The following is a 72089-nucleotide window of genomic DNA, read 5'->3' as shown; positions in this document are numbered from 1 at the left end:
TATTCTCTTAGTTAAATAAAAATTAGAATTAGAATTAAGGGTACAATTTTGTTTTGTTTTGCTTAATTGGATTAGTAATTATTAGAATATCATTTGGTAAAAATAATTAATTTATTTTTAGAACTAAATTAAAAAGTATTGAGTTTGTGAACAACACACTTTTCCAAAATAGTGAGTGCGAGATGGAGTTATGATAATAAGTCCCATAGTCTCCATTATTGGTTGTACATAGAGAGGCATAGGAAGGGCCTCGTATCGCCTCCGTTTCCGGCTTCCGAATATGTTTATTTTATCTCAAGGCTGACTTCTCTTATGAGAATATAATTAGTGATGTATTTCTAGTTTGATTGACCGTAAGGCACACTCTTATGTTAAGTCATTGATTGAAAAAAATGGGTTACACTCCAAAGGTGTATATAGGCTTTCGAGCACGATTAGTGCATCTTGACCAAACTAGTGGTAGATCATAAGTCAAAAGAGAAAAATGCGTTTTTATGTTTTTACTTATGAAATTTAGATTTGTCTCAAAATTAATTTGGAGTTAGTCTAACTTACCCCAAGGGGGTTCATTAATTTTTAAATTAATTTATCGTGGATTAGTATATAATTTTTATGTGTTGCATTCATGCATCATATTTACTTTTCCAAATAAAATCTTATATTTATTATATGTTTTAATTCATTATATTGAATTTATTTATTTCCAAAAACAATTGTTAATCCTGTTAATCTAGATCATGTACTTGAAAACTTGGGAAATCAAACATACCTCATTGACAAACTCTTGGAAAGGATTCCATTTAATCTTAACCACATGAGAAGATGGTACGATGGGATTCACATTGTCTTCAGAACACAAAACTTGTATGGAGCTATCTATGATCTACAACCAGAGGCTCCAAGCTTTTCATCCTGCTTTGATCAACATGAAAAATATGGTGAATGGATGAGATCGAATGTAACGCCCTAGATAGCCAAGACCGTTACCCTGTGTATTTATAAAGGTGGAAGACATGCTAACCAAGTCAATTAGTTTGAAACGTGTTACTGAAACCACAGGTGAACTAGGGTTAAAAGATTTTGGTCTCAAAAGCTTCATTTCCTATAATCAAACATTTTCTTTACATGGGATCCCAGAAGTAGAAAAGTTAAAAGAAAGTTTACAAAATTTCAGGATTTAAAATACAGTTACTAACCTCTCTAAGGCAAAACAGACAATTAGGCTTTTCTCGTCCTGTACCACTCCTCGGCCGTGGCGACCAAAGCTCTCCATCTCAAGACTGGTCCACCTTGCCTTTGCCTTTACCTGCACCACGTAGCACCCGTGAGCCTAGGCACAGCAAGAAAACACAACAACAAAGCATAATCATCAAGCAAACAACCATATAACTCATGCAATATAATCATATACTCAACATTCCAAACATTCACGTTATTCAAGTATTCAGCATAACAAGTACATCATTTCATACTAATAATCAATTCACACATGATAACCAGGGTCAACGCCCTTAGGCCACACCCTCTATTTATCCCACTGACTCCGGTCCGCTTAAACCGAGCTCAGTGTATATGAAGCTGTCCTCAGCTACCAGTGGCCGAGCCGCGCCCTGTGTGCAAGTATTATTTATGGCACCCCTAGGTCGTTTAACACATGTTCCACGGAATAATACCATCTATGACATCATACAGATATAGGAAGCTCTTAGTCCCAGCACAATCACATAATCGGGTGCAGTTTTCTTACCTTTAGATTCCGATAGCTTTGTTCAATTCGATCCTCAAACACGATCCTGTCTGAGACCTAGCGTACACCTAGTCACGGTTACAAGTTAGAACCAACTCCAAATTTCAATTCCAAAACCTAGCCTCGGGACCCATCCCGAGCCATTGGGAGGCCCTAATTCAACCAAACGGGGTGGTGGAATCAAACCTCGAGCCCCTAAACAAAAACCCTAAGAAATAACTCAAAAATCCCTTTCTGGGAATAGGGTAGCACTACAGCGCCCTAAAGTGGGCACTACAGCACTACAAACAGAGCCAATAGACTCCCAGACACCCAAGCCTAGCGATGTAGTGCCCTAAGGCTAGCGCTACAACGCTAGTCACAGCCAGACAATACCCAGACTTCTCCTCTTCGAATTTCCTCGAGTCGAAACCTTCCAAATCCTTCCAAAGCTTAACCAAACTCCAAAACAAACCTACCAACATCTATATCTCACCCCATAAGTCCCAACCATACAAAACTCAATCAGATGCACCCCAAAACAAAGAAATTACCATAGATGAACTTAGAGCTCTAAAACTCAACAAGAAAAACAACTAAAACCACAGAATCCAAGTGACCAAGTTCTGAACTTCTTACCTTCAATAGATAATATGCCCTTCTAACCTAATCAGGGCCTACATGCATACTAATACACATAGTCATGCATCGCAGATATTCAAACAGTCATATAAACGTGATTTTAATCATTTAAATCACAGATAATCCAGTTATGCCCTCCCGACACACTAATCATGGCCCTTAAGCCCTATTAGTAAATTTGGGTCGTTAGAACTATCCCCTCCTAATGAGAATTTCATCCTCGAAATTTACTTGAATAATTCAGGATACTGTTCCCGCATCGCTGTCTCAAGCTCCCAGGTCGCCTCCTCGACCCTACTATTCCTCCACAACACTTTAACAAGAGGAATCATCTTATTTCGTAGTACCTTGTCCTTTCGATCCAAGATCCGAACCGGTTGCTCCTCATAGGCTAGATATGTCTGCAACTCCAAGTCTTCGTACCTCAACACATGTGTCACATCTAAGACGTACCTCCGGAGCATAGAAACATGGAATACATCATGGACTCCTGACATAGATGATGGCAAGGCTAACGGGTAAGCCACCTATACAATCCTTTCCAGGATCTCAAAAGGTCCGATGAACCTAGGGCTTGCCCTTCTTTCCGAACCTCCTCACCCCTCGAAATGGTGAAACTCGGAGAAATACGTGGTCCCCAACCTAGAACTCCACGTTTCTACGCTTAGGATCAGCGTAGTTCTTCTGTCTGCTCTGTGAAGCGAGCATCCTAGCTCGGATCTTCTCAATAGCTTCATTTGTCCTCTGAACCATATCCGGCCCCAGATACTTCCTCTCACCCATCTCATCCCAATAAATGGGTGATCTACACTTCCTCCCATATAACATCTCGTAGGGAGCCACTCCAATCGTTGATTGACAACTATTGTTATATAAAAACTCAATCAACGGGAGATACTTACTCCATGATCCCTCAAAGTCAATCACACATGCTCTAAGCATATCCTCCAATACCTGAATTGTAACGCTCTGGATAGCCAAGACCGTTACACTGTGTGTTTACAAATGTCCAAGACTTGCTAACCAAGTCATTTTGTTAGAAACGTGTTACAGAAACTACAGTTGAACTAGGGTTGAAAGATTTTCGTCTCAAAAGTTTCATTTCTTATAATCAAACATATTACATGGGATCCAAGAAGTAGTGAAGTTAAAAGACAGTTTTCAAAAATTTCAGGATTAAAATACAGTTACTAGCCACTCTAAGGCAAAACAGACAGTTAGGATTTTCTCGTCCTGTACCACTCCTCGACCATGGCGACCGATCAGCTGACTATGTACATTCAGCCCCAAAGCTCTCCATCTCAGGACTGGTCCACTTTGCCTTTGCCTTTGCCTTTACGTGCACCATGTAGCACCTGTGAACCAAGGCCCAACAAGAAAACACAATAGCAGAGCATAACCATCAAACCAAACAACCAGATAACTCATGCAGTATAATCATATACTCAACATTCCAAATATTCACGTTAATCAAATATTCAACATACCAAGCACATCATTTCATATAAATAATCATTTCACATATGATAACCCGGGTCAACGCCCTTAGGCCACACCCTCTATTTATTACACTGACTCCAGCCCGCTTAAATCGAGCTTAGTGAATATTAAGCAGTCCTCAGCTACTAGTGGCCGAGCCGCGCCCTGTGCGCAAATATTATTTATGGCACTCTTAGGCCATTTATCACATGTCCCATGGCATAATACCATCTATGATATCATACAGATATAGGGAGCTCTTAGTCCCAACACTATCACATACCTGGGTGCAGTTTTCTTACCTTAAGATTTCGATAGCGTGTTCAATTCAACCCTCAAGCACGATCGCGTCCGAGCCCTAGCGTACACCTAGTCACGATCACAAGTTAGAACCACACCAAACTTCAATTCCAAAACCTAACCTCGGGACCAATCCCAAGCCCTCAGGAAGACTTAATTCCACCAAACGGGTTGGTGGAATCAAACCCCGAGCCCCCGGGCAAAAACCGTAAGAAATAACCCAGAAAGAGGGTAGCGCTACAGTGCCCTAAAATGGGCGTTACAGCGCTACAAACAGAGCCAACAGGCTCCCAAACACCCAAGCCTAGTGCTGTAGCGCCCTAAGGCTAGCGCTACAGCGCTAGTCATAGCCGGACAATACCCAGACTTCTCCGCTTCGAACTCCCTCGAGCCAAAACCTTCCAAAATCCTTCCAAACCTCAACCAAACTCTAAAACAAACCTACGAACATCTATATCTCACCCCATAAGACCCAACCATGCAAAACTCAATCACATGCACTCAAAAACAAAGAAATCACCATAGTTAAGCTTAAAGCTCAAAACTGAACAATGCAATAGAAATCTCAGAACTTATAGCCATAACGTCTTACCTTTGATGGAGGAACTCAACCTAGGTTATCTTCCACACTTCCTTAGCCTTCACCTCCTCAAATCCTTAGGCTTAATTCCCTAGAATTCCCACAGAAACTCAGCTTTGAAGACCAATTCAATACCAAAACTAAGAACTGAATAACAACCTCAAAACCTTACCTCAATTGATGAATAACCTCTGCTAATTCCCCAAGGAAAATAAAGGATCCTAGTGTTGAGTCTTAGCCTAAGCCTTCTATGAATTTTAGCTCCAAATTTCCAGAAGAATTGGTGAAGAAAAGCTCAAACCGTACAAGAGAGTAGTGCTCTGTTTTCCCTTCTTTCTTTTCTCCTTCTTTTCTTTTGTCTCAATCCTTTTTTTTCCAGACCTCTACTGCCTTCTACACATTCCACTAAGGCATAAAGCATTATAATACTTATCCCTGCTTTTAAATCAAATGACCAATTTGCCCTCCCATAAATCCTAAGCCATTAAATCATTCTAAGGGCATTTTAGTCATTACGCCCAATTCCCGCTAATTCCTCGAATGTCTCTAATATTTACCGCTTACCTCCCGACACCTAACTAATCACCAATTTTATTCCTCAATATCAAAATAGACTCCAATATATTTCCTAAATTCCCAGAAATACCCCCAGGCTCGCCCCGAGACGGGTATAAATCCCCGCCGTGACTTTTCCGCTAAACTGCTCATTAAGATCGCCTCGAGTCACAAGCTACAAATATATCCACATAATAATGTGGTCTCAACAATGTATCACAGATATGAACAGTTATGCCCTCAACGGGCCAAAATTACGAATATGCCATTCTAACCTAATCATTGCCTTCATGCATACTAATACACGTAGGCATGCATCACAGATATCCAGATAATCATATAACATGATTTTAATCATTAAAATCACATATAATCCAATTATGCCCTCCTGACACACTAATCAAGGCCCTTAAGCCTTATTAGTAAATTTGGGTCGTTACATGAATCGTCCTCTCAGACTGTCCATCAATATGAGGATCAAAGGCTGTGTTGAACTTCAACTGAGTCCCCATAGCCTTCTGCAAACTACCCCAAAACTTGGAGATAAAGATAGGATCTCGGTCTGACACTATAGACTTAGGAACCCCATGGAGACCTATGATTTCCCTCACATAGAACTGTGCATACTAATCCACAGTATATGTCAACCTCACTGGAAGAAAATGGGCTAACTTGGTGTATCTGTCCACTATCACCCACACTGAGTCATAAAGCCCTACTGTTCTGGGTAAACCTCCCATTTCCACTCAGGGATACCCAAAGGCTGAAGCAACCCTGCCGGTCGCTAATGCTCAGCTTTCACCTGCTGACAGGTTAAACATCTGGCTACGTACTCTACCACATCCTTCTTCATCCCAGGCCACCAATATAACGTCCGTAGATCCTAATACAACTTCGTGGTACCCGGAAGAAGTGAGTACAGCGTCGTATGTGACTCATCCAATATCTCTCGTCTGATCCCCTCATCAGTTGGAACACAAATCCGTCCCTGATACCGAAGCAAACCAACCTTAGAAATAGAATAGTCCTTAGCTACTCCTGCTAAGGCACTCTCTCTAACCTCCTGTAATTGAGCGTCTACCAACTGCCCTTCTTTAATCCACTCTAGCAGGGTCGACTGCAAAGTAATATTGGCCAACCGGCCCACCACCAATTCTATCCTCGCTCTGACCATCGCATCAGCTAACTCTCGCGAGATCTGGGGGGAGCTATACAAATGACATGGGCCTCTTCGGCTCAATGCATTCGCCACTATATTGGCTTTCCCCGGATGGTAAAGAATATCACAATCATAGTCTTTCAGCAATTCTAGCCAACGTCTCTGCCTCATGTTCAGGTCCTTTTGTGTGAAGAAGTAGTTCAAGCTCTTGTGATCTGTGTATATCTCACACTTCTCCCCGCATAGGTAATGTCGCCAAACCTTCAGTGCGAATACCATTGCTGCTAACTCCAAATCATGGGTAGGATATCGTTTCTCATACTCCTTCAGCTGTTGTGATGCATAAGCTATCACCTTTTCATTATGCATCAGTGCACAACCTAAACCTAACCTCGACGCATCGCCGTAAACAAAAAACTTCCCTTCCCCCAAAGGCAGACTCAACACAGGCGCGGTAATAAGTCATCATTTCAACTCTTGGAAACTATTCTCACACTTGGCTGACCAGATTAACTTCAAATTCTTCTGTGTGAACTCTATCATCAGTGCCGCTATCTTCAAGAAGGCTTCCACAAACCGTTTGTAGTAACCCGCTAGACCAAGAAAACCCTGCACCTCCGAGGTGTTCCTTGGCCTTGGCCAGTCCCTAACTACCTCCACCTTAGATGGATCCACCTTAATCCCATCAACACCAACAATATGTCCAAGGAACGTCACTTCTGGTAACCAAAATTCACATTTCTTAAACTTGGCGTACAACTGATGCTCCCTCAACCTCTACAAAACCTATCGAAGATGAATCTCGTGCTCTGCCTCTGAACTGGAGTACACTAAGATGTCATCGATGAAGACAATAACGAACTTATCTAGAAAGTCCTTGAACACTATGTTCATTAGGTCCATAAAGGTTGCTGGGGCATTGGTCAAACCAAATGACTTGACCAGAAACTCATATTGCCCATACCTCGTTCGGAAGGCCGTCTTCGGTATGTCCTCGTCCTTGATCCTCAGCTGGTGATAACCAGATTGAATGTCAATCTATGAGAACACCGTCTTACCATGTAGCTGATCGAACAAGTCGTCAATCCTTGGTAGGGGATACTTATTCTTGATAGTCAACTTGTTCAGTTCCCGGTAGTCTATACACATCCTCAAAGTCCCGTCCTTCTTCTTCACAAACAAAACTGGAGCACCCCATGGCGAGTAACTAGGCCTAATGAACCCCAAATCCAGAAGCTCCTGTAGCTCTATCTTTAATTCCTTCAGTTCTGCCGGTGCCATTCTATACGGTGCCCTTAACATTGATTCTGTCTCTGGTGCCAACTCAATGACAAACTAAATCTCCTTACGCGGCGGCAACCCAGGTAAGTCCTTAGGAAACACATCCAAGAACTTGCAAACCAATCTGGTCTCTTTCTGTCATGTTGGCGAAACCCTGGTGGTATCCACCACACTAGCCAGAAAACCTATACACCCTCCTTGTAATAGATCTCTGGCTCTCAGCGCCGATACTCTGGGGACACGGGGTCCATGCACCATTCCCACAAAGACAAAGGGATCCTCGCCCTCCAGCTCAAAGGTCACCATTCCCTACCATCTACCATCACTGGCAGTGCTCTAATTCACCTCCTACAAACTACCAGTTCTCCTGTAGGCAAAATAGTCCCAAACCATGAAGTACAATACTCACTAGGTCTACACAGTCTATCAATCACCTTACTAGAAACAAACGAATGTGTAGCACCAGAGTCAATCAATACAGTAAAAGGAGAGCTAATGCTAGAAATCTGACCTGTCACTACCGAGGGACTAGCCTTGGCCTCCGCCTGCATCAGGGTGAACACTCGAGCTAGAGTCAATCTATCCACCTTCCCCACATCTCCCTTCTTCACTGTCGGGCAATCTTTCTTGAGGTGTCCTACCACCCGCACACATAACAGGCCTTAGCCCGACACTCGCTCGGATGGCGTCTTCTGCACCTCGTGCACTCACAATAGGTCCTCCAAGTATCACCACCTCCCTGACGGCCACCTTGAGTACCCCGACCTCTCCTATCAGGACCAGGAGCGATCGAAGCATCAGGGATCTTTCTCTTTAGATCACTGGGGCCCCCGCCCATACTAGAGCCAGAATATGGAGGCACCGCCATGCAGCCCTCCCTCCTCACCACACTTTCTCTCCATATCTTATTCTCTGCTTCCTCAGCTGTAAGAGCCTTCTCTACATCCTGGGCATAAGTTGTCCCTCCAGGAACTATTGTAATCCTCACATCTCAGGCTATCATAGCATTAAGCCCTCTAATAAACCTGTTCTGCCTAGCTGTATTAGTAGGCACAAGGTCTGGTGCGAACTTCGCAAGTCTGTAAAACTTTAGGGCATATTTTGTAACTGTCATGCTGCCCTAAACCAGCCCCATGAACTCATTTACTTTCGTTGCACTGATGGCAACATTATAGTACTTCTGACTGAATAGGTCCTTGAATCCTTCCCCATTCAAAGCAATAACATCTCTAGTCTATGATGCCACTTTCCACCAGATATGGGCATCCTCTCTCAATATATATGTAATGCCCTACCTCCTTAGAGTTGTTACTAAGTGAGTTTAAAATGTGCATTCAACTCGCTAATCGAGGTTTTAGGTCAAAAAGTGTAATTAAATCATAAACAGAGTTATAAACTTCGAAAATAATTCCATTTAATAAAATCATAATGTGTTTGACACTTGGGATCCCAAAATACAGTTTAGAAATATTTACAACATATAAGTACGAGCCAAGTCGACTAGACGACAAAATCTAGGTTTTAATACAATCATCTCTCAAAACCCCGGGCTGTGGCAGCCAGGCAGGCCAAACATGTACGTGCCGCTTCACGCTCTCCGTACTCATGGTTGGTTGATTTTGCCCTTGCCCTTACCTGCACCACAGAGCACCCGTGAGTCGAAGCCCAGCAAGAAAACCCTCACAAGCATAAACATATGCATAACAAATACTTAGCGCATAGACGGGCCACCAATAGGCTAAACACATACGGCCATGCCATCCCAGGTGCTTTACCAGGCCCTGGGTTTGCGGTCCACACCGTGAGGATATCCTAGGTATCCTTTAAGGTCTCGCCTTGGCAACTCACACTCCACATGCTCAGCGCTGCTCCCGGCCCCTTGCTGCAGTCGACCTTGCACTCAACGTGCCTAACGCCGTTCCCGGCCCCTGCCGACCTTGGCCTGCGCCGTTCCCGGCTCTTGCCTAACATTTACACAATTGCATTCATAGCATAATAAAACATATACTGAACATTAACAAACTCAATCAAAGGGCTATGCCCTTCAATTCAAACATATTGGGCTCTGCCCTGCATACAAGCTCTATGTGAACAGTGGTTTTCTTACCTGCGTCCCGAGCTTTCCGAGCACCGGTATCCCGAGCACAGTCCCCTAAATTGAGGCTCGTCGAAACCCTTGTCACAACGCATTAACAATATACATCCATCAAGTTCTAATCCATTAAATAACTTTGAGCCATAACTCTAATCTCCGGGACCTTGAATTCTATCAATCTGGGTGATAAAATCCATCCCGAGCCTTAACCGTTGAGTTCCCAAACCTAAACACACTTAAAAGCATAAAATGGCACTAAGAACCGCGGCCCTATGAGGCCATGCTGCGGCCCGCCCCCAAACCCGAGAGCACACCCAAAACAGAGCAGGCACACCGCGACCCGCCCTTCTTCCAGACCACCCAAATGCTTCTAAGGGCCGCGGCTCAGCAAGAGCAATGTCGCGGCCCAACCCTTCGAACCCAAAAAAATCCTCCATTTTCTCTTCCAAAAACCAGCCAATCATCCATAAAAATCAACCTAACAATCAAAACATTAATCACAGAAGTTTTAAAACAAATTCAACAGCAAAACCAAACAAGAACTTAAGCCAAAAACCTCATCAAACCCAAAATCAATCCTTCACCCACGTACATGCATATTCTAAAAACCAGCAGAAACTTCAAGCTAAATCCTTGTAATTTAAAGCTTACCCTTGCTGAACTTAGTCTCTGAATTTGATCCTTAAGCCACAAGCTTCTATCTCCCAAGATTTCCCAGCTTCACTACTTAGTCCTTAGCTTGATTTCCCCAAGAATTCTCCCAAGCTTCAAATGGAGAGAAAGAAGAGAAGAAAACTTCAAGAGATAGGGAAAGAAATAGTCAGTTTCTGAATTTTCTAAAGACTTCCTAGGTCTTTTTTTATTTAACTTATGCTTTAAGGTTACCTCAAGGCTCGGGGTACCAAAAACGTCCACGGGGGCAAAATGGTAAATTTCCCCAATATTCCCTCCTAGACATTCTAACCTCAAATATATCTCCAAATACTTATTTCAATAACCCTATAACCCCATAAAACACCTAATACCCAAAATACCCCTCGACTCTCCCCGAGTCGAATTCTCAACCTCGTTGTGACTTTCTGGCTAACCGCTCCCCAGGACTGTCTCGGATTGTGCTACACAGATAAATCACATACATATCATATCACATTTATAACATTTATACATAAATTCACATATTAACATATTAAATAATTTATTGCCCTCCAGGCACGCTAATCAAGGCCCTAAGCCTTATTAGCGAATTCGGGTCGTTACAACTATCCCCTCCTTATAGAAATTTCATCCTCGAAATTACCTGAACAATTTGGGATACCGCTCCCTCATCTCTTATTCAAGTTCCCACGAACACCAAACCTAAGGCTCGAAGGGGCCAACAAACCTAAGGCTCAGCTTGCCCCGAACACCAAACCGTTTCACTCCCCTCAAAGGTGAAACCCTAAGAAACACATGATCACCAACCTGAAATTCCATGCTCCTGCGTTTCAGGTATGAATAACTTTTCTGTTGACTCTGGGAGTCAAGCATTCGCGCTCTAATCTTCTCAATCGCCTCATTGGTCCTCTGAACCATCTCTAGACCCAGATATCTCCTCTCACCTGTCTCATCACAATGGATAGGTGATCTACACTTCCTTTCGTAAAGCATTTCATACGGAGCCACTCCAATCGTCGCTTGATAACTGTTGTTGTACGAGAACTCGATCAAAGGGAGATACTTACTCCACGATCCCCCACAATCTTGCACACAGGCTCGCAACATGTCCTCCAATATCTTAACTGCGTGATGATAAGCGGTACTAAACCGTAACTGCGTGCCCATAACCTTCTGCAGACTCTCCCAAAACTTGGAAGTGAAGGTGGGGTCTCTGTCGGATACTATCGACCTCGGAGCCCCATAAAGTCGAACAATCTCCTTCACATATAACACAGCATACTGCTCCACAGTATAAGTAATCCTAACAGGAAAAAAGTGCGCGGACTTGGTATACCTATCCACAATCACCCACACCAAGTCATGCTGTCCCACAGTCCTCGGCAAACCAACCACGAAGTCCTTGGTGATGTCTTCCCACTTCCATTCTGGAATCCCCAGAGGCTGCAGTAACCCCACTAGCCTCTGATGCTCAGCCTTGATCTGCTGACAAGTTAAGCACTTGGCCACATAATCCACCACATCCCTCTTCATGCCTGACCACCAATACAAAACTCTCAAATGCTGGTACATATTCGTTGTACTCGGGTGCAAGGAATAGGGAATGGTATGCGATTCATCTAAGATCTCTCGTCGGATATCAGATTCCATCAGAACGCAGATCCGACCCTTATACTTCAGTAATCCCATCTCTGATATAGAAAAGTCCTTAGTCGCACCGACTAAGACAGTCTCTCTGTGACCTCTCAGCTAAGAATCTCTCCCTTGCGCCTCCTTGATCCTCTCAAGGAGTGAAGACTATAGAGTGATGTTGGCCAACTGACCAACCACCAACTCTATACCTGCTCTGGTCATCTCCTCGGCTAGCTTATCAGATATCTGTCTCGAACTAAACAACTGTCCTGGGCCTTTCTGACTCAATGCATCAACCACCACATTAGCCTTACTATAGTATAGGATATCAAAATCATAATCCTTAACCAATTCCAGCCACCGCCTCTGGCGCATATTCAGGTCCTTCAGAGTAAAGAAATATTTCAGGCTCTAATGGTCGGTGTATATCTCGAACTTCTCACCATAGAGATAATGTCTCCAAATCATAAGTGCGAACACCACCGTTACTAACTCCAAATCATGTGTGGGATATATCTGCTCATACTCCTTTAACTATCTCGATGCATAGGCTATCACCTTACCAGCTTGCATCAGCACACCCCAAACCCTGTCTGGATCCATCACAATAAACCACAAACTTTTCATTAGCTTTCAGCAAACTTAACACTGGCGTGGTGATCAATCGCCGCTTCAACTCCTTGAAACTGTTCTCACATCTATCCGTCCAGACATACCTTGTCTTCTTCTTTGTTAGTTCTATCAATGGCATAGCTATTCTGGAGAACCCCTCAACGAACCGCCGATAATACCCCGCTAAACCCAAAAAGCTTCTCACTTCAGGAACACTGCTCGGCCTAGGCCAATCTCTTACTGCCTCAATCTTACTTGGATCAACCAGAATCCCCTTCTTACTGACGGTATGGCCCAGGAATGTAACTTGCAGTAATGAGAACTCACACTTACTGAATTTAGCATATAACTTATGCTCCCTCAACCGCTGTAAAACCAACTGTAGATGCTGCTCATGCTCTGTGTCTGACTGAGAATACACCAAGATGTCGTCGATGAATACAATCACAAACTTATCCATATAATCCTTGAAAACCCTATTCATCATGTCCATAAAGGTTGCTGGGGTATTGGTTAATCCAAAGGACATAACCAGAAATTCATAATGTCCATACCTCATTCGGAAAGCGGTCTTTGGTATATCCTCCTCTTTAATCCTTTACTGATGGTAACCTGATCGGAGGTCTATCTTAGAAAACACTGTTCTTCCCTATAATTGATCAAATAAATCGTCGATCCTAGGTAGTGGATACTTGTTCTTAATGGTTAACTTATTCAACTCCCTGTAATCCATACACATCCTAAGAGATCCATCCTTCTTCTTAACGAACAACACTGGAGCACCCCATGGCGAGAAACTCGGTCTGATGAACCCCAAATCAATTAACTCTTGCAACTAAATCTTCAACTCCGTTAACTCCACTGGAGCCATTCTGTAAGGTGTCCTAGATACTGGTTCCGCTCTTGGCACCAACTCTATAACAAAGTCAATCTCCCGCTCCGGCAGTAACCCTGGCAAATCTGCCGGAAACAATTCCGGAAACTCACACACCAATCTAGTCTCACCCTGTCCAACTGACACCACTCTAGAGGAATCTACAACGCTCGCTAGGAATCCCATTCAACCTTCCTACATCAGGTCTATAGCCTTCAATGCTGAAATCATTGGTACTCGTGGTCCACTAACTATCCCCACAAACACAAAGGGTACCTCCCCTTCCGGTTCAAAAGTCACCATTCTGCGCTTGCAATCAATCGTTGCCCCATACTTCGATAACCAGTCCATCCCTAGAATCATATAAAATTCGTCCATCTCTAACTCAATCAAATCAACAGACAATTCCCTACCATCTATCTCTACTGGGAATCCTCTAATCCATTTCCTAGAGACTACCAGTTCTCCTGTTGGCAAAAAAGTCTGAAATCCCCTAGCATACACATCGTGAGGTCTACAAAGCTGATCTATCACTCTAGCAGATACAAATGAATGGGTAGCCCCCGAATCAAACAATGTAGTATACAAAGAACCAGCACTAGAGATCTGACCTGTCACTACTGAGGGGCTAGCCTCCGCCTCAGTCTGAGTCAAAGTAAATACCCTGGCAGCAGCAAGACTGTCACTTTGCTTCAACTCCTCTTTCTTGAAATGAGGGCAGTCCCTCTTCAGATGACTAGCACTCCCATAAATAAAGCAGGCTCTAATCGTGCACTCACCCTGGTGTCGACATCTGCACTGTGGACACACTAGAAAACTCCTCCTGTTGTCACTTCCACTCTGACGACCAGTAGAAGCACCCCGTACCCTCCTATCTGAACTGGGGGGTACAAAAGAATCTGGGGCCTTCTTCTTCGGCTCACTAGAGACACCACCACGACTGGATCCAATAAAAGGAAGTACTGTCCTCCTGGCATCGCGCCTAACAGCGCTCTCCCTCCATATCTGATTTCGGCCCTCTCAACAGTAAGGGCCTTGTCCACTACCTGAGCATAAGTAGTAGTCTCTGGATCCAAAGTAATATTCACATCACGGGCGATCATAACGTTCAACCCTTGCACAAACTTGTCTCTCCTTGCCGCATCAGTCGGCACTAAATCTGGCACAAACTTCGCCAATCGATCAAATTTTAAAGCATACTCTGTCATTGTCAATCGGTACTGAGTCAGGTTGATGAACTCATCAAACTTTTCAGCTCGGACTGCTACACTATAATATTTCTCATTGAAGATACTTCTGAATTCTTCCCAGGTCATAACTACAATACTTATTCTCTGACTTACTACATCCCACCAGATGCGAGCATCCTCTCTAAACATATAACTGACACAGGAAACTCTCTCTTTCCCCTCAACCCTCATGAAATCCAGGATAGAGGAAACCATGTTCATCCATTGCTCTGCCCGCAGTGGATCTGGTCCACCCTCAAAGGTGGGAGGATGCTGCTTCCTAAACCTTTCATACAAAGGTTCCCACCTGTTTTCCATCACAGGCTGAACCGGCACTGGCGCCGCAACCTGCTGAACTGGCAACCCAGTGACCTGTGGAGGGGCCTGCTGCCTCAGCTTTAGGATTTCTTCTTCTGTTCGTTGCAATCTTGCTTCCATTTCGGGGAACATCTGTTGGCAATTCTGTGGGGCAGGTTGAGGGTCCTGACCGTGATTGTCATCCTCGGCCCTACTGCCGCGGAGTCTAGATGATTTTCGAGGCATCACAACTATATGCCTGCAATCAATGATGCCGCTCATTAGGCATGATAAAAAAGTCCAACACCACCTCCCAATCACAATAGCCAACCCAAAAACAGCAATCCACATAACATACAGATAACATATAGCACACAACGGGCCATGTCCTGGCATCATGCATATGTTAACTCATTCATCATGCTCTATATGAAATAAGCAGGCAAACAAGGCATTCAAGCACATATTCAAGCATATTAGTCAATCAAATCAACCAACCCTGAGTCGAGCTTGTCACTGACAGCGAGCGTACATGTTCGGTCAATCTCCAGAACCATAAACCTTGGCCCATGCCGACCTTGGCCTGTGTCGTTCCCGGCTCTTGCTGAACATTTACATATATTGGGCTATGCCCTACAATTCAAACATATTGGGCTCTACCCTGCATAAAAGCTCTATGGAAACGGTGGTTTTCTTACCTGCGTCCCGAGCTTTCCGAGCACCGATATCCCGAGCACAGTCCCCTAAATTGAGGCTCGTCGAAACCCTAGTCACAACGCATTAACAATATACATCCATCAAGTTCTAATCCATTAAATAACTTTAATCCATAACTCTAATCTCCGGGACCTTGAATTCTATAAATCCGGGTGATAAAATCCATCCCGAGCCTTAACCTTTGAGTTCCCAAGCCTAAACACACTTAAAAGCATAAAATGGCACTAAGAGTCGTGGCCCTATGAGGCCATGCCGTGGCCCGCCCCCAAACCCGAGAGCACACCCAAAACAGAGCAGGCACGCCGCAGCCCTAGCTAGGGAATGCCGCGGTCTGCCCTTCTTCCAGACCACCCAAATTCTTCAGAGGGCTGCGGCTCAGCAAGACCAATGCCGCAACCTGACCCTTCGAACCCAGAAAAATCCTCCATTTTCTCTTCTAAAACCCAGCCAATCATCCATAAAAATCAACCTAACAATCCAAACATTAATCATTGAAGTTTTAAAACAAATTCAATAGAAAAACCTAACAAGAACTTAAGCCAAAAACCTCATCAAACCCAAAATCAATCCTTCACCCATCTACATGCATATTCTAAAAACCAGCAAAAACTTCAAGCTAAATCCTTGTAATTTAAAGCTTACCCTTGCTGAACTTAGTCTCTGAATTTGATTCTTAAGCCACAAGCTTCTATCTCCCAAGATTTCCCATCTTCACTACTTAGTCCTTAGCTTGATTTCACCAAGAATTATCCCAAACATCAAATGGAGAGAAAGAAGAGAAGACAGCTTCAAGAAAGAAGGAAAGAAAGAGTCGGTTTCTAAATTTTCTAAAGACTTCCTAGGTTTTGTTTTATTTAACTTATGGTTTAAGGTTACCTCAAGGCTCCGGGTACCAAAAACGTCCCTGGGGGCAAAATGGTAAATTTCCCCAATATTCCCTCCTAGACATTCTAACCTCAAATATATCTCCAAATACTTATTTCCATAACCCGATAACCCCATAAAGCATCTAATACCCAAAATACCCCTTGACTCTCCCCGAGTTGGATTCTCAACCCTGTTGTGACTTTCTGGCTAACCGCTCCCCAGGACTGTCTCGGATCATGCTGCACAGATAAATCACATACATATCACATTTATACATAAATTCACATATTAACATATTAAATCATTTATTGTCCTCCAGGCACGCTAATCAAGGCCCTAAGCCTTATTAGTAAATTCGAGTTGTTACAATAAATGTGGCACAGGGCACTCTGTCATGTCCCTCTGCCCTCATGAAATCAAGGATAGTAGTAATCATAGTCATCCACTACTCGGCCTCTAGTGGATCAGGTCCTCCATCAAAGATCGGGGGCTGTTGTTTCCTGAACCGCTCATATAACGGCTCCCATCTGTTCCCAACCTCTATTGACTGTACAACTGGTACCACTGCAGGTGGCACAATAGGGGAAGCACTCCCTGATGGAGCCTACTGTCACAGAATTCGAATTTGTTCATCCTTGCTCTGTTGCCGTGCTTGCATATCAGCCATAAGTTGTTGCCATTTCTCAGGGACTGGCCGAGGGGTCTGGCCCTGGTCATCATCTTTAGTCTCAGACCTTGTGCCGACTAGTCGCGCAGATTTTCTTAGACGCATAATTATCCAAGTCAATCTGCAATCTAAGATTCGGTGGTCAGACTATGATGGCAGGGTAATAATCCTTTCATGATCCACCACTGAGACTTAAACATTCACAAACAATCAAGATATAACAGTTTATCCAAATATCCAAATATTTTCATTCACATGAATAGTAGTGCTAATAAGCATGCCTCAATATCATCATGCAATAGTCAAGGGACAGGCCCTAACAGTATCTCATGCTCCCTATTAATCGAACAAGTATTAACAGTAATATTCCATTCTAATCATTTAAGCATATAATCATGTATACACAATTACCAAACCCTGAGTCTAGCTTGTCTTTCGCGGCGAATGTACATGTCCAGCCAATCTTCAGGAACCCTTAAACCTAGGACACTCGGATACCAAGTTGTAACACCCTGGATAGCCAAGACCGTTACACTATGTGTTTATAAAGGTGCAAGACTTGCTACCTAAGTCAATTAGTTAGAAACGTGTTACTGAAACCATAGTTGAACTAGTGTTAAAAGATTTTAGTCTCAAAAGCTTCATTTCTTATAATCAAACATTTTCTTTACATGGGATCCCAGAAGTACTAAAGTTCAAAGACAGTTTACAAAATTTCAGGATTTAAAATACAATTACCAACCACTCTAAGGCAAAACAGACAATTAGGATTTTCTCGTCCTGTACCACTCCTCGGCCGTGGCAGCCGATCGACTGACTATGTACATTCATCCCCAGAGCTCTCGTGAGCCTAGGCCCAACAAGAAAACACAACAACAGAGCATAATCTTCAAGCAAACAACTAGATAACTCTTGTAGTATAATCATATACTCAACATTTCATACTAATAATCAATTCACACAAGAAAACTAGGATCAATGCCCTTAGGCCACACCCTCTATTTATCCCACTGACTCCAGCCCGCTTAAACCAAGCTCAATGAATATTAAGTTGTCCTCAGCTACCAGTGGCCGAGCCGCACCCTGTGCACAAGTATTATTTATGGCACCCTTAGGTCGTTTAACATATTTCCCATGGCATAATACCATCTATGACATCATACAGATTTAGGGAGCTCTTAATTCCAGCACAATCACATAACCGGGTGCAGTTTTCTTACCTTTATATTCCGATAGCTTTGTGCAATTCGATCCTCAAGCACGATCCCGTCTGAGCCCTAGCGTACACCTAGTCACGGTTACAAGTTAGAATCAACTCCAAATTTCAATTCCAAAACCTAGCCTCGGGACCAATCCCGAGCCCTCAAAAGGCCCTAATTCCACCAAACAGGGTGGTGGAATCAAACCCCGAGCCCCTCGGCAAAAAGCCTAAGAAATAACCCAAAAATCCCTTCCTGGGAATAGGGTAGCGCTACATCGCCCTAAAGTGGGTGCTACAGCACTATAAACAGAGCCAATAGGCTCCCAGATACCCAAGCCTAGCGTTGTAGCGCCCTAAGGCTGGCGCTACAGTCCTAGTCACAGCCAGACAACACCCAGACTTCTCCTTTTCGAACTTCCTCGAGCCAAAACCTTCCAAAATCGTTCCAAACCTTAACCAAACTCCAAAACAAACCTACCAACATCTATATCTCACCCCATAAGTCCCAACCATAAAAAACTCAATCAGATGCACCCCAAAATAAAGAAATCACCATAGCTGAACTTAGAGCTCTAAAACTCAACAAGAAGAACAACTGAAACCACATAATCCAAGTGACCAAGTTCAGAACTTCTTACCTTCAACAAAGAAGTTCAACCTTAGGCTATCCTCCACTCTTACTTGGCTTTCACTCCTCAAAAATTCAGCCTCAATTCCCTAGAATTCCCACCAATACTCAGCTCAAAATCCATATTAACACTAAGAACCAAAAACTGAGTAACAACCTCAAAACCTTACCTTAATTGGATGCCTAACCCCTGCTTCTCAAACTTTATCAAGGTCTTAAGTGCAAAGCCTTAGCCAAGAGCTCCTCTGAATTTTAGCTCCAAAAGACCCCAAGGATTGAAGAAGAAACCCCAAACTGTGAGAGAGAAAACTCTTGCTTTTCCCTTCTTTCTTTTCTTTTTTTCTTTTCTTTTTACTTCAGACTTCTACCACTTTCTACACATCCCACTAAGGCATAAAGCATTTTAATACCTATCTCTGCTTTTAACTCAAATGACCAATTTTCCATCCCATAAATCCTAAGCCATTAAATCATTCTAAGGGCATTTTGGTCATTATGCCCAATTCCTGCTAATTCATCGAATGTCTCTAATATTTACCACTCACTTCCCGACACCTAACTAATCACCAATTATATTCCTCAATATCAAAATAGACTCCAAAATATTTCCTAAATTCCCAGAATTACCCCCAGGCTCGCCCTGAGCCGGGTATAAATCCCCGCCATGACTTTTTAGCTAAACCGCGCACTAGGACCGCCTCGAGTCACAATTTACAAATATATCCACATAATAATGTGGTCTGAACAATTTATCACATATATATACAGTTATGCCCTCAACGGGCCAAAATTACGAATATACCCTTCTAACCTAATCAGGGCCTACATGCATACTAATACACATAGTCATGCATCGCAGATATTCAAATAGTCATATAAACGTGCTTTTAATCATTTAACTCATAGATAATCCAGTTATGCCCTCCTGGCACACTAATCAAGGCTCTTAAGCCCTATTAGTAAATTTGGGACGTTACATCGAATCACCTGGCACGTCAATGCATGTTATCGACCATGCATGGCGGAATTAAAGAAAGATATATGGTTATTGAAACTACATACCAGATGTTGGCCATGATAAAAGATGATGCTATAACACATGCATAATTTTTAAAATACGGGGTAAATTTGATTTAGTCAAAAACTCTTCTTTAATTTTCTGAATGGTTGATTCAAAATTATGCCACTAATATTATTTTTCATATGTTCTTGTTTTCAGGGCAGCAAAAATATTTTGAGAAAAAGAACAGTTGCATTGAAACCAAAGCGAAGAAGAAATGATGAGGACAATTGAATAAAGAAAAAATTAGTTTAGAAATTTATTTTATTTAGTTTAAAATAATTAAAAAAAAATTCGTTTTGAAATAGTTGATTTTCATTATGAAAGAAATTAATAAGTTCTTTTTCTTTAACGTAGTTCTAGAATTCTTTCTAGAAACTATGTTTTTAGATTCCTTTATTTGATGAATGAACAAGTTTAGTATTTCTTTTGAATAATAAATTCAATTGTGATTTTTGAAATATATTTGTTCCACCTATTTCATCAATAAGTAAAAATGATAATTATGAATTATTTATATTGTGCAAATCATAGATTTAATAAGACATCTTATTCCAACAACATTTAAGTGAAACATATATGTGAATTTATTTTTGAGATTGGCTTATAATTAGTTAGACACTTAAAACAAATAAAAGACAGTCTTTTATTGCAACCAATCAATGGTTATCTCCCTGTTTATATAGTGTGTTAATTAAAGTTAATTAAAAGACCTTTCTCTTATGAAGGCTCAAAAATCACATAATCGTTTAGTTAATACATAGAGATGTATGCTGAACCTTTTAATGTTCAAAGCTAAAAGAAATAATAAATAGTGAGTTAATATTGATTGACATTTATTTTAGATATGTTTAACTATGATTGGATGCAAAGAAAATTTCTAGAAATTTTCATGCATCATTCAAAGTAAAATCACATAGAGACTTGTTTGATCTGATCAAAATGAAGTCTAAACTCGAATTTGGAATTCAAGTAATTTTCATGTGAAATTGGAATTCAAACACAACTCACATACAACTAGAATGCTAAGCAAAATTAGTATTTTGGAAATGGAATTTAATCATATTAGATAAGATTAAATAGATAATGAGTAATCATTATCGTCTTTATTATTTCTGTAATTTTAACACTTGTTGTACTTTGTACATGTTTGATTGTACAACATCAAAGACATAAAAGTTGGGATTTACAAGTGGTTATGTGAATAAATTGAAAATTTTCCATGGAGTCATTTAGTGAAACAATTTAATAATCATAAAAGATTACAAAAGAGTTTGTATATCTTTAAATGTTACTTTAGTGAAGCATGATTATTATAATCACTATATTTTCTAGTTAAGTTGTGCTAGAAATAATGACTGCAAGTCAAGTAAGCAAGTTACTGATAATTAACAATGATAAAACCAAAGAATATCACAAATTCTGTAAAGTATTATTGTAGTGGGAGCGTTAGTTAGTAACTACTCCATTACAAATGCAAAAATAGTTAAATTGTGCATAACACAATCTAACTATACTTCATTTACATACGAGTATATGAAATGAAAAAGTTTTTACGAAAAACAATGGTTGAAACACCATGAATCTAGAAATGGAATTTGGAATTCTATGACATCTGGATTCTTGAACACCCCACTAATGTTTATTGAACTTCAGTTTGAAACAGGATATTCAAGATGAAGAGGAGAACAAAGAAAAGTACAGACTTTTTCAAAGTTAGGTTAATAGGCTAGGACTATGAACAAAAAGAAGAATTTATTACTTGAATAAATATCTTATAGTGTAACCAAACTTAAATCAGTTTACATATTCTTATCCACTACTCAATGCATGGATTGTGAGATTAATTTAAATGGATGTCTAAGTAATCTTTACTGAATGGCTGACATGACAAAATCATTTGAAAATCTCCACCAGAAAGAATCTGTTGTGATTCTTTTTGCTGAATATCGACATCGTTCTAATCATTGGGAATGATGTAGAGAAATCATAAATAGAAAATAAATGGTTAGCTTAACAATTCTAAATATTAGATTTGGAAAATCCAAGAATGTTCTATTCACTAAACTCTATAGAGGTTGAAAGAAAAATCCTTAGGCACTATCTCAAGCGACTTATATAGATAAGAAGCTTAATTAATTTAGTTTACAAAAATCCAAGAAAGGATTTTTGCCTTCACGGTAAGGGGAATGTGTTATCTAAATAATTAATGTCCATTTATTCTTTTACTAGAAAAGAGGACACGAGACAGTTATTCCTACAACTTAGCGATGGACTGTTTAATGTATCGAATGTTATATTTTCAAATTGACATTTGTTAAACGGTGGGAATAGTGAGCAGTTGTCAATCCATGATGGATTGAGTCATTGAATAATTATAAGGACTTAATTTTGAGTATCTTGAATATAATAGAGATTATATGTATGTGCATTTAGGCAGAGACGTAAAATCCCAAAGGATGAACTGATTTTTAAATCTTTAAAGATTGATATCAGAATCTGCTTCCATAACTGAGGAGACACATAAATCAGAGAATGTATTAGACATTTCTGATTTGTATGTTTCACCACAAAATAAAATACATAACAGCTACGAGCAGTTAAATAGGCTATTTGACTTATTTAAGTTCTTTTGTCATTCTGGAAAGGGTTCCAGACTAGAATAAGAAACCAGTATCTCATTGCAAAAACAATGGAGATACAAATATTCTAGGAGAACTAGAATTCATGAGAGGGTAAAGCACATGAAATGAAGTATCATTAAATGAAATAAAATTTTAGATAATTGATGTAATGATCTTGAAGATAACTTGAAAATAGTATCGTACAAAAATGTTACAAGGACTTTGTTAGACAAATTATGTTAGGAGAATGTGATTGACATATTAAAAGAGATGCCTCAATTTGCTTTAGGGCAAGTGGGAGATTGTTGGGAATAGTACCCTTAAAGCAATTGTAGTTGACAAATATTTTAAATGAAATAAATAATTGAATTGAATTATTATATATACTATGACCGATATTATAAGATAATATTAAGTGAATATCATAAAACTCCAAAGTTTATCTATGTGGTCTTAATCTCATATTGGTATGAGAGGATCGAGATTAAGATAATAATCTCAAGACCGAAGGAGAGAATGATGCATGGGATACCATGCAATTATTGTGGACAAGGAAAAAAAGACAAAGCTTCAACTGACCGACGTACCGATGGAATGCAAATTCCCTAAAGTATTTCCCGAGGATCTTTTAGGAATGCTGTCAGATTGAGAAGTTCGAGATGGAACTAATTTCGAGAACAACACCAATCCCAAAAGCACCATACTGAATGACACCAGCTGAACTCAAAGAGCTACAAGGGAAATTATAGGAGTTGTTAGATAATAAGTTCATTATACAAAGCCATTCTCTGTAGGGAGCTCCAATTCTGTTTATGACAAAAAAAGACGAGTCCATGAGAATGTGTATTGATTACCGGGAGTTGAACAAGGTATTCCTCAAGAAAGAATATCCTTTACCCAGAATCGATGATTTGTTTGATCAATTACAAGGAGAATTGGTATTCTCTAAGATCGATCTCCGATTAGGTTATCACTAGCTGATGGTGAAAGAGTCGGACATTACAAAGACGACCTTGTTGGGAATAGTGCCCTTATAACAATTGTTGCTGACAAATGTTTTATATGAAATAAATAATTGAATTGAATTATTATATATGTATATATAGACTATGTTCGATATTATATGATAATATTAAGTGAATATTAGAAAATTCCAAAGTTTATCTATGTGGTCTTAATCTCAAATTGGTAAGAGAAGATTGATATTAAGATAATAAACTTACAACAATTTGAAGTAAAATACAGTTATGGAATATTTATATTAATTACTTCTGGTACGGTTTGCTAGTAATATAAATACACGTGACCTAGATCTAGATCACTAGTGTAGTAGGACACTTTAGTGAATGTACATTATATATAGTGATATATAGAACTGGACCAGATGTGATATGTTAATACTTGTTTAAATACTGTTTCATAGTATTAATAAAACACATCAAATGATGATCATATACACGATGATCTTAATCATGTGGTTTCTATGAACTCCTATATATCTCAACTGATCCTTTGATTCATGCGTTAAGGTTTGTCAGAATGATCAGGCTAAGAAAAATTATTTTGGGGACTCAATGATATCTATGGCTGGGGACATAGTTTAACAGATATGGAATCTATAACTTCTTATAGATTCAATAACGGTTATCTATTCGGTTGAATTTTGGAACTGAAAAGGTTATGAGCGCTCACGTTGCAAACATATTGTGACACAACCTTCACTAGTAAAGTCAATGGTGCTCTAGGAACAAGATATGGCTAAAAGGGTAAAGTGGTAATTTTATTCCCTTTTAATTATGGGCCATTAATAGAGGATTAACGTTGTATGTAAGGATTATATCAATGGACAGTTTATTCTTTAATAAAATACTAAGTAAATATATGTTTATAATTATGAAGAGTTCAATCTCATATTTATAGTGGAGTAATCATGAGTTTAATAAATATAATTATTTAATAAAAAAACTTTGAATAATAATCTAATCTTTATTGGAGCTTGATATTATAGGTCCATAGGTCCCCAGGGTAGCTCTATCAACACCATATAAAGGTAAGAGTTGATACAAGGGTATAACTGTAATTTGAGAATTTGAGAAGAATTTTATTCTTCGGGTAAAGTATATAATTATATGATAATTGAAGTTGAATAATTAATTTTCGAAAATATATTTATTAATTTAAATATATACTTTTTAAAAATTCATATATATAAATAAATCAATTAGGTTTTGAAATTAATTATCTTATTTGAGTGGGAAAAAATAAAATTGGCAAGTCAAAAATAATTTTTTTATTCATTGAATTTTAAAATATGATTATAATGACGATCATCAATTTGAATTTTGAATTTTGAATTTAAAATTTAAATTTAACATTGTATGTAATGATTATATCAATGGACACTTTATTCTTTAATAAAGTACTCAGTAAATATATGTCTATAATTATCACGAGTTCAATCTCATATTTAAAGAGGAGTAATCATGAGATTGATAAAAATGATTAGTTAATCCAAGAGCTTTGATTAATAATATAATATTTATTGGAGCTTGATATTATAGGTCCATAGGTCCTAGGGTGGTTCTATCAACACCATATCAAGGTAAATGTTGATATAAGGGTATAACTGTAATTTAGAATTGGAGAAGAATTTTATTCTTTGGGTGAAGTATACAGTTTTATGATATTTGAAGTTGAATAATTAATTTGGAATTAATTATTAATTTTTTAAATTCATATATATATAAAGAAATTAATTAATTTTTGAAATTAATTATTTTATTTGAGTGGGAGAAAATAAAATTGGTAAGTCGAAAATAGTATTTTGATATATTGAATTTTAAAATATGATGATAATAATGATCATCAATTTGAATTTCGAATTTTGAATTTTTAAATAAAGTTGTCATATTGTCCTTAAAAAGATAAATAGCTTATTTTGTGGGAGATTAATTTTAGTTAAATAAATAAATAAAAGAAAATTGCAATATCCATGAAAAGGGATATAGTAGTACACGCATGACACAGTCCAAGGACTGTGCCATGTGTGTACCAACTGCACTGATATTGTATCAGTGTTGTTTTTATTTTTTTAATTTAATTAATTAATAATTTGAAAATAGTTTTTCTAAATTTGGTAAGTTAGATATTTACCTAAATCAAATCCTATCATTATTATGATATTATTATAATATTACTATTATTTTTAGGAATAATAAGGTAATACAAATATCTCGATATGTATGATATAGAATAAAGAGAAGAAAGAGATATAGATAACAACAACACAATTCAGAATAGTTCTCAAAATTTTTGTCAGACAAAGACTTTCTTCTTCTTCTTTATTCTATTCATTCTCAGACCATAATCCAAGTTCTCATGTGTTTAGAAATACTTGTGATTCCTGAAATTGCAAACTCATGTTCTCTATGTGCCCACACACATCTTGAGGTGTAGAGAACACTCCGGAAGATCGTGGTTTGAGTGCTTAAAGCTTTGGTTAGGAAGATCAATAAATATACGAAAAGATTTAAGGACACTTGATAGGCTTCAAGAGGTATAAGTTCATGTTCTTGTATGTTTATATGTTATATATTAAATATATTGCATATTTATATATATGTTGAATGATTAACAATATTGTATGTTAATGTTTCTGCCTAGATGTTATATGAGTAATGAGAAATATTTTCGTTGTCACCAAAACAGGCCCGCTATGCTCATTTCGCTGCATGCTCTCAATGATTTTCCAATAGACCTTCCAAACGCGTTATGGCCACTATAAGTTCATAGGGATGTCCTTTGGAGTCACCAACACACCTGCAATGCTGATGGACTTAATGAATAGGGTCTTCAATGAATACTTAGATAAATTTGTTATCATATTCATAGACATCATTCAATATATTTGAGGATTAAGGAGTAGCATGCTGCAACCCTACTAATCCAGGACCGTTACACCATGTGTTTAAAATGGTGCTTAACTTATTAAGTGAGTCATTTGGACTCAAAATTGTAATTAAAGTTAATTAATGGTTTAGGTACTAAACATTTGGTCAAAACATTTAATTAAACTCTTTAAATATTTACAAGGGATCCCAAAAAAAGTTTAAACAAAAGTTATCACATCATTGGTATCAAAATATGTCAACCTAAGCGACAAAATGGACATTTATCATATATCCCTCAAATATATCGACCATGACGGCCGAGCAGGCCTAACATGTACACGCTGCTGCAAAGCCCTCCAACTCATGGCTGGTTTACTTTCCTCTTGCCCTTACCTACACCATAGAGAACCGGTGAGCCAAGGCCCAGCAAGAATATTCAACAAGGCATAATAATAACCACATTAAATATAAACAACAATTGGCATGATTCACATATTATAAATAAATTCATTTCAATCATGTAAATCATTTACATGTTACATAACTTATAAACATGGTCATTTAAAAACCATAAATAATTTACACGATCATGCAAAGCAACCTTGTCATTGGCCCAACAGAGAGAGGTGCATCTCCCGACACCAAGCCTATTGTCCATGCTACGGTAGTGTGTACAACACTCCCATTGTGGCCCCGCCATCACGGCATACGTTCCGCACAATTATAGTCGAATACGAACCATGGTGATATATCACAAACAATTCAACATAAATAAGCATTGAAAACATCATTATGCATAAAGGGGAAGTTAGTCCTAACAAATTCAAATATACAGTCATAATCGCATCCCAACATAACTTGAAAATGCCCTAATCTATGTGCATATGCTACTTCTCTTAGCTGGATTCCAGCAATAAAGCTTATGCCGAACAAAGTGAGATTCCTTTCAAGTGTCCTCAGATAGCCCTAAGTGACAATCAATAAAACGTAGGTTTAGTTTTCGCATAATCCAAAACCTACCATGTAACGCCCTGGTTACCCCAGAACAGTTACGGTGAACAGTGAACCAAAAATTTGACCCGCTACCCGAGTCCTTTGGTTAAAAATGTGATCTAAGTGTTATTATCAGGTTAAGGTGAAAAACCAGTAAAAAGGAAAGGATACATTTCATTAAGTAAATAAACTGCTCATGAGCCATTCAAAACGTTTACAAGTTGTTTACAATACAAAATGGTCGCTATTGTTTCAAATTTACAATCCCCGCCGACCTAAGCGGCAAAAATAGGGTAAACCCCTAGTCCCTCTGAGAACTCCATGGTCGTGGTGGTCAAGCGGCCAAATATGTACACAACACCACCTAAGCTCTCCACTCAAGGTTGGGTGCGCTTCTCTTTCCCTTTACCTGCACCACATAGCACCCATGAGTCAAGGCCCAGCAAGAAAACAAAATAAAGCATGATATAATATCAACAATGATCATAATAATCATCTAGGACTAACAGTCCAAAACAGGTAGGTGACAGTAGCAAAAGTCACAAAAGTGGGTACAACTCCCTTTAGGTATGTGACGATAGGGTCACCAAGGTTTAACTGATAAGTTATTCTTTCACAAGTTTGATCAGGATAGGTGTATGGTGAATAGTCACCAACATAACCTTCCTCATGACCATAGAGTCATAACCGTGGAACATCGTTCCCTAGCCATGTGACAACAGTCACCGGGGCCCTATGCCCTGGCTCTGAGTACTAGTCTTAGACTAGCCAAGCACTTATAAGTTCATCGACTTTAGGGTCGGTCCAGCATTAATGCCATAGAGCCATTCAATGCTGATATCGATTAGATCTAATCTTCATTCGGCCCTGCATTTAGAGTGCTTATGCCGTTTCTGACCTTTAGGTCAGTGTCCCTGACTAGTCAGTGCCATACACAAGTAATCAACATTCACTAGCATTTAATATGCATTCCATGTCCACATATATCAACCAACATGCTTCAATAACAAACCACGCATGTCATATACATATACAGGGTGCAACTATACTCATACACTGTTTTCTTACCTCTGGTTCGAGTGAAAATTATAATAAGAACGACCCCTGAGAATGATCAATCTTTTAATTCCTGGACGGTCACCTGGTCATAAACAAAATATAGGATTCATCAATGAAAATGATAAGCAAAGGTTCCCAAATCAAAACCTAGCCTCCGAGACATCGAATCCCACTAAACCGGGTAGTAGGATCGACCCCGAGGCCTAAGGCTTGAATCCCCAAGCTAAAAACACAATTCTGCCCAAAATATCCCTGATGGGCCGCGGCTCACCCATCTGGCAGGGCCATTTCCCTCACAAAAACAACTGTAGGCCGCGGCTCACCATAGCCATGCTGCGGCCCTTTACCAAAACCAGTAAGCACCAGCTTGCTTTCCCCTGCGTTTTCCCTTGGAACCAACCCTTCAAACCAGTTCCAAACCTCTTCCAAACACTCAAACCAACCCCTAAACATCACCTATATCAAACCCTCATCAAAACCCAAGTTAAACATCAATTAAACTATCCATCAAGAGAGTTACAAACTAAAAACTAAAAGCTAAAACAGAGTACAACCAGAAACCAGTGGTTAAAACTCACCTCAAATCCGAGATTAGACCTCCTTCAATGGCTGAACCAAGTCTACAAACCCAGCCCCTTGATTTCCTAGCTTGAAACCTCACTTTGAGCTCAAAAACTCCAAAGGAGAAATGGAAGGAAATGATGTATGCAATGAAGAAGGAAAACCCTGTTTTTTCTCTGTTTTTCTACAGCCATCTAAAGGTCATATACATCCACCCAAATGACCTAAATGCCCCTAATTCATTAAAAGTTTCTAAAACCTTCCCAAGGGAAAAATTGGTACTTTCGAACCTATACCATTAATTATAATTAACGCTCTCCAATTCCCGCTAACCTCAACAATCTCAAACACCAATAACTCATATCCCATTACCCTATAATTTCTGGTAACGCTCTAATCATTAAAACACCCCGAGACTCACCCCGAGCCCCGAGCTTAAACCTGTTACGACCAAACCGATAAATTATACTTAAAGATCGTCTCATGCCGAATAACTCGTACCAATCCACATTATAATGTGGCCTCACAACATATCATTAACATGCAAACAAATATATACAATTATGCCCTCAACGGGCCAAATTACCAAAACACCCCTGTAAACAAATGTGGACCCATATGCATACATTTAACATCATATCATAATATAATTCTCATAAACATGCATAAATTCATTTAATGGCATAATTAAACAGTTATGGCCCTCCCGGCCTACTAATCCATCCATTAAACCATATTAGGGAATCTGGGGCATTACATACCATAACTTTTCCATAAACCTCACTAGGCTCTAAATACTCTTTAAACATCTTCAATTATGTATTAGGAATCTTAGCTTAAGATCCCCTAAGGTTTCCCATTAAAAACAAACCAAAACTTAAGTTGTCAGCACAGCCTGGTCGACCACTTGCCCTAGGCCGATCGATGGGCTGATCGAAATTTCCTGCAAGTCTACATTCAGGCCAGTCGACCAGTTGCCATAGGCTAGTCGACTGACTCGATACATTGAGTAAAAATCTGCATTTTTCCATATTTTCAATGTTATCCAATTACGATGCAAATCACCCAAACTACCTTTAACCGAGAATTTATACACCAAAATAGATATACAACATCAAATACATTATCTAGTTACAATTTACACATCAAATTTCATGTTATGAACCATAATTCAAGAATTAGGGCTAAAATCTCCAATTTCCCCCCAATTCCAAAACTCATCTAATTAATGGTTTTCAATTCGAATTCAAGCCTAAAAAAAGTTCATAAACATGTTTCAAAACTCAACCTACCCATATAAGCAACCTAGCAATATTAGATTTAGAAAATCAATTAAATTCCTCAAATCCCGTCAAGAACAAAATGAAGAACAATGAAGAAGAATTGTTACCTTTCTCTTGTGATTGATTCCAGAGATGAAGAAGTAACTAGCAGCTGCCAAATCCTCTAAGAACCTTGAATTCTCCTAGCCATCTTGAAGAAATTAGGCAACTTGATGAACTCTTAGTTTAGTTTAATGGTGAGGAAGAGAAGAGAAAGAGAGTACTAGAACCTGAATTGAGGATAGGCATCAACACTTAGTCTTTTTTTTTCTAATCCCTTCACCAAATGACCAAAATACCCCTTCCCCATAGTTCCCTCTAAATTAACCCAAAGGGAAAATGGTAATCTCGCCCCTAACTCTAATTACACCACTAAACTCCAATTATAATCTAAGATCCATCGAGTATAAAGTTTCAAATAATACGTCCAAACTCGACCAAAGTCGAATATTTCCCCATCATGACATTTCCGCTTGAAAGAATCTACTAATGCCGAAATTCGACATATTCCCACATAATAATGCGGTCACAGTGCACATAACATATATAATAAAAAATATACCATCAACAGGTCAAAATATAAGTATGCACATAATCAAATATATTCAATTATATGATAATATAATTCATAAATTATTTCCACCCATGCCCTCCAGGCATGCCAATAGGGTACTTAACTTCATTTGGAGTTTTAGATGTTACACATGAGATACACTTAGAACTAGTTTTGAAGTAGCTACATGTGAAGAAGTTATATGCAAAGTTCTAGAAGTGTGAATTTTGGCTGGCAGAAGTGAGTTTTCTTGGACACATGGGCTGGTGTCAGGAGATAGAATTATAATAGACCCGACCAAGATTTAAGTTGTGAATAAATGGAAACCCCTGAAGAATGCACGTGGGTTCGAAGTGTTTTGGGATTAGCAGATTATTATAGGTGATTTGCATAATGTATTTCCAAAATAGCCACGCCAATGACTGCTATTACCTGCAAAGTCATTAAATTTTAATGGACATACAACTGGGAACAAAGATTTAGGTTTCCATGTTTAATGTATATTGTATGTTGAAACTTATCATATAGATGTAGAAAGTTTGCATATAGGTTGAGATTTATATATCCTAGTATTGATTGCTTTAGTAAACGTGCTATCACAAGGGGAGGAAGAATAATAAAAAATGTATCGATGATATAATAGAGTGAATAAATGATGAAATTAAATACCCTAGGACTTTCATTCATTGAATTAGTTGATATTTGTTTTTATTAATTTTCAATTGTTAATTTAATTATTTTTCCCTTTTTTGTCTTGAAATACAATTTTTAGTAACAAAATAGAACTAAGAAGTTAATTCATTGGTACTTAATATTCAATCATCCCCAATCTAATGGTCAAAAGTATTCTAGAAAAGATCGTCAATAGGTCAATGAAAAATTGGTTTAAAAAGCTTGATGATGCACTATGAGCTTATAGGACAACGTTTCAAACTCCCATTGTCATGTCATCTTATCGGTTGGTTTTTGTAAATCATGTCATTTATTGGTGGAGTTAGAGCACATAGAGCCTATTGGGTAATGAGACAGTTAAATATTGATTTGAAAATAAATGAACCTGATGAATTTCAGAATGAAGCCTATGAGAATGCAATAATTTACAAGGAAATCACTAAGCGTTGGCATGATAAGAATCTTATAAGGAAGGAGTTTCAACCAGGGCAGCAATTATTGTTATATTTAATTCAACATTTAAGTTGTTTCCAAGAAAGTAAAAATCTAGATAGTCAGGATCCTATACCATGGTGAGAGTTTTCCTCTATCGAGCAGTGGAGATAAATCATGACAAGCAGGGGAATTTCAAAGTGAATGGGAAACGATTGAAGCCGTACTTGGGTGGTCCATATGATCAAACCAAGTCCGTCATCCTCTCCATACCAATCTAAAGAGGAGTTCAGTGACCGACTAAATGAAGTTAATGATAGTGCCATTAGGAGGCTTCTCAAGGACTTTTATTTTCTTTTTATTTTTTGTTGTATTTATAACTTTTTATTAAACTATAAGATTTTATTTTTTGGGTTATTTATTTTGCTAAGGATATTTTTTTAAAGAAAATTGTTATTTTTAGCCTTTAATTATTAGTTTATTCGTGAAATGCGTGAAAAAGAAAAAAAAAGAGGAGAAAATTTTTGTAAGGCAATTAGCGCCCCAACGCTATGTTGGAGCGCTGTAGCACAGAAGTAGTCAGAGGCGAATCCAACAAATTCACGAATTAGTACCGCAACACTATATAGGAAGCGATGTAGTGCTACCCCATGCCAAGTTCTTCAAAGGCACGAGTATGATCTATTTTCACCCATTTTTTTTTCAAACTCTTCTTTTTCTTCTCCTTCTTATCCATAACCTTCGCTCATACTCTATTCTAAACCTCCAAAAACACGCTTAAACCTCCCTAGTCTCTCAAAACTTCCTCAATTCCTTCTACATTTTCCATAGAAAGATCCATAAAACCCACAAAATTCTTCATTTTCTCTCTTAATCCATCAGCCCCAATTCGAACACCTAAATCTCCAATTCCAAAAAGTTCTTGTGGGAGGTTCAATTTCTTGGGCGTTTTCCATCTACAAGCATAGAGGAGGAGATTTCTACACTCAAGTAAGTGATTTATCCAAAGATTTTGTTATATCTAGTTGGGAATTATGAATTTCGATAAAGAACTTATTCATGGGAAGTTGATAAATGATTGAGTTTATATTGGGTTTTGTATAGTTCTGAGTTATTGAAGGATAGTTGAATGTTATTGGACTATTTTGTTGATTTAATTTTGTCGGGAAAATTCCAATTATAGTGGAGGTGTTGTCAAATATTTTTTTAGAGGGGTTGTTTGTTTAAGGTGTGTGGGTTTCAGTCACATTGTCTTGCATTGAAGAGTATTTGAGAATGGGACCTAGAACAAGGAATAGAGATGGGCGTCGACCTCTAGAACTACGGTGGATCCACCACCACCACTATCTGAATTTGATCAAACTAGGTCTGGAAGTGAGGAGGCAGAAGAGAGGTATAAGAAATTTTGCAGGAAGGTTGTAATTCCTGAAGGGGAATGGAGCACTGCAATGGGCCTTATGATGCCCCTTTGTATGAGCCAATCAAGGTGAACCTAGCACAACGGGGATGGGAAGGATACGTAGATGGATACTTGACCCCTTAGGATCCATAAGTTTTATCCCAATTTTTCAAAGACTAGGAGAGGGATTGTTTTGTTAGAGGGATATGGGTCCCAGTGCAAGCTACTTTTATTAATACTCTATATGTTGTAGATGATATTCCACTGTTGAGGAAGGGTTAGCTAATTTTCACAGAAGTGAGATCAATTATGAAGAAGTTTCTGCTACTATGTGTTTCCCTGGTGCTTAATGGATCATTACACATGATGAACCTAAGGGAATGTATTTATGTTAGGTGAATAAGGAGGTATGTGTATGGACTAATTTAGTGTGTAGTTGCTTTACTCCTGTTATACATGTGTCTGATGTGACTCGAGATTGCATACTTTTGGTGTATGTGCTTATAAAAGGGCTTTCTATTGATCTTGGTAGGGCGATTAATAACACATTGATATTTATGTAAAGGGGTACTACTACTGACGGATTGGGTTGTGGGTCATTTATTACTGAAATTTATCACACATATGATGCCAGCCACAGCTGAGGAAATGGCTAATAGAGGCCCACGTCAACGAAGGGAAGGTCAGGCATGAGCAGGGGGTGGTCGAGGACGAGGTTATGCTAACAATGTTGAGGAACAAGCGACAACTTCTGATACAGATGATAATGTTTTGAATGATATATTGTATAAATGGATGAAAATGAAAGCCTTTAAAAATTTCATGTGCTTTGTTGAATTGTTTATTTGGTTTAATTGGGTCCATTTAAATATTTGAGAACTTGATCATGGTTTTAAATAAATTTCTTGTGATTGAAAAAATTTATTCTTGCTAAATTTGATGAAAGAAAGAAATAAAACATGGAAGTGTTGTTATCCTATAATTTTTTTTGCTTGTAATTGAGACGAAATCCTAGATGATGCATGCTTAGGGAAATGATTTTGGAAATTTTTTTGGAAATTTTTAGCGTTTCAATCCAACCTTGATTAATTTATTTCCCATTTTGAGCTTAATTTTCTTCGTTTTGTTGTTTGATACCGATGCTGAGCCTATTTGTACGCTTGATATGTTTCCTCTCCTTTGATTGTACAATAAGTTTGAAATAATTATTGGGGGAATGGTTTGTAAAGGGATTTCTATTTGGAAGGGTTCTCAATATATAAATAAAAAGATTGAGAGAGAAAGAAAATAGAAAAAAAAATGTTGCAATACACTCCAATTGAATATGCAAATAAATAAGTTTAGGGGAGTTTAGTTTCAATAATAAAAAAAGATGAAAGAAACAAATTTATGAATTCCCTCTCAAAACAAGAAAAAGGGAATTTTGGGATTGTTTTTGGGTTTGTAGTGTGATATTATGTTTGGTTTGTTTTGTTTGTGTGCTTGTGGTACATTTGAGCTTAAATGACTATTTTATCTACATTTACCTAAGTCGTTTGTTGCAAGCCATGAAAGTCCTTTTGATTCTTTAGCATGTATTGTAGAGAACAGTAAGTATAGCAAGCTTATGGGATAATGATGTTTGATTGATTTTGATGAAAAAATCGGGGAGTGTAAATTGATTCAAATGCAAGTAATTTATTAATCATGATTACGAGAGCGTTTATTTTTGTATGGATTAAGTGAGTTGAAGGAATTTTTTGGCTGAAATTCTAGATTATTGGTTAATTTTTCTGAATATTATTTGAGAATTTCATTCATAAACTTGGAGGCTTAATTTTTTGTTGTTGGCTTCATTCAATTGTGTCAGTTTTCTTATATATTTTTTAGTTGTGTTTTCCTTGTGTGTTCTTTACTCGAGCGCAAGTAAAGGTTAAGTTTGAGGGAGTTTGTTAGAATCATTTATGGTTCGTTTTAGAGATTGTTTTACGTTATGTTTTAGTTATTTAGGATTGTTTTGTGCGGTTTTATGCTTGTTTGTTTCATGTTTCGCGAATAAATGACAAAGGAGGTGGATTAAGGATGATTGAGAAGTTATAGGCTCGTAAATGGTTTAAATTGGGATTTTGATGTGATTATATTTGTGGTAGAGTTTACAAATGTTTTTGGAAGGTTTTGGGTGATTTCAGAGTCCAATCGAGGGGGGCATTTCAATTAGCACCTTGCGCTAATGAAAAAAGAGGCAAAAGGAGATCAAATAGTGCTCCAGTGCCTCTTAGTGGCTTTACAACACTAGCAAAGTTAGAGAGTACAAATGTCCTAGGATCAAGATAGCACCCCGGCGATATATATGGGTGTTGCAGCGCCCATTTTCCGTAGGAACTACGAAATCCTATTTTTACGAGGGCAAAATGGCCTTTCCACAGGAAATCACTAGGGTTGCCGTAGAAACATAATTATGAGCAATTCAAATCACTTTTGGCTGCTGGAAACCAAGAGGAACTTGGATATGAACATTGGGGAAGTCATCAAGATTTTTTCTTCTTTTATCTTTAATTTTCCTTTGAATCAATGGATGTTATAAATTTAGCTATGAACTAATTTTATTTTCTAGGGTTTTAAAGTAGCCTTTTGATACTCTATTATTAGTCAATGCAAGCTTTATGATTTCTTCTTCATAATTGTCATCTATTCAATTTATGTTTAATGATTGTGAATGCTTGATGACCATTTGCATAATTTATATGATTTTAATTCAAAATGGGATACGTGATAGTTAACTATGCTATAATTGTTTAGACACAAATTTCGATATTGGACGAGACTAGCTATATGGTTTGTGTAGTTTTTAGGTTTCTATGTTTAATGCATGTCGTATGTTGAAACTTATCACAGAGATGTAGAAAGTTTGCATACAGGTTAAGATTTATAATTGCTCTAGTAAACCTGCTATCACAAGGAGAGAAAGAATAATAAAAATTGTACTGATGATATAATAGAGTGGATAAATGATGAAATTAAATACCTTAGGTTTTTCATTCATTACATTAGTTGTTATTTGTTTCTATTAATTTTCAATTGTTAATTTAGTTATTTTGTTCATTTTCGTTTTCTTCTTCAAATGCAATTTTTAGTAACCAAATAGAACAAAGAAATTCATTCATTGGTAATTAATATTAAATACTTTGTGGAACGATACTTTACCTTTCATTTTATTACTTGTAAATGATACTTATACTTGCATTTTTAAATTTTCACAACAAGAAATCAAGAGGTAGATTTTCTATGAGGCTCATAGTGGCCCTTATGCTATGCACCTAGGTACAATTAAGATGTACCAAGACTTAAAGAAGTACTTCTAGTTGGAAGGAATGAAGAAGGAAGTGGTGGAGTACGTGGCTCACTGCTTAACTTGCCAGCAAACGAAGGCAGAACATTAGCGGCCGCCTAGATTACTACAACCTTTGGAGATCCCAGAGTGGAAGTGGGAAATTATTACAACAGACTTTGTTTCAAGTATACCCACTACTCATAAAAGAGAGGATACAATATGGGTTATTATAGAGATACTCACTAAGTTCACACATTTCTTGTCCATCAAGATAACTTATGCAGCACATAAATTGTCACATATCTATATAGTAGAGGTGGTAAGACTTCACTTAGTACCCATCTCCATCGTATCTAATCATGATGGGAATTTCATTTTCACATTTTGGGAAAGGATATAGACTAGGCTTGGGACTACAATGAAATTTAGTACCGCCTTCCCTCCCTAGATAGATGGTCATAGTGAACAGACAATCCAGACTCTATAAGATATGTTTAGAGCTTGTATGCCTAATTTTCAAAGGTCATGGAATGAGAAGCTACAATTAATATATTTCTCTTACCATAACATCTATCATGATTCTATGAATATGGCTCCATATGAAACTTTATACGGGAAAAAGTATCGTTCATAAATTCAACAATTGTAAACCTATGTAGTTTGATAACGCAAATATGCTGATCGACGGAGGAGACCTTCGGTGTTCGAGAATGGAGATATGGTGCTATTAAATATAGCTCCATTGAATGGAGTTATGCAATTCAGGAAGAAGGGAAAGTCAAGCCCGAGGTTTATGGGATCGTTTAAGATCCTGGAAAGAGTTGGGGTAGTGGCATATAGGTTAGCCCTTATGCTCCCATTGTCCCAAGTTCATAATGTGTTTCACATATCAATGTTGAGAAAATAAGTGAATGACCCGCTGCATATGCGCAATTACGAGCATATAAGAGTTGATCCTCAACAACTAGTAACAATTCTGGAACAAAAGGACAAGGAGTTGAGGAACAAGTTAGTTTCATTGGTTAAATTTCAGTGGTTTAACCACAGTGCCGAGGAAGACACGTGGGAGATCGATGCCAAAACAAAATAATTGTATCCCCATTTATTTAAAATTTCGGGATGAAATATTCATAAATTGTGGGTATTGTAACGCCCTGTGTTTCTGGCACCTACTGGTATCTAAGAACACAGGGGTGCGATATGTATGAATATTATGTTTTGTAATAATATATCATTGAGAAGAAAATTTAATGTCGTTAGTGTTAGCCAATGTGTGATATGTGCAGTTTTGTGACAAACCGATCATTTCAGTGTCAGACCGAAATGGAAACTTTAACTAGGTAAAATCTCAGATAAAAAATAATTCGAGAAGTATAATTATTGTAAAATATTAATGGGCATAAAGTATTGAATTATTTTATATTAAGGTCAAAAGGTGTTGATTTTGTGTGAAAATCTTTAAAAATGCAGTTTTGTAAAAAAGAGCATTGTTCTAGGCCTTTTTCAGTCTACCGCCCATGTAAGCAATTCCTGACACGTGGCCACATTCATGACATACTTCTCGAAGTGAGTATTTAGAGAAGTATCACCCTACTGAGAAATAATCTATATCCAAGTAGCTAAACATCCGAGGACAGACCTCTGAACCCTTTGTGAGTCCATGTGGAATAATTTCTCAGGAAGTCCTCGAGGTTAGACTTGGGAAGAAATCCCTAATGTCAACTTCTCGGACATCCTGATGAATCTTGCTAATGGCCAAGTAAAAAATATCATAGATCTTGGGACCACAAAGGAGAGGCCCCACGCGAACTCCACTGGCACAGTGGTCCCGGGTATCTTTCTATTAGGATTTCAAGAACCGCCACCTTTTTCATATTAGAAGGCCATGCAATCGGGCCTGTTGCCGAGTGACACAGTGGGATGTTATTCATGTAACAGATAATTCCCACAAAATGTGTAAACTTTTATCTCATTAAGGCTGACAACCCATTTGTTACCCTTATGCCGCCAAGAAATAGGGCATGAATGGGTCATTTGTAGGGATCTAAAATCCTCTGCCTGATATATAAAACCATTAAAATCTTGTGATTGTGATGAACTTTCCTCAATACAAGTGACTTTTGGACTAGGTCTTTTTAATGGCCGAATCACTTAAAAATCGGTATGTGATTTGATTTTATTTCTTTCTACCATCTTTCTTATATTCTTTATAGATGATAGAAAATCAGGTCAACATTTTTGTGCTTTCATTGAGAGCTCTGAATCCATGGTAGACACGTGAAACCAGTCTCAAGTGAACCCCGATTTGCCTCCGCAAGAGGAGAGGCAAAATGACCTTCCCCCTATTGTGGATTCCCCAATGGCAAAGGAAAATGAGCTGCCACTAGAGGATGAGTACGATAGCTACATGCTGGAGAATGAGTTTGTAACGACCCAATTTCGCTAATAAGGCTTAAGGGCCTTGATTAGTGTGCCAGGAGGGCAGGTTGGGATTTATGTGTGATTTTATGAGTTAAATGCATGGTTATGATTTAAAGCATGTTATTTGGCTATTTGTTTAACTGAGATGCATGGCTATGTTTACTAGTATGCATGTAGGCCCGGATCGTGATAGAAGGGCGTAATTGTAATTTTGGCCATGTTGGGCATAACTGTACTGATATGTGATAATTGTATTCTGTGAATTGTACCACGTGGGTGTGGTTGTATTATTGTGATGCACGTGCCGAGACGGTCCTAGAGAGCTAGTTAACTTAAGAGTCACAACGGGATTTCTATACTCGGCTCGGGAGGAGCCTAGGGGTATCTCGGGAATTTTATGGCTAAGTTGAGATTTAGCAGGTAATGGTTATTGGAGATTTAGTAACCTGGGTAACCATTAGTTACTGCTGTGGGTAACAAGTTTTAAGGTAAAAAGTGGTAGAAATGAAATAGAAATGAAAAGACTTAAGTGTCCTTTGAGGTTTAGCTAAGGAGGATTAGTAGGAAAGGGTAAAATGGTCATTTGGCAAGGGTTATAGGCAATTCTCAGCTGGGTTTTTAGTGGGTCACGGTTTGGGCATTTGGGATATATGTTGGCTTTGCTAAAATGAAGAGGAGGAGAGTTAGGGCAAGGAAGAGAAGAAGAAGAAGAGGAAAATGGGCTGAAGTGGGAGCTTAGGAGGTGAATCAAGGGAGCTTGTTGGGTGGATTCTCTACTTGAGGTATGGATTTTATGAGCATTTAAGTTTGATTTCTGTTTTGAATTGTGAAACCTAGAGCTTGAGTTAGTGTGTTTGAGTGTTTGGTTTGAGATGCTGAAATTAGGAATCAAGGGGTGGATTCTTGAGTGTGTTGATGTTTTGGTCTTGTATCTAGTGCCTATAGGTTGTTAAGTTGTTCATATGAAGCTTGAAATTGGTTTTGGGGTTTGGGTATTGGTTTGGTATGATTTGGGAAGGTTTTAGCTCGGAGAAAACGCAGGAGAAAACCCAGAATTCTGGGTCTGCGATGGCATGCCGCGACACAGGTTTTTCGTGCCACGGCAAGGGAGCCCCTGTCTGATGGGTGCCGCGGCACAAGAAAGTTGTGCCGCGGCACAAGGCAAATTTCAGGTTGACATTTTTGGCAATTTTAGGCCTTTGCTCCGGGGGTTCGGAGGATGTCTCCGGGGTGTTGTTTTAAGGTTTTAGAGGTCCCGAGAGTGCGGGATTGGTCCCGGGAAGTGGTTTTGGGTTGATTAGTATTGAGGGATGTTTCTTGTGTGTTGTGACTAGGTTGTTGGTGAGGCTCGTGCTTGAGGACCGTGCTCGCGGCTATAGTGCATCAGGAGGCTCGGAATTCAGGTAAGAAAACTATAACACCCGTAGGATAGGGCGTGGGCCCATAGTATGATTGCGGGGCGCGGCCCTATATTGCATCACATGTTAGGGTGCAGACTTAAATGAATTAATATTTGATTGCATGTTGTTGTGTTATATTATATGTGTGATTATGATGAAATGAACGGCAAGGGCCGAGTGCGGCGTAGGCCGGGGCGGCCGTGGGCCGAGTACGGCGTAGGCCGGGGCGGCCGTGGGCCGAAAGTAACACCTAGCACATGGGATGCTATATTCAGGGTGGGACCCAAGGGATACATGAGTTATCCTCGCGGTGAGAACCGATACCCCAGGGCTTTGGTAAGGGTCCTGGGGCGGCATGGCCGTGTTTGCTTAGTCTAATGATTGACTTGTTTATTTGTGGATTATCTGTTATGATAAACTGTATACATTGCATATGTTATGTTCTGCATGAGTTTTCTTGCTGGGCTTCGGCTCACGGGTGCTCTGTGTTGTAGGTAGGGCAATGACTGAGTCAACCAACCATGAGTACGGAGAGCGTGAAGCGACGCGTACATGTTTGGCCTGCCCGACTGCTTTGGTTGGGGGTTTATTTGAAAATGGCTGTAATAATCTATGATTTTTATGATTTATCAACTGTGAACTCATTTTTAAGATGTAAATAGTTTTCAAACCTTATTTTGGGATCCCAATGTTTAATATTAGGAGTTTTATTGAAACAACGCATTTTTCTAATATTACAGCCTTAACTTTTAATTAGTCACACTTTCGTTTCAAAACCTCGGTTAGCGAGATCTTTGCACACTGATTTGTCTTAAAACTCACTAAGTAACGGCTCTAAGGAAGTAGGGCGTTACAACTTGGTATCAGAGCGAGCCAAGGTTTATTGGTTCTGGAGAACGACCGAACATGTACGCTCACTGTCAGTGACAAGCTCGACTCAGGGTTGGTTGGTATGATTAATTGACATGTCTGAATATATGTTTGAATGCCCTGTTTGCCTGCTTATCTATATGGAGCATGAGAAATGAGTTGACATATGCAGGAGATGCTGTTGGGCTGAGCCCTTTAGTATTGCATGTTGAGATTGATGCATGCTGAATAATACTATTATGCATGTGGATGAATATTGGCATAATGGTTTGAATATTGAGTGTATGTGGTTAATTTTCTGAATTAAATTCATAAGTTTATCCGTTTATTTGCTTGTATGAAGCATGTTGAGACCTGGATATACTTAGTAGTGATAAATCTGGTAGCTAAATGTATATCATTGTGGATTTGAACTAGTATATGCTTGTGTGTGCATTATACCTGTGGATATTTGGACCTAGTGGTGGGTTGGTTCAGAGTATGAACCACAGAGTTCAGGAGTTGGTCGGTTTTGACGGATGAACTCGTGTTGTTGTTCCTAGAAGGGTTTTGTGGACCGGATATTGTGTTGAAAGGGGATTCTAGTTATAAGTTGGAGTTGAGATCTCCAGTTATCCCTGAAAGCAGCAGCAGTGAGTCACTAGTGTGTGAGTAGGCTGTGGAGTTTGTTAGTTGAGATGGGATAGAAGAACAGCGGATTTCTCTGGGGAAATAGCTGATTTATATGTTTTAACAGTAAAGGTGACCAGTGTTGGTTTACTGTGAGGTATGGACAGATAAAGGTATTATATGAGAGGTTTTAGGGGTGTCATCCTCGGGTTTTGAGGAGAGCTCGAGTTGGCAAGGGACTTATCAATAGACGAGCAGAGTTAATTCCACCCTTGGTTAAGAGGATAAGAGATCCTGATTCGAGGGTTGTGTTAAATGTTGAGGCAGAGGGATGCCTGGAATTGGTACTCGGGCTGAGGTACTGGCTTAATGGGTTGGAAAGAACCTAGATGATGAATGGTTAGAAGAGATTTTAAAGACATGATTTGAACTGTGGAGACTAGTGGACTTATAAGTTTGGTTTGGACTGTTGGGTGTAACAACAGCGTAGATCGATGGGTGTGGTGATTTGGGTAATTCATTTCGGAAAGTTATACTGTGGATGTATCCTGAATTGATTGCGACCCATTTAAGGACATGAGATCTGGAATAGTCTAAGGCATTTGGGCTGCTTTGAGGAAAGAGTTTTTGTCTGCATGTGGATGGCGGAGAGGGCCATATTGTTTGAGGAACTGATGGTTGATGTATAGAGCATGAGTGCTAGAGCCGCAAGGTCGGTGCTTCTTTGGATGGAATCAGTAAGGTTAGATTCGTGATAATCGAGTTAAAGGAATCTCGGATAGTTCTATGGCTTCTGGTTTGCCAAAAGGGGGGGAAAGTCTGATTGATAAGATGGTGCTTGTGTTGATAGAACGCAGTGAGGTCGGATTCTCAATTTTGCGGTAGAAGGACCCTAGACAGTGCTTGGGCACCTAATTTGAGTTTGGAAAGAAACATGAGTGAGAAGCTAGTTACCAAGATGGCGATAGGAACCAGGGAGGTTATTGGTATGAGTGAGGGAGAGGATGCCACCTGAGAGGAGGTCAGGCGAGGGCATGACGTCTGCATGGGATGACTCAGTACGATAGAATGGAATTCCCGTGGTGAGGGAACGGAGAACTTGAATGCCTCGCTACATTCGTAGTTCGAGGCCGATTCCTCGAGGATGAGTATTTTACAGAATGGTTTATGCTTTGGACATATAACGAACTGGAAGGACTCGGTGTTGTGAATGCTCCGAGAGGGTGATGGACATAGAGAGGTTGCCTCAATGGTGCCATTTGAGAGGCTAAGGACAGTAATGCTTATTGAGAAGGAATTAGAAGCTCTGGCAGATAGGATTGGTTTAAGGAATGTTGTAAAAGACGGTTTTGGCCGACAGAAAGCCTATTGAAACAATCGAAGGAATTTGAGCCTGGTGTAGCCACTGCGTTATACTGCGGGGATTGTTAGCATCGTCGGGGTAGGACGGAAAGTACGATGTTGGATACAAGATAGGACGATGTCTCCAAGAGTTGATCTATGACCTGTTAATTTCTAGTTGGAAACCAAGGAAAGAGACATTTCAGGAATTTTGTTTTGAACTGAGTAAAGTGTGAGGAGTTGGTAACAAAGATTCTAGATTTGGTTCAAGCTACGGCAGCATAGGTAAGTTCTTTAAGTAGAGAATACAAGAATGGTTCAGGCAAGTTCCCTTCAAGTTCATGAGCAGTACATGTGGATTACTCCCAGACGGAAATGGTGAGCAAGTGACTACGCGAAAGACGTTTGTAACCAGAAGGCGGAGTCTCAGGTAAGGTTCTATGGAGTGTTAGTCGGGTGTCGTCAGGAGTTCTCAGATTACAGCTGCAAGAAAAAAGGACAGGTATGAGAAGATTTGATCTGAAGCCGCAAAGAAGCCAGTGATGAACGTCTGAAGAATAGAAAGCATAGTAAGACTGGTAAGCGTGACATCTATTGCACAAGCACCTCTAAAGATTACTACATCAGAGATAAGAAGAACAACAAAACTTGAGGTTAGACGGAAAGGATGGTGTCAAATTAGAAAGAAATTCAGAAGACAAGGTAAGATTTGATTAGTAGCTGGTAATGCGGGAATGCGTGTGTGTTATGGTTAAGTAAAGAAGTGATGGCATAAAGGACTTGATCTATGGTAAGGGTATGGACTTGTGAGAGTGCGTCACTGATTGTGCACGCCCAGGCGCATCTGGCGCGAGGATGGATCGAACCTTGCGAGAGACGAAGGTATGAACCTGGTTGATACACTTGGAACGTTAGGTCGACTGTTGTGCATGGCATAAGGTACTCGAGTATTGGGTGTTAGTAAGAAGGATAACGTTGAGACCCAGAGGTGGTGAAAAGTGACGGACGGATGATCAGTGTTAGGGATTCTTGAGTTAGCGAAGGGGGTTTTAATTGGAGGTGGAACTCCTAGCTGTGAGGCGTGTGTCGGTCGGAGAATAGCGCCATAGACTGTATTGGAATGGACAAGGCAACGACTGAGATCGGCATAATGTTAGTAGGTAATGGGTAGCTGGTGGGTGTCACTGAGCTATGGAATTCAAAGTGTTGGCTTGAGTTGAACAGGGAAGGACCCTGTCATGGTGGTACAAGTAGGATAACAGGATCGAGTGAAGGATCCAGTTAGAATTTGGTTTTTGAATGAGAATTCTGAATGGATATCATTTCACCTCCTAGGGTACGCGGTACCGGGAGGGTTGAGCGGGTGACAAGATTTAGTGTTTTCCTTTGGACCCTGAGGGGGGTTAAGTGATGTGGTGGTGTATCGCGGGAATAGACCACAATAGACCTTAAGTAAAGTATCCGGATAAGAAAAGTTATAACTCAGTTGATCGAGTTAGTATAGTTGGGTCAAGTGAACTGGTTTCGGGATGGAACGTCGATGATATGGAATGGAGACCCTATAGTATTTTAAATTCTGGAATTGATTTAGAGAACGAAAGGAAAAGAGTGGGAACCTGGAATTATCAATTGATTGCAAGTGAATTGGCAGTCTGAAAGTTTATCAGATATCTTAAGGAATTGAGCGCTGAGTAAGCGAATACTTGAGGTATTAAGGGAAGTGTAATCCCTGATGAGTTAGTCGTGGTAGCAGTTGCTGGTGTCTGGTTAATGAAACGCGACATAGGACATGGTAAAAGGTGAGGGATAGTGGATACTACTATTTGGCAATGGCTCAGAGAGGAAGCCAGAGAGGTTGTTGGAATTCTTAAGGCAGGAGTGTCTGCCTATCTGAAAGAATAAAGAGCTTGTGAATTGTTAAATTATGAGGAAATAAAGCTCCGGAAGGAAAGAGTTGCATCTTTGCGTAATAACAGACGAGGATCTGTAAGGTGTCCAGAGAAAGAAGGGAGAGTTCGGACTCTTGATTCAGCATAAAATTTCGAAGTGGTACTAAGTGTTAGGCCAGCGGAGCCTACAAGCTGATCCCACCTTGTAGAGGTGATGACGTTTGAGTATCTATGGAATCAGGAATAAAACAATGAATTGGTCATTGTAATCTAGGCAGACCCTGAGGCTTCAGCAGGGTTGCGGTATAAACGAGAGGCTATCGAGTGTATGGCCGTTAGACAAGATCTTGTGGGGCAAGATTGTTGCGCTGGGAAGAGAGTTGTTGGAAACTAAAGTAAAGGCGGTGGACCTTGGGATTCAGGGTCAGAGTTGCGGGTTTGCTGACTGATGTGTTTGGATAAATTTCGAGGACGAAATTTTTATGAGGATGGGATAGTTGTAACGACCCAATTTCACTAATAAGGCTTAAGGGCCTTGATTAGTGTGCCAGGAGGGCAGGTTGGGATTTATGTGTGATTTTATGAGTTAAATGCATGGTTATGATTTAAAGCATGTTATTTGGCTATTTGTTTAACTGAGATGCATGGCTATGTTTACTAGTATGCATGTAGGCCCGGATCGTGATAGAAGGGCGTAATTGTAATTTTGGCCATGTTGGGCATAACTGTACTGATATGTGATAATTGTATTCTGTGAATTGTACCACGTGGGTGTGGTTGTATTATTGTGATGCACGTGCCGAGACGGTCCTAGAGAGCTAGTTAACTTAAGAGTCACAACGGGATTTCTATACTCGGCTCGGGAGGAGCCTAGGGGTATCTCGGGAATTTTATGGCTAAGTTGAGATTTAGCAGGTAATGGTTATTGGAGATTTAGTAACCTGGGTAACCATTAGTTACTGCTGTGGGTAACAAGTTTTAAGGTAAAAAGTGGTAGAAATGAAATAGAAATGAAAAGACTTAAGTGTCCTTTGAGGTTTAGCTAAGGAGGATTAGTAGGAAAGGGTAAAATGGTCATTTGGCAAGGGTTATAGGCAATTCTCAGCTGGGTTTTTAGTGGGTCACGGTTTGGGCATTTGGGATATATGTTGGCTTTGCTAAAATGAAGAGGAGGAGAGTTAGGGCAAGGAAGAGAAGAAGAAGAAGAGGAAAATGGGCTGAAGTGGGAGCTTAGGAGGTGAATCAAGGGAGCTTGTTGGGTGGATTCTCTACTTGAGGTATGGATTTTATGAGCATTTAAGTTTGATTTCTGTTTTGAATTGTGAAACCTAGAGCTTGAGTTAGTGTGTTTGAGTGTTTGGTTTGAGATGCTGAAATTAGGAATCAAGGGGTGGATTCTTGAGTGTGTTGATGTTTTGGTCTTGTATCTAGTGCCTATAGGTTGTTAAGTTGTTCATATGAAGCTTGAAATTGGTTTTGGGGTTTGGGTATTGGTTTGGTATGATTTGGGAAGGTTTTAGCTCGGAGAAAACGCAGGAGAAAACCCAGAATTCTGGGTCTGCGATGGCATGCCGCGACACAGGTTTTTCGTGCCGCGGCAAGGGAGCCCCTGTCTGATGGGTGCCGCGGCACAAGAAAGTTGTGCCGCGGCACAAGGCAAATTTCAGGTTGACATTTTTGGCAATTTTAGGCCTTTGCTCCGGGGGTTCGGAGGATGTCTCCGGGGTGTTGTTTTAAGGTTTTAGAGGTCCCGAGAGTGCGGGATTGGTCCCGGGAAGTGGTTTTGGGTTGATTAGTATTGAGGGATGTTTCTTGTGTGTTGTGACTAGGTTGTTGGTGAGGCTCGTGCTTGAGGACCGTGCTCGCGGCTATAGTGCATCAGGAGGCTCGGAATTCAGGTAAGAAAACTATAACACCCGTAGGATAGGGCGTGGGCCCATAGTATGATTGCGGGGCGCGGCCCTATATTGCATCACATGTTAGGGTGCAGACTTAAATGAATTAATATTTGATTGCATGTTGTTGTGTTATATTATATGTGTGATTATGATGAAATGAACGGCAAGGGCCGAGTGCGGCGTAGGCCGGGGCGGCCGTGGGCCGAGTACGGCGTAGGCCGGGGCGGCCGTGGGCCGAAAGTAACACCTAGCACATGGGATGCTATATTCAGGGTGGGACCCAAGGGATACATGAGTTATCCTCGCGGTGAGAACCGATACCCCAGGGCTTTGGTAAGGGTCCTGGGGCGGCATGGCCGTGTTTGCTTAGTCTAATGATTGACTTGTTTATTTGTGGATTATCTGTTATGATAAACTGTATACATTGCATATGTTATGTTCTGCATGAGTTTTCTTGCTGGGCTTCGGCTCACGGGTGCTCTGTGTTGTAGGTAGGGCAATGACTGAGTCAACCAACCATGAGTACGGAGAGCGTGAAGCGACGCGTACATGTTTGGCCTGCCCGACTGCTTTGGTTGGGGGTTTATTTGAAAATGGCTGTAATAATCTATGATTTTTATGATTTATCAACTGTGAACTCATTTTTAAGATGTAAATAGTTTTCAAACCTTATTTTGGGATCCCAATGTTTAATATTAGGAGTTTTATTGAAACAACGCATTTTTCTAATATTACAGCCTTAACTTTTAATTAGTCACACTTTCGTTTCAAAACCTCGGTTAGCGAGATCTTTGCACACTGATTTGTCTTAAAACTCACTAAGTAACGGCTCTAAGGAAGTAGGGCGTTACAACTTGGTATCAGAGCGAGCCAAGGTTTATTGGTTCTGGAGAACGACCGAACATGTACGCTCACTGTCAGTGACAAGCTCGACTCAGGGTTGGTTGGTATGATTAATTGACATGTCTGAATATATGTTTGAATGCCCTGTTTGCCTGCTTATCTATATGGAGCATGAGAAATGAGTTGACATATGCAGGAGATGCTGTTGGGCTGAGCCCTTTAGTATTGCATGTTGAGATTGATGCATGCTGAATAATACTATTATGCATGTGGATGAATATTGGCATAATGGTTTGAATATTGAGTGTATGTGGTTAATTTTCTGAATTAAATTCATAAGTTTATCCGTTTATTTGCTTGTATGAAGCATGTTGAGACCTGGATATACTTAGTAGTGATAAATCTGGTAGCTAAATGTATATCATTGTGGATTTGAACTAGTATATGCTTGTGTGTGCATTATACCTGTGGATATTTGGACCTAGTGGTGGGTTGGTTCAGAGTATGAACCACAGAGTTCAGGAGTTGGTCGGTTTTGACGGATGAACTCGTGTTGTTGTTCCTAGAAGGGTTTTGTGGACCGGATATTGTGTTGAAAGGGGATTCTAGTTATAAGTTGGAGTTGAGATCTCCAGTTATCCCTGAAAGCAGCAGCAGTGAGTCACTAGTGTGTGAGTAGGCTGTGGAGTTTGTTAGTTGAGATGGGATAGAAGAACAGCGGATTTCTCTGGGGAAATAGCTGATTTATATGTTTTAACAGTAAAGGTGACCAGTGTTGGTTTACTGTGAGGTATGGACAGATAAAGGTATTATATGAGAGGTTTTAGGGGTGTCATCCTCGGGTTTTGAGGAGAGCTCGAGTTGGCAAGGGACTTATCAATAGACGAGCAGAGTTAATTCCACCCTTGGTTAAGAGGATAAGAGATCCTGATTCGAGGGTTGTGTTAAATGTTGAGGCAGAGGGATGCCTGGAATTGGTACTCGGGCTGAGGTACTGGCTTAATGGGTTGGAAAGAACCTAGATGATGAATGGTTAGAAGAGATTTTAAAGACATGATTTGAACTGTGGAGACTAGTGGACTTATAAGTTTGGTTTGGACTGTTGGGTGTAACAACAGCGTAGATCGATGGGTGTGGTGATTTGGGTAATTCATTTCGGAAAGTTATACTGTGGATGTATCCTGAATTGATTGCGACCCATTTAAGGACATGAGATCTGGAATAGTCTAAGGCATTTGGGCTGCTTTGAGGAAAGAGTTTTTGTCTGCATGTGGATGGCGGAGAGGGCCATATTGTTTGAGGAACTGATGGTTGATGTATAGAGCATGAGTGCTAGAGCCGCAAGGTCGGTGCTTCTTTGGATGGAATCAGTAAGGTTAGATTCGTGATAATCGAGTTAAAGGAATCTCGGATAGTTCTATGGCTTCTGGTTTGCCAAAAGGGGGGGAAAGTCTGATTGATAAGATGGTGCTTGTGTTGATAGAACGCAGTGAGGTCGGATTCTCAATTTTGCGGTAGAAGGACCCTAGACAGTGCTTGGGCACCTAATTTGAGTTTGGAAAGAAACATGAGTGAGAAGCTAGTTACCAAGATGGCGATAGGAACCAGGGAGGTTATTGGTATGAGTGAGGGAGAGGATGCCACCTGAGAGGAGGTCAGGCGAGGGCATGACGTCTGCATGGGATGACTCAGTACGATAGAATGGAATTCCCGTGGTGAGGGAACGGAGAACTTGAATGCCTCGCTACATTCGTAGTTCGAGGCCGATTCCTCGAGGATGAGTATTTTACAGAATGGTTTATGCTTTGGACATATAACGAACTGGAAGGACTCGGTGTTGTGAATGCTCCGAGAGGGTGATGGACATAGAGAGGTTGCCTCAATGGTGCCATTTGAGAGGCTAAGGACAGTAATGCTTATTGAGAAGGAATTAGAAGCTCTGGCAGATAGGATTGGTTTAAGGAATGTTGTAAAAGACGGTTTTGGCCGACAGAAAGCCTATTGAAACAATCGAAGGAATTTGAGCCTGGTGTAGCCACTGCGTTATACTGCGGGGATTGTTAGCATCGTCGGGGTAGGACGGAAAGTACGATGTTGGATACAAGATAGGACGATGTCTCCAAGAGTTGATCTATGACCTGTTAATTTCTAGTTGGAAACCAAGGAAAGAGACATTTCAGGAATTTTGTTTTGAACTGAGTAAAGTGTGAGGAGTTGGTAACAAAGATTCTAGATTTGGTTCAAGCTACAGCAGCATAGGTAAGTTCTTTAAGTAGAGAATACAAGAATGGTTCAGGCAAGTTCCCTTCAAGTTCATGAGCAGTACATGTGGATTACTCCCAGACGGAAATGGTGAGCAAGTGACTACGCGAAAGACGTTTGTAACCAGAAGGCGGAGTCTCAGGTAAGGTTCTATGGAGTGTTAGTCGGGTGTCGTCAGGAGTTCTCAGATTACAGCTGCAAGAAGAAAGGACAGGTATGAGAAGATTTGATCTGAAGCCGCAAAGAAGCCAGTGATGAACGTCTGAAGAATAGAAAGCATAGTAAGACTGGTAAGCGTGACATCTATTGCACAAGCACCTCTAAAGATTACTACATCAGAGATAAGAAGAACAACAAAACTTGAGGTTAGACGGAAAGGATGGTGTCAAATTAGAAAGAAATTCAGAAGACAAGGTAAGATTTGATTAGTAGCTGGTAATGCGGGAATGCGTGTGTGTTATGGTTAAGTAAAGAAGTGATGGCATAAAGGACTTGATCTATGGTAAGGGTATGGACTTGTGAGAGTGCGTCACTGATTGTGCACGCCCAGGCGCATCTGGCGCGAGGATGGATCGAACCTTGCGGGAGACGAAGGTATGAACCTGGTTGATACACTTGGAACGTTAGGTCGACTGTTGTGCATGGCATAAGGTACTCGAGTATTGGGTGTTAGTAAGAAGGATAACGTTGAGACCCAGAGGTGGTGAAAAGTGACGGACGGATGATCAGTGTTAGGGATTCTTGAGTTAGCGAAGGGGGTTTTAATTGGAGGTGGAACTCCTAGCTGTGAGGCGTGTGTCGGTCGGAGAATAGCGCCATAGACTGTATTGGAATGGACAAGGCAACGACTGAGATCGGCATAATGTTAGTAGGTAATGGGTAGCTGGTGGGTGTCACTGAGCTATGGAATTCAAAGTGTTGGCTTGAGTTGAACAGGGAAGGACCCTGTCATGGTGGTACAAGTAGGATAACAGGATCGAGTGAAGGATCCAGTTAGAATTTGGTTTTTGAATGAGAATTCTGAATGGATATCATTTCACCTCCTAGGGTACGCGGTACCGGGAGGGTTGAGCGGGTGACAAGATTTAGTGTTTTCCTTTGGACCCTGAGGGGGGTTAAGTGATGTGGTGGTGTATCGCGGGAATAGACCACAATAGACCTTAAGTAAAGTATCCGGATAAGAAAAGTTATAACTCAGTTGATCGAGTTAGTATAGTTGGGTCAAGTGAACTGGTTTCGGGATGGAACGTCGATGATATGGAATGGAGACCCTATAGTATTTTAAATTCTGGAATTGATTTAGAGAACGAAAGGAAAAGAGTGGGAACCTGGAATTATCAATTGATTGCAAGTGAATTGGCAGTCTGAAAGTTTATCAGATATCTTAAGGAATTGAGCGCTGAGTAAGCGAATACTTGAGGTATTAAGGGAAGTGTAATCCCTGATGAGTTAGTCGTGGTAGCAGTTGCTGGTGTCTGGTTAATGAAACGCGACATAGGACATGGTAAAAGGTGAGGGATAGTGGATACTACTATTTGGCAATGGCTCAGAGAGGAAGCCAGAGAGGTTGTTGGAATTCTTAAGGCAGGAGTGTCTGCCTATCTGAAAGAATAAAGAGCTTGTGAATTGTTAAATTATGAGGAAATAAAGCTCCGGAAGGAAAGAGTTGCATCTTTGCGTAATAACAGACGAGGATCTGTAAGGTGTCCAGAGAAAGAAGGGAGAGTTCGGACTCTTGATTCAGCATAAAATTTCGAAGTGGTACTAAGTGTTAGGCCAGCGGAGCCTACAAGCTGATCCCACCTTGTAGAGGTGATGACGTTTGAGTATCTATGGAATCAGGAATAAAACAATGAATTGGTCATTGTAATCTAGGCAGACCCTGAGGCTTCAGCAGGGTTGCGGTATAAACGAGAGGCTATCGAGTGTATGGCCGTTAGACAAGATCTTGTGGGGCAAGATTGTTGCGCTGGGAAGAGAGTTGTTGGAAACTAAAGTAAAGGCGGTGGACCTTGGGATTCAGGGTCAGAGTTGCGGGTTTGCTGACTGATGTGTTTGGATAAATTTCGAGGACGAAATTTTTATGAGGATGGGATAGTTGTAACGACCCAATTTCACTAATAAGGCTTAAGGGCCTTGATTAGTGTGCCAGGAGGGCAGGTTGGGATTTATGTGTGATTTTATGAGTTAAATGCATGGTTATGATTTAAAGCATGTTATTTGGCTATTTGTTTAACTGAGATGCATGGCTATGTTTACTAGTATGCATGTAGGCCCGGATCGTGATAGAAGGGCGTAATTGTAATTTTGGCCATGTTGGGCATAACTGTACTGATATGTGATAATTGTATTCTGTGAATTGTACCACGTGGGTGTGGTTGTATTATTGTGATGCACGTGCCGAGACGGTCCTAGAGAGCTAGTTAACTTAAGAGTCACAACGGGATTTCTATACTCGGCTCGGGAGGAGCCTAGGGGTATCTTGGGAATTTTATGGCTAAGTTGAGATTTAGCGGGTAATGGTTATTGGAGATTTAGTAACCTGGGTAACCATTAGTTACTGCTGTGGGTAACAAGTTTTAAGGTAAAAAGTGGTAGAAATGAAATAGAAATGAAAAGACTTAAGTGTCCTTTGAGGTTTAGCTAAGGAGGATTAGTAGGAAAGGGTAAAATGGTCATTTGGCAAGGGTTATAGGCAATTCTCAGCTGGGTTTTTAGTGGGTCACGGTTTGGGCATTTGGGATATATGTTGGCTTTGCTAAAATGAAGAGGAGGAGAGTTAGGGCAAGGAAGAGAAGAAGAAGAAGAGGAAAATGGGCTGAAGTGGGAGCTTAGGAGGTGAATCAAGGGAGCTTGTTGGGTGGATTCTCTACTTGAGGTATGGATTTTATGAGCATTTAAGTTTGATTTCTGTTTTGAATTGTGAAACCTAGAGCTTGAGTTAGTGTGTTTGAGTGTTTGGTTTGAGATGCTGAAATTAGGAATCAAGGGGTGGATTCTTGAGTGTGTTGATGTTTTGGTCTTGTATCTAGTGCCTATAGGTTGTTAAGTTGTTCATATGAAGCTTGAAATTGGTTTTGGGGTTTGGGTATTGGTTTGGTATGATTTGGGAAGGTTTTAGCTCGGAGAAAACGCAGGAGAAAACCCAGAATTCTGGGTCTGCGATGGCATGCCGCGACACAGGTTTTTCGTGCCGCGGCAAGGGAGCCCCTGTCTGATGGGTGCCGCGGCACAAGAAAGTTGTGCCGCGGCACAAGGCAAATTTCAGGTTGACATTTTTGGCAATTTTAGGCCTTTGCTCCGGGGGTTCGGAGGATGTCTCCGGGGTGTTGTTTTAAGGTTTTAGAGGTCCCGAGATTGCGGGATTGGTCCCGGGAAGTGGTTTTGGGTTGATTAGTATTGAGGGATGTTTCTTGTGTGTTGTGACTAGGTTGTTGGTGAGGCTCGTGCTTGAGGACCGTGCTCGCGGCTATAGTGCATCAGGAGGCTCGGAATTCAGGTAAGAAAACTATAACACCCGTAGGATAGGGCGTGGGCCCATAGTATGATTGCGGGGCGCGGCCCTATATTGCATCACATGTTAGGGTGCAGACTTAAATGAATTAATATTTGATTGCATGTTGTTGTGTTATATTATATGTGTGATTATGATGAAATGAACGGCAAGGGCCGAGTGCGGCGTAGGCCGGGGCGGCCGTGGGCCGAGTACGGCGTAGGCCGGGGCGGCCGTGGGCCGAAAGTAACACCTAGCACATGGGATGCTATATTCAGGGTGGGACCCAAGGGATACATGAGTTATCCTCGCGGTGAGAACCGATACCCCAGGGCTTTGGTAAGGGTCCTGGGGCGGCATGGCCGTGTTTGCTTAGTCTAATGATTGACTTGTTTATTTGTGGATTATCTGTTATGATAAACTGTATACATTGCATATGTTATGTTCTGCATGAGTTTTCTTGCTGGGCTTCGGCTCACGGGTGCTCTGTGTTGCAGGTAGGGCAATGACTGAGTCAACCAACCATGAGTACGGAGAGCGTGAAGCGACGCGTACATGTTTGGCCTGCCCGACTGCTTTGGTTGGGGGTTTATTTGAAAATGGCTGTAATAATCTATGATTTTTATGATTTATCAACTGTGAACTCATTTTTAAGATGTAAATAGTTTTCAAACCTTATTTTGGGATCCCAATGTTTAATATTAGGAGGTTTATTGAAACAACGCATTTTTCTAATATTACAGCCTTAACTTTTAATTAGTCACACTTTCGTTTCAAAACCTCGGTTAGCGAGATCTTTGCACACTGATTTGTCTTAAAACTCACTAAGTAACGGCTCTAAGGAAGTAGGGCGTTACAGAGTTTATAGCTACGAACATTTCGGGCGGAGACATCTCTAGCACTACTCGTCCTCAAAACATGAAGGTAATCGAGCCAACATGGCCGCCCTGATGGAAAACCTGAATGTCATGAGAGACGCGTTGGTTTTCAGAAGCTTCCTATAGTTTCGCTAGCTCCTAAAATTCCTCACAAAAGTATGAGAAGAAAGTTTTCACTAGTCAAGTTGAACATGCTCTCTGGTCAACCCAAAATGCTCACTGGTCGGGTAGACTGTTGCATGGTGGGTCAACACCATCCTTAGCATCAGGGGCCTCCTCTAGTCAAAAGGATAAAACAAGAGAGGCAGACATAGTGCCAGCTAGGAGAGCTGCCTCCTCGGCAGCCTTGGCTTCACATTTAGCAAGCTCCTCAGCCCTTTCTTCATCAGAACGAAAGTCAAGGTTAAGCGGTTTGTTTAACTTCCAAATCTGGTAAGTGCCCAAAATTGCAAAATTCCCCTGCCCAAAAATGGCCTAGCACCACGACGCCTAACAAGGAGGGCCGCGGCACCCAGAAACTCCTTTGCTGCCTGATGCAGCCTTGTGCCACGGCACCAAAGAACAGGGCTGCGGCGCCCCTTTGCGAACCCAGATTTCTGGGTTTTCCCCCTGCATTTCCCCAAGCCAAAACACCTCCAATCCAACCCAAACACTTACCTAAACCCCAAAACCATTTTGAAACCCGAAATGAACCATCTAACAACCTCTAAACACCAGCAACAAGATCAAACACACAATCACACCCAAAATCCACACTTTGGTTTCAAACTTCAGAAACTTAAACCAGTAGGCCAAAAACTTAAACCAAAGCTTCAAAATCTTAAACCATACTTCCAAATTCTTAAACCACATCAGATACGAAAATTCAAGGATATTTAAAACTCTTACCACAATCAAGAATTCAACCTTGAGCTACTTTTCCAATCAAATTCCAAGCTCAATCACAAACTCAAGCTGAACCTATCCTCAATTCATCCCAAGAATCCACCATGAAAAACACACAACTCAATTCTCAATTTCATGATATTCTTAACTGAATTTTACAACATATGCACAGAATTTCCTTACCTAAATATGCAGAATACTCCTCTAAGTTTCCTAGCTTTAATCCCCTTCTTCATCCCAAGAGATTTGTCCTTCTTCCCTTCCTTCTTGCCCTTAGTTTTTTCCCTTTTCTCCTCTAGGTTTTCTTCCAATTTTCAGCAAGATCAAAATATGGCTAAGTATAAAACGTGAATCCCCCTTTTCCCTCAACTGAAGGTATCTAAACCATTGCCAAAAGACTATTTTATCCCTCCATCAAAATCCTTTCCTAACTAAACCTCAAGGGAATTTTTGACATTTCCCTTTTCTTTCAAATCTACCATTTTCTCATCTAAAATATGTTACTCCTAATGGTCACCAATGGTCACTCAAGTTACTCAATTACCATTAACCATTAACTCCCAAACCAAAGGTACAAAATTCCCAAAATACCCCTAGGCTCCTCCCGAGCCTGGTATTTAATCCCGTTGTGACTTTTAAACTAATCAGCTCCCTAGGACCGTCTCGGCACGTGCATCACAATAATATCACCCCTCACACGTGGTACTAGTCATATAACACAATTGTCACGTATATGCCCTCAGCGGTTAAAATTACCATTTTACCCCTAACAGACAAACGAGGCCCACATGCATATTTATACCACCTAAACTTGCATTCTAATCACATATTAATTTAAATTCATATATTAACATGTTAATTCACTTATTGCCCTCCAGGCACGCTAATCAAGGTCCTAAACCTTATTAGAAACTTGGGGTGTTACAATTATCCCCTCCTTATAGAAATTTCGTCCACGAAATTACCTGAATATCTCGGGATACCGCTCCCACATATCAGACTCAAGTTCCCATGTCGCCTCTTCAACCTTGATGTTCCTCCGTAGCACTTTAACCAAGGTGATGGCCTTGCTCTGCATGACTTTGTCCTTTCTATCAAGGATCTGAACAGGGTTCTCCTCGTATGATAAATCCTGATCTAGCTCCAAATTCTCATAGCTCAACACATGAGTAGTATCTGATACATATTTTCGGAGCATGGATACATGAAACACGTCATGAACCGCTGATACAGCTGGAGGCATTGCTAATCTATAAGCCACCACTCTAACTCATTCCAGAACCTCGAAGGGGCCAATAAACCTAGGGCTCAACTTGACAAGGGCACCGAATCGTTTCACTCCTCTCAGGGGCGAAACCTTAAGGAACACATGATTACTGACCTGAAACTCTACGCTCCTGTGTCTCAGATCTAAATAACTCTTCTAGCGACTCTGGGAGGCGAGCATACGAGCTCTAATCCTTTCAATTGCCTCATTGGTCCTCTGAACCATCTCTGGACCTAGATATCTTTTCTCAGCAGTCTCATCCCAGCGTATCGGTGATCTGCACTTTCTCCCATACAGCATCTCATACGGAGCCACTCTGATAGTTGCTTGATAACTAATTTTGTACGAGAACTCAATCAAAGGGAGATACTTACTCCAAGATCCCCCAAAATCCAACACACAGGCTCGTAACATATCCTCCAATATCTGAATCGTCCTCTCAGACTGCCCGTCCGTCTAAGGATGATAAGCGGTACTAAACCGTAACCGTGTACCCATTGCCTTCTGCAGGCTCTCCCAAAACTTGTAGGTGAAGGTGGGGTCCCTGTCAGACACTATCGACCTCGGAGCCCCATGAAGTCGAACAATTTCCTTCACATATAGCTCAGCATACTGCTCCACAGTATAAGTTATTCTCACAGGTAGGAAGTGGGTGGACTTAGTATACCTGTCCACAATTACCCACACCGAATAATGCTGACACACGGTCTTTGGTAATCCAACCACAAAGTCCATGGTAGTATCTCCCCACTTCCACTCAGGAATCCCTAAAGGCTGGAATAACCCTGCTGGCCTCTGATGTTCAGCCTTGATCTACTGACAAGTTAAGCACCTAGCCACATAGTCCACCACATCCCTCTTCATACCTATCCACCAATTCAAAACTCTCAAATCTTGGTACATCTTCGTAGTACCTGGGTGTAAAGAGTAGGGAGTGGTATGAGACACATCTAGAATCTCTCGCCGAATATCTGGATCAATCGGAACACAAATCCGTCCCTTGTACTTCAATATGCCCATCTCTGAGAAAGAGAAGTCCTTAGTCGTTCTTGTTAGGACATTCTCTCTACGTTCAACTAACTGGGGATCCCTTCCCTGTGCTTCCTTAATCCTCTCAAGGAGGGTTGACTGAAGAGTAATGTTGGCTAACCTACCAACCACTAACTCTATACCTGCTCTGGTCATCTCTTCAGCTAATCTGTCAGATATCTGTCTCAAACTATACAACTATCCTGGGCCCTTCCGGCTCAATGCATCAGCCACTACATTAGCCTTCCCAGGATGGTATAGGATATCACAATCATAATCCTTTACCAATTCTAGCCACCGTCTTTGGCGCATGTTCAAATCTTTCTGAGTAAAGAAATACTTTAAACTCTTGTGATCAGTGCATATCTCGCATCTTTCACCATATAGGTAATGTCTCCAAACCTTAAGTGCGAATACCACTGCAGCCAACTCCAGATCATACGTGGGATATCTCTGCTCGTACTCCTTTAATTGCCTTGATGCATAAGCTATTACTTACCCAGCTTGCATCAACACATATCCCAAACCCTGTCTGGAAGTGTCACAGTAAACCACGAACTTCTCATTGTTTGTCAGTAGGCTCAACAATTGTGTAGTAATCAATCGCCGCTTCAATTCCTTGAAGCTGTTCTCACATTGATCTGTCCACACATACTTGGTCTTCTTTCTTGTCAACTCTGTCAATGGAGTAGCAATTGTGGAGAACCCCTCTACAAATCGCTGGTAATATCCTGCCAACCCAAGAAAACTTCTAACCTCAGGAACACTGCTCGGTCTAGGCCAATCTCTCTCTGCCTCTATCTTACCTGGGTCAACTAGTATCCCCTCCTTACTGACAATATGGCCCAGAAATGTAACCTGCGGTAACTAGAACCCGCACTTGCTGAACTTGGCATATAACTTATGCTCTCTCAATCGCTGCAATACCAGGCGCAGATGACGCTCATGCTTTGTCTCTGACTGGGAGTACACTAGTATATCATCGATAAATACAATAACAAACTTATCCAGATAATCTTTGAAAATCCTATTCATCATATCCATAAAAGGTGTTGGGGCATTGGTTAATCCAAAGGACATAACTAGAAATTCATAATGTCCATACCTTGATCGAAAAGCATTCTTCGGTATGTCCTCCTCTTTAATCCTCAACTGATGATAACCTGACCGGAGATCAATCTTCGAAAACACTGTACTCCCCTGTAACTGATCGAATAAATCATCGATCCTAGGCATTGGATACTTATTCTTAATAGTCAACTTGTTCAACTCCCTGTAGTCAATACACATCCTAAGCGACCCATCCTTCTTCTTAATAAATAGCACTGGAGCACCCCATGGTGAGAAACTCGGTCTGATGAACCCCAAATCCAGTAGCTCCTGTAACTGAATCTTCAACTTCTTTAACTCCGCCGAAGCCATTCTATAGGGTTCCCTGGACACTGGCTCTGCTCCTGGTGCCAATTCTATGACGAATTCGATCTCCCGCTATGGCGGCAATCCCGGAAAATCTGCTGGAAATAAGTCTGTAAACTCACATACCAGCCTGGTTTCATTCGGTCCCACTATTACCACTCTAGTAGTATCTACAACACTTGCTAGGAATCCTATGCAACCTTCCTGCATCAGGTCTCTAGCTTTCAGTGCTGAGATCATAGGCACTCGCGGTCCATTCACCGTCCCCACAAACACAAAAGGTACCTCGCCTTCTGGTTCAAAAGTCACCATTCGCCGCTTGCAATCAATCGTTGCTCCATACCTCGTTAACCAATCCATCCACAATATCATATCAAAATCATCCATGTCTAATTCAACCAGATCAACAAACAATTCCCTACCATCTATCTCTACTGGTAATGCTCTAATCCATCTCCTAGAGACTACCAGTTTTCCTGTTGGTAACAAAGTCTGGAAACCCCTAGCATACACAACACTAGGTCTACAAAGCTGGTCTATTACCCTAGCAGATATATATGAGTGGGTAGCCCCTGAATCAATCAATGCAGCATACAAAGAACCAGTGCTAGAGATCTGACCTGTCACAACTGAGGGACGAGCCTCCGCCTCAGCCTGAGTTAAAGCGAATATCCTGGCAGGAGCGAGACTGTCTCCCTTCTTTGGCTTCTCTTTCTTAGCTTGTGGGTAGTCTTTCTTCAGATGGTTGGCACTCCCACAAATAAAGCATGCTCTAGTCCGGCACTCACCCTGATGTCGTCGTCTGCATCGAGGACACACTGGAAAACTCCTCCAGTTGTCACTCTCGCCCTGACGGCCACTAATAGAACCTCGTACCCTCCTATCGGAACTAGGAGGAACAAATGAATATGGAACTCTTCTTTTCTGCTCACTGGGGCCACTGCCCCGACTAGACCCTGTAAAAGGAGGCACCGTCCTCCTTGCATCGCGCCTAACAGTTCTGTCCTTCCATATCTGGTCCCCGACCCTCTCTGCAGTAAAGGCCTTATCCACTGCTTGAGCATAGGTAGTAGTCTCTGAATTCAAGGTAATATTCACGTCACGGGCGATCATCATATTCAACCCCCGTATAAACCTATCTCTTCTAGATGCATCTGTCGGCACTAAGTCTGGCGCAAACTTCGCCAGTCTATCAAATCTCAGGGCATACTCAGTAACTGATAACCTGTTCTGGGTAAGGTTAATAAACTCCTCAACCTTCGCAGCTCGAACTGCTATGCTATAGTACTTCTCATTAAAGATACTCTTAAATTCCTCCCAAGTCATAACTGTAACATTCCTCCGCTGACTCACTACATCCAACCAGATGGGGGCATCCTCTCTAAGCATATAGCTAGCACAGGCCACCCTTTCATTTCCTTCAACCCTCATAAAATCTAAGATTAAGGAAATCATATTCATCCACTGCTCGACCCGCAGTGGATCTGATCCACCCTCAAAAGTATGAGGTTGGTGCTTTCTGAATCTTTCGTACAGAGGTTCCCACCTGTTCTCAACCACAGGCTGAACCGATACTGGCACTACATTCTGCTGAATTGGTAACCCTGTGACCTGTGAAGGGGCCTGCTGCCTCATCTGATGAAGTTCTTCCTCTGTTCTCTACAATCTAGCCTTCATTTCGGCTAATATCTGTTGCCAGTTCTATGTGCAGGTGGAGGGTCCTGGCCCTGATTGTCATCCTGGGCTCTGCTGCCGCGGAGTCTAGATGATTGCCGAGGCATTACAACTATATGCCTGCAATCAGTGACACCGCTCATCAGGCATGATAACAAAATCCAATTCCACCTCCCATTCTCAACAACCAACCAAGATCAACAATCCAGATAACATACAGATAGCATATAACACGCAACGGGCCTTGCCCTGGCATCATGCATATATTATTTCATTCATCATGCTCTTTATAAACTAAACAGGCAAACAGGACATTCAAGCACATATTCAAGCATAATAATCAACCATACTAACCAACCCCGAGTCAAGCTTTTCAATGACAGCGAGAGTACATGTTCAGTCAATCTCTAGAACCAATAAACCTTGGCTCGCTCTGATACCAAGTTGTAACGCCCTACTACCTTAGAGTCATTACTAAGGGAGTTTAGAATGTGCAATTAACTCGCTAAACGAGGTCTTAGGAACAAAAGTGTGATTAAACAAAAAATCAAGGCTCTATTCTTTGAAAATACATTATTTCATTGAAAACTCCAAGTGTCTTACATTTGGGATCCCAAAATATGGTTTATAAAATATTTATAACTCAAAACAGGTTTACAGATAACTAACCATCAAAATCATAGTTTAATACAGCCATTTCTCAAAATGCTCCCAACCAAAGCAGTCGGGCAGGCCAAACATGTATGCGCCGCTTCACGTTTTCCGTACTCATGGCTAGTTGACTTTTTCTTTGCCCTTACTTGCAATACAGAGCACCCGTGAGCAGAAGCCCGGCAAGAAAACTCACACAGAACATAACATATGCATATCGTATAACCATTTATATAAAATAATCCACAGATAAACAGATAGTCCATCAGACTAAACATATACGGCCATGACGTCCCAGAAGCATTACCAAAGCCTGGGATCTCGGTCCTCACCGTAAGGATATCCCATGTATCCATTGGGATCTCACCCTGGTGGCATGCACTCCGCGTGCCAAATGTTACTCTCAGCCCCACTGCCGTTCTCGGCCTTCGTCGTTCTCGGCCCTTTGCCATTCCCGGCTCCTTGCCGTTCTCGGCTTCTTTGCCGTTCATTCAACTATAACCACATATAGCCTAACTCAAACAACATTCAAACATATAACAGTTCAATCAAGGGCTATGTCCTAGCATATAGTACAATCTAGGGCCATGCCCTGCAACAACACTATGGGCCCATGCCCTGCTACACAGGTACTACAGTTTTCTTACATGTATCCCGAGCTTTACAATGCACCAAACTCACGAGCACGGTCCTCTATCCCGAGCCTCTCTGAAAACATAGTCACAACACATATAAAACACCCTTTAATACTAACCAAACCAAAACCACTTCCCTGGACCAATCTCGTACTCTCGGGACCTCTAATTTCCCAAAACAATGCAACGGAAAAATCCCCCGAGCCCCCAGGGAAAATGCCCAAAATTGAAAAATTCCCCTGCCCAGAAATGGCCTAGCGCCGCGGCGCCCAACAAGGAAGGCCGTGGCGCCCAGAAACTCCTCTGCTGCCTGATGCAGCCTTGCGCCGCGGCACCAAAGAACATGGCCGCGACGCCCCTTCGCGAACCCAGATTTATGGGTTTTTCCCCTGCATTTCCCCAAGCCAAAACACCTCCAATCCATCCCAAACACTTACCTAAACCCCAAAACCATTCTGAAACCCCAAATGAACCATCTAACAACCTATAAACACTAGCAACAAGATCAAACACACAATCACACCCAAAATCCACACTTTGGTTTCAAAATTCAGAAACTTAAACCAGTAGGCCAAAAACTTAAACCAAAGCTTCAAAACTTAAACCATGCTTCCAAATTCTTAAACCACATCAGATACGAAAATTCAAGGATATTTAAAACTCTTACCTCAATCAAGAATTCAACGTTGAGCTGTTTTCCCAATCAAATTCCAAACTCAATCACAAACTCAAGCTGAACCTATCCTCAATTCATCCCAAGAATTCACCAAGAAAAACACACAATTCTATTCTCAATTTCATGATATTCTTAACTGAATTTTACAACATATGCATAGAATTTCCTTACCTCAATATGCTGAATACTCCTCTAAGTTTCCTAGCTTTAATCCCCTTCTTCATCCCAACAGATTTGCCTTTCTTCCCTTCCTTCTAGCCCTTAGTTTTTTCCCTATTCTCCTCTAGGTTTTCTTCCAATTTTCAGCAAGATCAAAATATGGCTAAGTATAAAACGTGAATCCCCCTTTTCCCTCAGCTTAAGGTATCTAAACCCCTGCCAAAAGACTATTTTATCCCTCCATCAAAATCCTTTCCTAACTAAGCCTCAATGGCATTTTTGACATTTCCCTTTTCTTGCAAATCTACCATTTTCTTATCTAAAATTTGTTACTCCTAATGGTCACCAATGGTCACTCAAGTTACTCAATTACCATAAACCATTAACTCCCAAATCCAAGGTAAAAAATTCTCAAGGTACCATTAAAGTTTGATGGTTGAATTTGAGAGTTTTCATGGCTGGTTTTGAGTTTTGTGGGTTTGAAATCTCAGAAATTGGAATTGGGATTTTGGTGAGTCTTAGGCTGGATTTTTGGTTGGATTGTCTTGTTTAAATCGTTCTAATGATGTTGTTATTAATTGGTTGTGAGTTGGGGGCTTTGGGATGGCTTAAGGTGAGGTTTAGAGATTGGAAATGGTTGATTTTTCTGGGTTCGAAGGGTCGGGCCGCGACATGGTTCTTGGTGAGCCGCGACCCTTCGAGGTTGTTACATGCTGAGGAAGGAGGGCGGGCCGCGGCATGGTCCAAGAAATGCCGAGGCCCTTACCTGTTTTTGTGCCTTAGATGGTTCTGTTTGGGGGCCATGCCGCGGCATGGGTGGCCTATGCCGGGGCGCTTAAGGGATTTTTGGATTTTGAGATTTTAGGCTTGGGAATTTAACCTAGGGTGCTCGAGATCGAATCTTTTACCATATTTGGTAAAGTTCAATGTTCCGGAGACTAGAACTTGGTTGGAAACTCATTTAAGATTGTTAATGGTTTCTTTCATCATGGTTGTGACTAGGTCCTAAGCTAGGGCTCGGGGATCGGATCGCGCTCAAGGAGTAATAGCCCGTAGCTAATTCATCTAGAAGCTAAAGGTAAGAAAACTAAACACGGTTGAATATTTGAACGGGACTAAGGGCTCCCTGATATGTATGATTGAAAGAATGGTATTATGCCATGTAAATTGTAAACCAACGACCTAAGCGTGCCACGGTTAACTTGTGCAATTGGCATGGCTTGGACACTAGTATCCAAGGATAGCTTATTATACACTGAGCTCGGTTTAAGCGGGCCGGAGTCATTGGGTTAAACAGAGGGTGCGACCTAAGGTGTCGGCCCTAGTATTTGTGTTAATTGATTATTATATTTGGCTATGAATGTGATTAATGAGATTTTTGAATAATCTGAGTATAGATGAGGTTACTTGTACCTTGAAGTGTGCTTATATACTATGGATTGAATATCTGAACATGCTTATTGGAATGTCTGTTTGGTAATATTGTTTATGTTGTGTATGTTGTTTTCTTGCTGGGCCTTGGCTCACGGGTGCAGCGTGGTGCAGTTAAAGGCAAGGGCAAGATTGATCAACCTTGATTGGAGAGCTCTGCAGGGTGAATGTACATGTCAGGCCGCTCAACCGCCACGGTTGAGGAGATTTCAGGGACGAGAGGACCAGAGCCTTGTATTTTGCCTTAGTATGGCTAATGTTTACTCTTAATTGTTGAATTTTGTAAACCAACTTTTAAACATTGTTGAGTTTTGGGGATCCCTTCTGTAAATTGTTTATATTTTATAAAATGCATCTTTTGTGGCCAAAATGTGTGTCAGCCCTAGAACACTTTAACTAATGACACGTTTTGATTAAATGGCTTGATTAGCAAGTCTCACACCTTTATAAACACACAGTGTAGTGGTCTTGGCTATCCAGGGCGTTACAACTTGGTATCAGAGCATCCTAGGTTTAAGGGTTCCTGAAGACAGGCTGGACATGTACATTCGCTGCTAGAGACAAGCTCAAAATCAGGGTTCGGTAATGTGTATATGTGCTTATGTGTTTGTGATGAGCTATGAATGTTGTTATTTACTGGATTATTAGGACGCATGAGATACTGATAGGGCCTGGCCCTTGACTGTTGTGTGAGAATATTGAGGCATGTTTATTAACATCCCCGTGCATGTAGATGAATATTTTAATGATTAATTGTATATTGTGCATGTAGGAATGCCTGTTTCATAGCTTTTGTGTGATTAGATTGGAAGCGTGCTTATTAGCAGTCAGTGCATGAGAATGGATGCTTATATGTGCATTGTTTGTGGTTGGTGATATTCTAATGGTGGATCTTGGAGAAATTTTACCCTGTCATCATGGTCTGATTGCCAAGTTGTTATTTGCAGATTGACTTGGATAGCTATGCGTCCAACAAAATCTTCACGACTAGTCGGCACTAGGTCCGGGACCAGGGGTGATGACCAGGGCCAGACTCCTCCGCCAGTGCCTGAGAATTGGTAGCAGTTAATGGCTGAGATGTAGGCTCGATTCCAGAGTCAGGATGAGCAGATTCGTATTCTGCAACAGCAGGCTCCGTCAGGGAGTGCTGCCCCTTTTGTACCACCTACGGTGGTACCAGTTGTGCAGTCTGGGGAGATTGGTAACAAATGGGAGCCATTATATGAATGGTTCAGGAAGCAATAACCACCAATCTTTGAGGGTGGACCAGATCCATTGAAAGCCGAGCAGTGGCTAACTATGATTACAGTAATTCTGGATTTTATGAGGATTGAGGGGCATGATAGAGTGGCCTGCGCCACTTATATGTTGAGGGAGGATGCTCGTATTTGGTGGAGGTGGCATCGCAGACAAGGGATGTGACTACATAAAGTTGGGATGGTTTTAAAGATTTATTTAGTCAGAAGTATTATAATGTTGCTGTCAGAGCAGCAAAGGTTAATGAGTTTGTGAGTTTGGTTCAGAGCAGTATGACTGTTACTGAGTATGCCCTGAAATTTGATAGGCTTGCGAAGTTTGCTCCAGATCTTGTGCCTACCGATGCAGCTAGGCAGGATAGATTTATTAGAGGGCTGAATGCTATGATAGCCCGAGATGTTAGAATTACAACGGTACCTGGAGGAACAACTTAAGCCCAGGTCGTTGAGAAGGCTCTTACCGCTGAGGAAGCGGAGAATAAGATATGGAGGAATAGTGTAGCAAGAAGGGAGGGCCGCAGGGCAGTGCCTCCATATTCTGGGTCAGGTAGGGGCGGAGGCCCCAGTGATTTCAAGAGGAAGAATCCTGACACTTTGACCGCTGTTGGTCCTGATAGGAGGGGTCGGGGTGGTCAGGGTGGCTGTCATGGTGGCGGCGAGGCATGGCGGACCTATCCAGAGTGTCTGAGATGTAGAAGACACCATCTGGGCGAGTGTCGGGCCAAGGCTTGCTTTGTGTGCGGGGTTGTAGGGCATCTCAGGAAAGACTGCCCAATGGTGAAGAAAGGTGAAGCGGGAAAGGTGGATAGCTTGACTCCAGCTCGAGTATTCACCTTGACTCAGGCAGAGGCTGAGGCTAGTCCCTCAGTAGTGACAGGTCCGCTTTCTAGCGCTGGCACTCATTTTACTGTTTTGATAAATTGTGTAGACCTAGTGAGTATCAGACTGTAGGGTTTGGGACTTTGTTGCCTACAGGGGAACTGGTAGTCTCTAGGAGATGGATTAGGGCACTCCTAGTGATGGTTGATAGTAGGGAACTGTCGGTAGATCTGATTGAGTTAGATTTGGAGGATTTTGATTTGATTCTGGGGATGGATTGGTTGGCCAGATATGGAGCTACGATTGATTGCAGGAAGAAGATGGTTACTTTTGAGCTTGAGGGCAAGGACCCTTTTGTCTTTGTGGGCGCGGTGTTTGGACCCTGCGTGCCCATGATTTCAGCATTCAGAGCTAGATACTTGGTGTAGGGGGATGCATAGGTTTTTTGGCTAGTGTAGTGGATACCGCTAGAGTTATGCCAGCAGGGCCGGGAGAGACCAGATTGGTATGTGAGTTTCTAGATGTGTTCCCTGAAGATCTGCCAGGGTTGCCTCGCGTGCAGGGAGATTCAGTTTGAGATTGAGTTAGCACCGAGGACATAACCAGTATCTAGGGCACCGTACAGAATGGCACCAGCGGAACTGAAAAAGTTGAAGATACAGTTGCAAGAACTTCTGGATTTGGGATTCATCAGGCCTAGTTATTCTCCATGGGGCGCTCCAGTGTTGTTCGCTAAGAAGAAGGATGGGACTTTGAGGATGTGCATCGATTACAGAGAATTGAACAAGTTAACTATTAAGAACAAGTACCCTCTACCAAGGATTGATGACTTTTTCGACCAGCTGCAAGGTAAGATGGTGTTCTCAAAGATTGATCTTCGGTCTTGTTATCACCAGCTGAGGATCAAAGATGAGGATATAACGAAGACGGCCTTCCGGACACGATATGGGCATTATGAGTTCCTAGTCATGTCTTTTGGTCTGACCAATGCCCCAGCAACTTTTATGGCTCTGATGAACAGGGCGTTCAAGGACTTCTTGGATCAGTTCGTCATTGTCTTCATCGACGACATCTTGGTTTATTCCAAGTCAGAGGTAGAGCATGAGCAACATCTCCGACATGTTCTACAGAGGTTAAGGGAGCATCAGTTATACGCCAAAATTAAGAAGTGTGAGTTCTGGCTACCAGAGGTGACATTCCTTGGACATATAGTTGGGGCAGAAGGGATTAAGGTGGATCCGTCCAAGGTAGAAGTAGTTAGGGATTGGCCGAGGCCGAGGAATGCCTCAGAGGTGCGGAGTTTCCTTGGGTTGGCTGGTTACTACAGGCGGTTTCTAGAGGGGTTCTCGAAGATTTCTTCACCGATGACAGAGTTGACAAGGAAGAATCAGAAGTTTGTCTAGTCAGAGAAGTGTGAAAACAACTTTTCGGAGTTGAAGCGACGGCTTATTTCTGCACCTATGTTGAGTCTTCCTTCGGAGGAAGGGAAGTTTGTGGTCTACTGCGATGCGTCGAGGATGGGTTTAGGCTATGTGTTGATGCAGAACGAGAAAGTTATAGCCTATGCATCTCGACAGCTGAAGGAGTATGAGCAAAGGTATCCGACTCACGATTTGGAGTTAGCAGCAGTGGTATTCGCACTAAAGGTGTGTCGACATTATCTGTATGGGGAGAAGTGCGAGGTATACACTGACCATAAGAGTCTAAAGTATTTCTTTACCCAGAAGGATCTGAATATGAGGCAAAGACGTTGGTTGGAGTTGGTTAAGGATTATGACTGTGATATCCTTTACCATCCTGGAAAAGCCAACGTGGTGGCAGATGCATTGAGCCGGAGGGGCCCAGGACAGTTGTATAGTTCCACCCAGATCTCGAGAGAATTGGCTGATGAGATGGTTAGGGCAAGGATCGAACTGGTAGTGGGCCAGTTAGCCAATATCACTTTGCAGTCGACCCTGTTAGAGCGGATCAAGGAGGGTCAGTTAGTAGATGTGCAGTTGCAGGAAAATAGGCAGCATGCCTTAGTAGGGACAGCTAATGATTATTCTCTTTCTGAGACAGGTTTACTTCGACATCAGGGGCGGATTTGTGTTCCGGCTGATGAGGGAATCAGGCGAGAGATACTGGATGAGTCACACACTACACCATACTCACTTCATCCGGGTACCACGAAGATGTATCAAGATCTACGGACATTATATTGGTGGCCCGGGATGAAGAAGGATGTAGTTGAGTATGTGTCTAGATGTTTGACATGTCAGCAGGTTAAGGTTGAGCATCAGCGACCAGCGGGATTGCTTCAGCCTTTGGGTATCCCAGAGTGGAAATAGGAAGATATTACGATGGATTTCGCAGGAGGATTACCTAGGACAGTTGGACTTCATGACTAGGTGTGGGTGATAGTGGACAAATACACTAAGTCAGCTTATTTTCTATCAGTGAGGTCGACTTATACAGTGGAACAGTATGCAGAGCTGTATGTGAGGGAGATAGTTCGTCTCCATGGGGTTCCAAAGTCTATTGTATCTGACCGAGACCCTATCTTTACCTCCAAGTTTTAGGGAGCTTTGCAGAGAGCTATGGGGACTCGGCTGGAGTTTAGCACAACTTTTCATCCTCAGACTGATGGACAGTCTGAGAGGATGATTCAGGTATTGGAGGACATGCTTAGGGCATGTGTGATTGACTTTGAGGGTTCATGGAGTAAGTACCTCCCATTGATCGAGTTTTCATATAACAAGAGCTATCAGTCCACGATTAGAGTGGCTCCTTATGAGATGTTATATGGAAGAAAGTGTAGATCGCCCATTCACTGGGATGAGATGGGTGAGAGAAGCGTTTGGGGCCAGACATGGTTCAGAAGACTAATGAGGCCATAGAGAAGATTCGAGCTAGAATGCTTGCCACGCAGAGTAGACAAAAAAGCTACGCTAATCCTAAGCGTAGGAACATGGAGTTCCAGGTTGGGGACCACGTGTTTCTGCGAGTTTCACCATTGAGGGGTGTGAGGAGGTTTGGAGTGACGGGCAAGCTGAACCCTCGGTTTGTTGGACCTTTTGAGATCCTGGAGAGGATTGGACAGGTGGCTTATAGGCTGGCCTTGCCACCATCGCTATCAGGAGTTCATAATGTGTTCCATGTCTCCATGTTGCGGAAGTATGTTTCTGATACGACACATGTACTGAGGTGCGAGGACTTAGAGTTACAGATAGATTTGTCCTATGAGGAGCGACTAGTTCCGATTTTGGATCAGAAGGACAAAGTCTTACGGAATAAGACAATTCCATTGGTGAAAGTATTGTGGAGGAATAGCAAGGTAGAGGAAGCGACCTAGGAGTTAGAGATAGCGATGCAAGATCAGTATCCCGAGCTATTCAGGTAAATTTCAAGGAAGAAATTCTCATTAGGAGGGGATAGTTGTAACGACCCAAATTTGCTAATAAGGCTTAAGGGCCCTGATTAGTGTGCCGGGAGGGCATAATTGGGATTAGAATGAATGTTATTGATTTAAATGCGTAATTATATGATTAATAGTGGGCTTATGATAATTGATGATATGATATGATGATGTGATATATATGTATGAGATATATGCGAGAACCACATTATTATGTGGATAATTCTACAGGCGGCGACTCGAGGCGATCCTAGGGCTAGATAGCGGGAAAAGTCACAACGGGGCATTATAATTGACTTTGTACAAGTCAAGGAGTATTTTAGGTATCTGGTAGTGATTTAGACTACCGGGTGATGAAAATAAATAATTGGAGATATATTTGAGGTTAGGATGTCTAGGCGGGATTATTGGGGGGATTTTTTCGTTTTGCCCTCGGGGATGTTTTCGGTATCCCGAGCTTTGGGATTAGTCTGATAACTTAAGGATAGACTTAAGGAATATGTTAGAAAATAGTAGACACAAGTTTAAACCGACCTTTCTCTCCTTCTCTCTCTTCTCTATCTTAGCAAAGGCAAAACCCTAATTTTCAAGGGGGAAATTGACTGAAACTTGGGGGAATTGAAGGGTTGAACCAGAGGATTAGCTCAAGGAACTAATCAAGGGTTGAATTAGAGCCAAGGTAAGCATTAATTTTTCGTTTCTGAGGTTAGAAATTTAAGGAAAAATGGCTGAGTTTCTAATAGTTGTGGTTTGGACATTCAAGGTGGAGTCAAGGCTTAAAACTCTGAAGATAGGCGAAGGGATCCTTGGAGAAACGATTCTACAGCTGAGGTAAGGTTTAATTTACAGTTTGATGGTTGAATTTGAGAGTTTTCATGGCTGGTTTTGAGTTTTGTGGGTTTGAAATCTCAGAAATTGGAATTGGGATTTTGGTGAGTGTTAGGCTGGATTTTTGGTTGGATTGTCTTGTTTAAATCATTCTAGTGATGTTGTTATTAATTGTTTTTGAGTTGGGGGATTTGGGATGGCTTAAGGTGAGGTTTAGAGATTGGAATTGGTGGATTTTTCTGGGTTCGAAGGGTCGGGCCACGACATGGTTCTTGGTGAGTCGCGACCCTTCGAGGCTGTTGCATGCTAAGGAAGGAGAGCGGGCCGCGACATGGTCCAAGCAATGCCATGGCCCTTACCAGTTTTTGTGCCTTAGATGGTTCTGTTTGGGGGCCATGCCGTGGCATGGGTGGCCTATGCCAGGGCGCTTAAGGGATTTTGGGATTTTGAGATTTTAGGCTTGGGAATTTAACCTAGGGTGCTCGGGATTGAATCTTTTACCATATTTGATGAAGTTCAATGTTATGGGGACTACAACTTGGTTCGGAAACTTATTTAAGATTGTTAATGGTATCTTTCATCATGGTTGTGACTAGGTCCTAAGCTAGGGCTCGGGGATCGGATCGTGCTCAAGGAGTAATCGTCCGTAGCTAATTCATCTAGAAGCTAAAGGTAAGAAAACTACACCCGGTTGAATATTTGAACGGGACTAAGGGCTCCCTGATATGTATGATTGAAAGAATGGTATTATGCCATGTAAATTGTTAACCAACGGCCTAAACGTGCCACGGTTAACTTGTGCAATTGGCATGGCTCGGACACTGGTATCCGAGGACAGCTTATTATACACTGAGCTCGGTTTAAGCGGGCCAGAGTTAGTGGGTTAAACAGAGGGTGTGACCTAAGGTGTCGGCCCTAGTATTTGTGTTAATTGATTATTATATTTGGCTATGAATGTGATTAATGAGATTGTTGAATAATCTGAGTATAGA

Source organism: Humulus lupulus, chromosome 3 (assembly GCF_963169125.1).
Source record: "Humulus lupulus chromosome 3, drHumLupu1.1, whole genome shotgun sequence".
Classification (NCBI taxonomy): Eukaryota; Viridiplantae; Streptophyta; class Magnoliopsida; order Rosales; family Cannabaceae; genus Humulus; species Humulus lupulus.
Note: the sequence above shows the minus strand (reverse complement) of the source record.